This window comes from Oryzias latipes, chromosome 22 (genome assembly GCF_002234675.1).
Source record: "Oryzias latipes chromosome 22, ASM223467v1".
Classification (NCBI taxonomy): domain Eukaryota; kingdom Metazoa; phylum Chordata; class Actinopteri; order Beloniformes; family Adrianichthyidae; genus Oryzias; species Oryzias latipes.
This window is the reverse complement of record NC_019880.2, coordinates 2,708,250-2,780,338: the sequence shown is the minus strand read 5'-3', so window position 1 is coordinate 2,780,338 and position 72,089 is coordinate 2,708,250. Positions and strand designations below refer to the sequence as shown.

The 72,089-nt window shown below is 40.8% G+C and overlaps 1 protein-coding gene across 1 annotated transcript; it reads right to left on the bottom strand.

Annotated features, from left to right (window-relative positions):
* Positions 1 to 28,038: 28,038 nt before the first annotated feature.
* prkd1 (protein kinase D1) lies at positions 28,039 to 69,489 on the bottom strand. The gene is made up of 21 exons (XM_011490138.3): positions 66,212 to 69,489; positions 54,414 to 54,552; positions 48,611 to 48,742; positions 48,368 to 48,537; positions 48,256 to 48,279; positions 47,939 to 48,149; positions 45,463 to 45,540; positions 45,128 to 45,326; positions 44,945 to 45,068; positions 44,786 to 44,863; positions 43,631 to 43,798; positions 42,455 to 42,566; positions 41,741 to 41,793; positions 37,905 to 37,977; positions 37,613 to 37,719; positions 36,333 to 36,494; positions 34,598 to 34,696; positions 33,313 to 33,473; positions 33,093 to 33,199; positions 31,223 to 31,308; positions 28,039 to 29,830 (listed from the first exon to the last, which is right to left on the bottom strand). The coding sequence occupies exons 1-21, from the start codon at positions 66,830 to 66,832 to the stop codon at positions 29,627 to 29,629; spliced, it is 3,108 nt and encodes a 1,035-aa protein (XP_011488440.2). The 5' UTR covers positions 66,833 to 69,489; the 3' UTR covers positions 28,039 to 29,626.
* Positions 69,490 to 72,089: the final 2,600 nt, after the last annotated feature.

The window sequence follows — 72,089 nt, the reverse complement described above, 5'->3', positions numbered from 1 at the left end:
TATACGTTATTTCCACGATTTTCTTGCGTTCGTCATTCTTCCATGTGTGCAGATCTCCGAGATTCAGTTTTGAGCTGTTTAAAATTTTTGGTCGGTTGAGAATTGTGCAGTTCATGTGTATTTTACGTAGTTTATATGCAATTATTACGTAAATCTTTTTTGCGAGGTGTATATGCTGAGTAGTGGCTTTCCACGACCGTTCCACGTATGTCTAACGGACTTTTCACGCATGTACCAATTTTATATCACGTATACAACGCACACAAATCATGTTCAAATTCAATAATTGATGCACAAATCAGTAACTAAGTGCATGCAAACAGCGCACGGTTCTTGCCCGATTGGCATATTGTGTGACGGGAATGTAAAGTGTCCGATCTTTCACCCCCTCCAGCAGTCTATACCGAGTGGGGGTATTCTGCTTCCTCCGTCCAGCTCATCCAGGCGGGGGTTGGGTCTCTCACGGGGCGGCGTCCGGCGCCGTGCTCTGGCAGGGTGCCTGGTACGGCGGGCCCGTAGAACTGGGGCGGATCAGTGCCAATCAATCAAAACCGAGCATCGCGAGGGCCTGCGACGAGCGCTGACCATGGTGCTGACGCAATGTGATTTCTGCTCAGTGGTCTGAGTGTCAAAGTAAAGAAATTCAATAAAGCGCGGATTTACATGTTCTCTGTGTGGAATATTCATCTTCTGTGATTTTAACGTAGTTCATTCGAGATAAATCTGTGAAAAGTTCACATAAGCGGCCACCAGTGTGTAAATGTGTGAGTGAATGTGTGTGTGACTGGGTGAATGGGTCCGTGACTGTAAAGCGCTTTGTCCTTGTAGGAAGAAAGGCGCTATATAAGTATACGCCATTTACCATTTACATAAAGAACAACAACTTTTCTTACTTTTTCCACGTCTGACCAGTTTTCATCACACAAAATGTACGTAGCAGCTGTGTGACACGGCCTTTACTTTAGCTGATCTCCAGGATTTTCTGTCCTCTTTCTAGAATCTGGTTTTTGTCATCAGTGTCTTCTGTAAGGCAAGGCAAGGCAAGGCAAGTTTATTTGTATAGCACAATTCGTACACAAAGTAATTCAAGGTGCTTCACAAAACAGAAAAATGCATTAAAATCACAATACATCATAGAAATAATCAACATAAAATTTACTTTAAAAGAAAAGGAAGAAAAAAAAAAGATTTAAAAAGAAAGGAAGGAAAGAAAAGTGCAGATAGGACCTTTCAGTCATATACACGGCTAAACAGAAATGTTTTAAGTCTAGATTTGAACATGAACACAGAAGAGGCCTGTCTTACGCCTTCAGGGAGGCTGTTCCAGATTTTAGCTGCAGAATATTGAAATGCTGATTCCCCTTGTTTAGTTCTGACTCTGGGCATCAACAGGAGGCCGGCCCCTGAGGTCCTCAGAGTACGAGATGGTTCATATGGCACTAACATGTCAGAGATGTACTTTGGTGCTCGGCCATGGAGAGACTTGTACACAAGCAGAGCTGCTTTGAAGTCTATTCTTTGAGGTACAGGGAGCCAGTGCAGAGACCTGAGCACAGGACTAATGTGATCATACTTCCTGGTTCTGGTCAGGACTCGAGCAGCAGCATTCTGGATGTACTGAAGCTGTTTTACAGCTCGTTTGGAGAGGCCGGTGAGCAGGCCGTTACAGTAGTCTAACCTACTGGAGACAAATGCATGAATAAGTATCTCCAGGTCTGGCTTTGAGATTATGTTTTTGATTTTGGCAATGTTTTTCAGATGGTAAAATGCCGCTGATGTTACTGACTTGATATGGCTGTTAAAGTTCAGGTCAGAGTCCATGATTACCCCTAGATTTCTGACTAGTAAACAATTTTTTTTGTCTTTCATCTCTTATTTTTTTATGGTTCCTTCTACTGCATTCCAACACCTGTTACTCTCCCACATGTCAGATAGTTAGGTGCATCATTTCCCCAAAAAATACTTTTTTCATACCACCTCATGACTTTTTCTGCTTATCTCTATGAATTCTACCATTTTAAAAACATGTTAATCATGAAAAAAAAGTCTGCAAACAAGTCAAAAAGAACCAAATTTCAGGTGTAATCATGCTAAATCCCCGTGAGTAAAAGTAGATGGACCTCAGCCGGACTTTCATCCGTTTTTCGGAGCAGCGAAGCTCAGCTGCGTGAAGGAATGAGGCGTTCCAGACATCACACTTGTCAGCAGGCATATTCAATGTTGGTTTGGAAATTTGAGGCTTCAAATGGAGTTGAAATGAGTTAACACCCGGAGCAGAGGGACGGGGATGATTATTAACATGTCTTACACCACAAATTAAATTCTCAGAAATCCGTCGCCTGGCCCTTGACCTCCTCTGGATTCCTCGCCTCGTGCCGCAGAGCCGCCTGGGGATTTTTTTTCTACATTTTGGCTTCTCTGTCTCCCTCACCAAACATTTTTGGATCTCATTTAATATTCCTCTGTCTTCCTCTCTGTCACCTCTCTTTCCTGGCTTCCCGTCCAGCCGTTGCTGTCAGTCTGATGAATGCGGGCTCTGTGGATGTTTGTCTGGGAGACGTGTGAAGTTATTCATGCAGGTCTGTCGCTGCTGCGCTTTCTGAACATGATCTGCTCAGCAGATGTGTTGTTTCCTCCACCGAGCGCTTGTGTGGGAGCAGGTATGAGAGCTGGAGGGGAACTCTTCTTTCAATGATTCCCTTTGTTTTTTTCTCAGAGTTAAAAAAAAAACCTTCAGTTCTCCTCAGAGGGAAAATATGCGCAAAAATCTTTACAATTGTTCCTGAATTCTAAAAAATGTGTTTTAAAAAAAGGGACAACATCTCCACAATAATAATTTCCATACCAGATTTGTGAGTGAGAGATCACTGAAATGCTGAGTCACTTTAAGCAACTTTATCTTCTTTAAGATTTTGTGCTGCTGTTTGTGTTTTACACCATCATTTAATCTCAACAAAAGTCTCTCCTGCTCCATCTTCGTTAGCACTGGACCTGCTTGGTGTCCCTCAAGGCTCTGTTTTGGGTCTCACTAATTTTCTAATTGGGTTACACATATTTCTCTACTACGTGCTTTTTCGTTTTATTTCTTAAGGAAGTTTTATTTTGAAAAACTACTGGATTCTGGATCCCACACATCCTTGATGGATGTCAAGTCTGCGGGTCTCACAAAAATCCATCCATTACTTTCTTAAAGTGGCTTCACCAACTGCTAAATTGAAACCTCTGAGCTAGCACGAACATGTTTGGAAAGTTTATTTTTGGCTGAAAGATACAAAGAATAAAAAAACAGAAGAGCCGTCGACTTCAAAATAAAAGACAGCTGCATTGAAAAACAAAAACCAGCAACCTGCTGTCTAATGTTACGAGGATGCGGCTAATGAAGTTGTTCAAATGGTGGATTTACATTTATAATTATATTTATCGTAACCATTTTCTCTTTTGTACTTACATGGTGCTTTAAAACGGAAGGGGTTCTCCATTGAGAAAGTGGGCGTTAGCCTGGGGGCGGAGCTGGCAGCGCGGACTCTTCCTGGACGGGGCTGTTCCACGCTTTGTGATGTCATAATGTGACAAACTTTACTTATTTCTATGACACCTTTCATACCAGTTGACAACACAAAGCGGTTTACATAAAAGCAAATAAAATAGGACAATTAATGAAAACAGAAAACACAGGACAATCACACACAGTTGGCACCCCTCCCTCACCAGATTCCTCCCCCAATATTTTATGAATCCACAAATACTCGTTTTGGTGGATTGGTGCTCAGAGCACGGGGGTTTCAGAAAAATGCTCAGAAATGCGTGAATGGATTAAAAAAAATGCTTTGGGGTTGTTTTTAGCGAGGAATAAACATTATTATACACTTAAAAGCTCAAAAAGTATATTTTGCGTGATATTAGCACTTAAAAACCAGTTTGTGGTTTGGGATAACTGGTAGATAATAACCTTCTCTAATCCTCTGGTTCCTAAATTCTAATTCGTTTAATGTGATTAAGCAGGAAAAAGCAACAATTGTCCATTTTGTTAAATCTTTTAATTAGATTAATTGTTTGTTTTGCTTAAATTTGTGTTAATAACTATAGAAAATACTTTTTTAAAATAATAAATATTATTACATATTCCTCCTTCGTGTGGTCTAAAACTTCTCTATTTTTCTACAACCTTCATGGTAAAACATTTCCTTCATTTTAATCTTCAAGTTTCACTTTAAATTAAACATTTCATGCAGGTTTAAATGACCGTGTTTGCTTTTAAACTCATCAGACGTGTAACAAAAAGTGCAAAAACAAAGCTGATTGAACGTCAGCAATTATCAAGAAATGACTGAACAGGTTTCAAACAGACGTCAACATTGTTCGGGTGCAGAGGTCCTCGGTCGGGTCGGTTTTCTGATGCTCCACAGCTGCTGCAGAAGTTTAAATGTTTGTTGAAATTTAGAGAAGACAATGTTCTCCGTGATTGTAGGAAAAACGGTTCTGGGCCGGCGTCTCAGCAGGTATTTAACCCTGTAACCCGCTCAGTACCAGCGCCTCGCTTAGCCCGCTCGGCACCTGCAGAGGAAGTCTTAGCGCTGAGCTAAAAGCTTTAAAAGATTAGCGGCCCTCACATATAAACGCCTCTATCAAAGCGTGTAATCCCTCTCCACAGGCCTGCTGAAAGTCTGAAAGCCGCTGAGGAAGAGGGCATCTTTCAGCTGCAGTCCGCTCATCCTCCTCTTCAAAGAGCGGGGAGGATGCAGAGGTCACGACCTCCGACCTTCAGATTAGCCGCTGCCTCGCTTTTCTTTTGCTCTTTTTCAACAAAGCTCCTGTCCTTCCTCCCTTCCTCGCTGTCATCAGCGTTTGTTTCTTCTTCTTTCAGTCGTTTATTGACAGCCGTCGCTCGGAAAGACGAGACGTTATCGGCCTGGAAATTCCTGAATCCTCTCCTGATCGGATCGGATCAGTTATAAAAATATGTGTTAATCATGTGATACAAATACAGACATCCTTTATTAGCAAACATCCATACAAAGCTTGGAAGAAAAAAAACATTTCATTGTTAATATTTCAGATTTTGTTTGCATTTTTTCTGTTTTTTTTTTACATCTATCTGATATTTTTTTCCTTTAGTATTTTTGCTTTTTGTTTTGTCTTGTTTTATTATATTTTTGTGACATTTTTATTCACACTTTCTGCTTTATGTATCACATCCTTTCATTTTTTCCTCCAAAACATCCCAACTACATGTTTTTCACACCAACTTGTTTTCTCTGACATTGAGGGATTTTTTAAAGTAATTAAAGTGAATAAAAACAATTCATATTCAAATATTAAATAATTAGGACTGTCTACAAAATATAAAAACGGGTGAAATCAACGTCAGAAGGTCTTTATTACGGGAAATTTATAATATTTTAATAAATAAACATTTTATATGTATGTATATTTAAAACGCACTCTATAGACAGAATACATTTTTGACCATTTAATTTTGAATTCCACCACTGCATTGATTTAAAATTAGCCCAGTAGCTTTTTTTTTTAATTATCTACCTAAAAAACTAAAAACAACAATTAAAAAGATCCACAAAAGGATATACAATACAAGGCGATCAATTAAAATCCCTACTGATAAAAATGTATGCATTGTGAAACCTTCAAAGGAGTCTAAAGACAGACTGAGGTTAGCATGAGATGTGGGTGACGGCATCTTTGCTTTCCTTTCTCTGGCTTCCAAGCAGAAACTTCTCTGCTGTAATAATTTTACTACTGTTTTTGTTCCTGGTAAGTGGACTAAATATTTGGATGCTCAGAAGCAAAGCAGAATAATTGAATGTGTGATTTGTGGCAGCTGGTTCGGAGTCTCTGGGCTCGTCTCAGCATAATGAAAACAGCCAGCGAAGCGTTGTAAACAAAAGCAACTTGTTATGTTGCAAACCCCTCGCTGTGTGTGGGAAACAACTCATTTTCTTGATGGTGTACTGTAATCATGGCAAAGCTTTACCACGCGCTGTGCTGAGTACTGCTCTGCTTATTAATGCAGAGAGAAAGAGTCAGTCCACTTCTGGCTCAGTAAAGAGAGAAAACAACACACCAACCTGAATTATTATAATTATTAGTTGAGTCCAGAGGGGCAGACTGGGCTGGCTGTAGGACCCCAGCACATTCACTGCCGCCACTGGAGCTTTAAATTTGGAATCCAGCTCCAGTGATTTGAGAGTACTCAGAGTTCTTAAAAATCCTTCAATAATTATAATAATAAAAAATAATTACAGTCATTACAGTTTGTTGACTCACCAGGAAGCTCCAGGACTTCTGGATGTTTGAAGCAGAGCTCAGTTCCACAAGATCACGACTGAAAGTTTCAGCAAAATATAGAATGAAAAAAACATGTTTTCCACTTCTGCTCACAACAGTTTTATTGAGTGAGACACAGAAAAAGAAAAAGAAACCCCACAGAAAACAGATCTTTATTTAAAAAAAATCACATTTCCTTCAGTTTATTTTTACTGAAACACAAATTGTGCTGCAGCTCTGATTTATTGATTTATAAAAATAAAAAAGACACTATCTGCATCCGTAGATCTGAATTTAATAGAAACATCTTCAAAAGATAAAGATGACTTTTCCACGTCCTAAAAGCGACGTCTCTGTGATGACAAACTGACAGGTTCAGATCGTGTTTGAACTTCTCTGCCGGTGTGACACAACGAAGCAGAGAAATTACCAGAATTTGTTCTACATCAATGTCTGTGCGCACGAAAAATCAGCGAGCAGGATTGAGGCGTTCACAGCCTGTCAGAAACCTCGGTGCTCTGAGTCAGATGGCCGACAAAACCTCCACGGGGATGAAGATGACTTTTTAAACAGGAGCTCAGGTCAGCGACAAACTTATTTTAAAGTCTCTTAAGCATCAGAAACAACATTGCATTGAAATGTCACTAATTTACTGCTATTATATAGATATTATAAGTGATTTATTATAAGTGAGTCTACTATATTAGTAACACTGACGTTAAACAAATGTGCCCATTTATTATGTTTGCATGTAAAGGCAGCTCACAATAAGTAGCGGTAAAAGTGAGACATGTGAACTTAATATGATCAGAAATCAACAATAATTTAACAAAGGAAATATTTTGGATGTAAAAATGATAAGAACTCATCGTCTAGCATAAACTGCTGTGAGGATTTCTCTGCTGTACGAAGTGTGGACGGCCTAAAGAGGATCCTGTAGTGATTTTCAGAAGAACAGACGAACACATGCTTCATCTGTAATCGTGCACAACGAGAGTAAAAGTATTTTTTCTGTCACGTGTACAACGAAATAAAGACACTTAATTGTCAGTTGCTGCGTTTCCATCCCATAAAAAACTTTATCGAAATTCTAGAAATGTGGAAAAAAACTCAATTTGACAATAACACTGTTTCCATTAAATCCTAATTATGTGAATAAACACAAACCAACTCACACAATAAGCCGTTCAGAAACATGGCGACAGATGTGAACAATACTTTGATTGACAGCAGATACATTTACATTTCTGATGAGCCGTGTGACGCCGTGGATCTCTGATGGCGCCCGCCATGCAGCGACCACGGCCGCCAGTTCCTACCAACAAACGCATCGCCGTCCGGTTGTTGGTCATTTGCCTCATTTAATTAGAAAAAAGTGTTTCCATTGCAGTTTTGCAAAATGTAAATTTTGATAATCCTGAAAACCGCCTCCTCCAAACCACAAAACTATTTTTGTTTTTCAAACTGAACGTGTTTCCACTGGACGAATTTATTCTTGAAAAATCCAATTTGCGCAATTTCACAGTCATTGGAAACGCTGCTCCTGTCACAATTACGATACCTTAAAGATGTTGAAGTTATCCCTGTCACACTGACAATGAAACTAAAGACATTACATCTTCAAGGTCTCAAACGTAATAAAATGAAAGATAATTGATTTTTCGCTGTCACGTCTACCACATTGAAGATGTGCAACTGTTGCTGTCATGTGTTCAACAAAATAATATATACTTTATCATTTTCACGTGTATAACAACGTTAAAAAGTGCTCTTAGGTCAGTGCATTCAATAAAAAACAGTTTGCAACTAATAAATGAAAAGTTTATTATTTGGTCAATAAAGACAAGAAATTACAACATTTAAAAGTACTAAAAGGTGAATCGGTCATTAAAATCAAGACGTTAAAACAGTAGTGAAATGGTTAAAACAAACATAATTTGTTACAAATAATACTTCAAAAATCTCAAGACCAGAATGCAGCGAGATTTTAAAAACATCCAACATTACAACATTGCTGTTTTAATGGTTTCGAAGACTGCAGTTTAAGATGAAACTTTATTGTTCAGCTCTTTACAACAACCACTCCTAAACCAAAGTGCTTTGCATGCAATCAATGTTAAAACAACCCAATATGCAAAAGGTAAACGAATACGAAGACAAGTCTCCTTGTAGAATAATTACAGCAGATAAAATGCGCAGAAATGGGTTTTAACTGAGCTTACCAACTAAAAGTTGGTTCATGAGAACCTCCTGCACAGCTGATCTGAATCCAACGCTTTCCAAACCTTTCACGGAGGTCATCTTTTCTCAGAACAAAGTTCCTTCGATGAAGGTTCACTAAATTTTCATTTTAAGTGGACACTTTGGAAACTGCTCTGTGGGTTTCCCAAAGAAGTTCAAAAACATTTTTTTTATTTTTTTACTGAAATATTTGCATTGAAGCCCAAAGATTCCAGTGAAGGCTTTTTAAAAAGGAAGAGGTCAGGTGTAAAACTCCCTTCCTTCCTCTTCCTCTTCCTGTCTATCAGAATCATCCTCTCTTTTCTCCCTGAAGAATGCTCTCATCCCTTCTTGTCCGTCTCCTTCATCTCCCTTTGTCCTCCACAGATTTCTCCTCCAGAGGAACAAAAGCTGCTCTCCACATGATCCCGCCGTGACCTGCACCTGTGGAGGGCCGAGAGACACTCACACAGGCCTGCAGAGAGGGAAGGAGAGCGAGGGGCGACGGGAAAATTAGTGTGTGGGGGGGGGGGCTGCTTGTTCTCCCTCTGAGGGGAGTCAGGAGTCAGGGAGAGGTCAAAGGTCAAGAGGAAGTTCTTTTGGCTGACAAAAAAACACTTATCATTCTCATCTAATGGGGTAGCCATCTGTCAATCAGGAAGAAAAGAGGGGGCCAACAGGTATCAGTGGCCCCCGATGCTGCTGGCGCTGTCCCCCCAGGGCCCAAAGCTTGGAGAAATATGGCTAAAGGGTACAAATCAGGTCATGGGATTGTTTACGTGTCCCCCTGTCCCCTGACCCCAGCAGGTAGAGGGTGTTTCAGTGAACTCTCATCATTAAGGACACGTCTTTTTTGAGGAGGGGTGGGCTCCTCCTCCTCCTCCCTACATTGGCCGACCAGATAATCAGTGATCACTAGGTTCTCGAGGGGGCAAAACCGTTGAAGTCCCGGTTGAAGGAGTCATTGGATGCTTTCATGATCGAGTGATGGTGCAGCATCCAAACCAGCCCATCCAGTCGGACAGAACCGGTTTTACTGGTCCAGAATGTGAGCCCTGAGCAGCTAGAGAGTCAGAAGCAAAACCCAACATTTCTGCAGGATCCAGCCGGGTCAGCAGAAGATGACCAGGACTGAAATGGCATCTCCATGGGTGTCACTTTGTTAGACTTTTCTGCTTCAGGTGTCAGAGTCAGAGAAGCATCAAAAAAATATCTGCAAAACATCAGAGTGAAAGTCAGATGTGTTCCTTCACGGTTTGGTCCGCTGGGAGATGGTAATGCAGTGCCCTCCTCTCAGAATCACACCTCGTGGCCGTAGCCGTCAGAGAGCGGCTTGACCTCAGCGCGCCTTAACTGACCAGAGTTTCCTCATGTCGTCTGCGCCTCAGCAGGCTCCTCTGAACCTGCTGATGTTTCTTCATCCACGAGAACAGCAAAAACAAACCAGCATTTTCTCTGTCAGGGATTAAACTGTCTTTGTGTCTGAAAGCCAGCACAGATGATGTACGTCAGTTTGTACAACACAAATCTGAAATTAGCACGTTTTCTGACAACTGGTAGGTCGCGGATGGCAATCACCTGGAATCTGGGACTGAAAGATCAAACAGGAAACAGACGGCGGGACGGAGAAGGTGATTGACAAACAGCAAAGTTGAAAGTCAGACCGTCCTAGAGGAAGTGACATCATTATGTCTTGGATTAATCAAGATGCTCCGTGAGTTTTTGGCTTTGAAAGACAGTAAAAGGTTCTTTTTATTCTCAGTAGCAGTGGATGCAGTTGTTTTTTTCTTGGTGAACATTCTACTGTGGATGTTTTTGGGGGGTTTTTGTGGAAGACAGTGTCAGCAACAAAACTCACCAGGAAACCGGATTCCATGACAATCGACTAGAATCTTATGCGGAAGATTGTATCTTAACCGAATGGGGCAGCAGAATCACACACAATCTTTGATCCACTGGAACTCTTTACCCCTTTACACTATGAGAATGACAACAAATTCTGACAATGATAAGAGTGGCTTTGCATCTATGTGACATAAAATACGTCAGAAACAGCAAGTTTAGTGGTGTAAACACTGTAAAGTGTTGCGTAAAATGCAAAGTTGCTTCTCTCTGTGTCAAAATCAGCTGAATTAGTTTGATTTTCATTCCGTAAAAACACATTTTACGTACTTAGTGTTGATTTATATTGCATAAACACACAATTTACCAGCTTTACGTTGATTCAGATTGCATAAACATGAACTTTAGTAACTTTACGCTGACTAACGTTTGGTAAACACGCACTTTACTAACCTTCCTGTCATGGTGTCCTGACCCTCTTTTTTCCCTTTTCTTTCTCTTTTCTCCTCCTCATCCTGAGGTTCCTGTTTTTCTCCTTTCGGGTTATATTTATGTGACTGGCTTGGTGGGTGTGGCTCCTCCTGATCGGACTCATCCCATGAGCTCTACCTCTCTGGACCACTATTGCCTGCTCCAGCATTCGCCTCCAGTTCGTTTGCGTTCTCTGGTGCAGCACTTGGCCTCGTACCCTTGGTTAATCTTAAAGTTCAGGACGGTTTGCCTCACCGACGTGACGTTTTCTGTAGACTCACGACTACCTCCTAGTCCTCAGGATCTACTTTCATATAAGCTGACCTGCTCCCAACACATCATTGTCACGGTATGTTTCTACCTCCAGCGACGCCATTCTGCCATTTTTAGATGCAACCAACAGGACAAGCAGCTCCTGCTTACTCCATCCATAGGCTAAATACCTAAAGGAAAGAAAAAGAAACACTCTTCACCTCCTTGGTCTCATCACGCCAAGACGCATCCACAGGTTCCTCCTCCCAGTCTGCTACAATCCAACAGCCGCAGAACTGTTCCTGTTCACTAGTTACCCCTGGACAATAAAAAGAACTATCCTCCTTTCCGGGTTGCTAGCAACTGGGTCTGTTATGTTTTTTCCTGCTAACATGACATTTGGGTGGATTTATGTTGCGTAAACGCGCACTTTACCGACTTTACGTTGCTTTATGTTGTGTAAAGAGTCACTTAACTACGTTGATTAAGCGAACGATTGAACACTTTTGGCGTTTTGAATAACGTCAACACTGGGGCTAAAACTCTGGTGTTGAAGAGTTGCACTTGAACAACACTAACATCTGACAGTCACATAAAATCATCACAAATACTGTTCTAAGTTTTATCTACTTTAATTTTCTTCCATTAACTTTTCCTTTGCAGTGACATGTGTTACTGTAACTATTTTTATAAATTTATCATATTGTTTGTTGTACTTTATTTTATTTTATTTTATTTTTCCGTTTTTTTTCTAAACTTGTCCTGTCCAACAGCTGAGCAAACAGATAAGAGCTGAAGGCCTCTTGTGTTGGACAGATTTTACTGTTACCAAGAGGGGGTTATGAATCATTGGACACTCGAGGTATATATTTGAATAAATCCCTTTTGGAATTTAAACTTTATTTATATTAATTATATTAATTATAAGGGGGAAAGGAGGGTGATTATAGAAGGGGGATGGGATCATAAGGCAACAAGTTGCTGGATGTTTATAATCATTATTGTCAGGTGTAGATGTATTATAAATCTAAAAGGGGCGGGGCCTGTCCAAACACTATTTTGGCTTTAAGTGTCATCTAAAAATGAGCATTTTTTTCCTATAGGTTTTATACTAATATTTTTAGACAATGAAAAAAAAACGTTTTTTATTTATTTGTTTCTTTTTTTAGGGACATTGCACATAAAAAAAAAAAAACATCTCTACAAATGCACCAGAGTTAGCCAAAAGGCTATTTTTCATCTGTAGTCACTGGACAGGTGGTAAATGGGTCTCCCTGAAAACAAAGTGTAATTAACAACATAAATACAACTCCAAACTTAAACATGTATGCAAATCTAATTTCTCTGTTTTAATCAAAACTGCAAGGAAGCATTTTTTTTGTTTTTTTTTGTCAAGCAAAAAATCCTTCAGTCAAAAGTGAATTTCAGTTTTGGTTGTCCGTCCTGCAAGAGCTGCAAAGCCAAGAGTCAGAACTTTAATACAAAGACGCCTCTTGTGGAAGCGACAGTGGATAGTGACTGACGGCGCCACCGAGGGCCACCTCGGCCGCCGCTGCTGCTGTAAGAATGGAGTTAAGGAAAAACCACAATCACGCACACACCAAACTCCACGTTAGTCCCTTTAGCTGTTTGCTAAATCATCGATTTAATGACAGCCTGTTTTTGTGTGGGAGAAACCTCCTACTTGTTTTCTCAGAGCTCTGCGCTGGGATTACGACCGGCCGAAGCGGCTGTGGCGGGCTGGCAGAAACCACAGCTGGTCCCAGGTGAGATCAGTCACACAGACGCAAACACAGACGATCCGGCTGAGCGTGGGAAAATCCGGATGAGGAGGACGGTAAAAACGTCTGAAAGTCTGATGAGCAAAAACTGCTTGTTCTTCTGGCACAAGGTTTTTCTAACGAAAGGATTCCTTTGACACAATTATATAAAAATCTTACAAGCTTGATGTTTTATATCCTATGAAACCCTCCACACGATTCTTCATTAAAGTCTTCCTCGTGTGAACTCCCAGCTTCACCTGATCTACAGCTCTGAGACCTCACTCCCCCCTGAGTGAAGCTCTGGGGCTGACCAAGAGGAGATAATGTCTCCCAGGAAAACCCATGTGTCCCTGAGGAGGAAGTGGATTGGGATCAAGAGACCTGAATCCCAGCTCTGGATGAGAACTTCAGGATGGATGAGGGATTTTTTTTCCCTGCAAACTCTTAATTTGCTTTTAGACCATGTGGTCTGGATTCAATAAATGTGTTGATTCATTAATGTTAGGATTGTTTTTTGACGTGTGACAGCAAAGTTAGCTTAGTTGTCCATTTTTATTCCTGGTCTTAATCTGCTGTCAACTTGATGGAAACTGTCTCCGTTTTTGCAGAAAGGACTCTGGATTTTGTGGGTTTGACCTCAGAACAGATCTACTTTTGAGGATCCAGAAGCCTTCAAAAAAACAGCAAGCAAAACTTGTATTAATCTCTTTAGAGTTAAATGTTGCAGGTTAAAGGATTAATGACATTTTAATCCATACAACCTGATCTGAGCACTTTGACCTGGTAATAGCGTGAAAAAAGCTGGGATTGGATTGGATTCAAAATCAGAAATCTATTTTTGAGCTAAACTTCTCCTCAAACATTACAGCATGACACAAACCACATTGTTTATGGAAAAAAACAAGACAAAGAGAAACTATCAAGACTTTCATGGATCTTTTCATGGCAAAGCAGCAGAAAAATGCTTTAAAAAGTGAGTTTTTTTCAGAAGTTTATATTTTTTCTTGTAAAATTGTTTTGATTTGGTTTAAAGAACAACTGCAATCATCTTTTGATCTATTTTAAAAGCATTCCCAGTGGTCTTTAAATTAAGATTATGCCATTTTTTTAGCCAAAATCAAAGAACCTGTGTCGTTTTGTAAGACATAGTTCCTTCAGAGCGGCAGCAGTTCATTAGAAATAGTTGTGGGTGGGACCATTGGCGCAGCCCCTCACACCCCCAACCCAACATTACCAGAGCAACAAAAACAGTGAGCTATATCAGAGCTATCCAGACGTACAGTCTAGATCCAGATTCCAGCTCAGACGAGAAAAAACAAAGACGTTCATGGATCTGTTTGTCTGTAAGTGGATGATCAGACTGGAGTGGAGCAGGGAGCTGGTGGGCAGATTTTCTACATCACATATAATTTTTATCACCTCCTGATTCACAACTATTTGAATAAAGAAAAACTCATGAATGCAATTTATTGCTTATTTTTCCTAATATATATATATATATATATATATATATATGTCCTCCATCATCAGAAAAATTCCAGAAGGACGCGTTAAAAACACCAAAAGCACCATTAAAGAGTGGGTCTTTAATTGTCGACTCGGGCTAGAGTCTGTAAAAGTCTTGAGTATTGCCACCTGACCCTGGATTTCAGGCAATTGTGGTAAATAGTCACGTATTTAAACGCAGAGGTAGCTAAAACTCTGCAGCGACCATCCATCCATCCATCCACCCATCCATCCATCCATCCATCCAAATCAGTACTAATCAACCTAACTAGTTCAGTCCTCTTGGTATCAAATCGCATAAATGATTGCTGGCATTCAGGCAGCGAGGGGCAGCACAGTGCTGCAATCAACCCGCCGCTCGCTTCCTGGAGATCCCGCTGCAGAATCACTGTGTTCCCTTCTTAACTAATCTTTTAATAATACCACTGTGATTGACAGCTTTGCAGAGAAATCATGTGTTTGTGCAAGAATACCCAAATCTGAGAGCAAATCCTCACAAGCTCAATTTAAATCCTTTCATCAGTCAATCATTCCCCGTTTCAGCAGATATAATTTAATTTCTGCTGTGGTGAAACAGACCAGAGAAGAAAGATGATCCTGTCATAACCACCTTTTTAAAGTTTTTCTACTCTCTACTTATTTTATGGGGGTTGATATAGTAATCAGTTTTTGTTTGCTGCTAAAATATTCATGATAAAAGTACAGCAAAAAAAACACTTTTAGTGTCTGAGCTACTGAAAAACGCTGCTGCTCTGCTGTTTTTTCTTCTTCCAGACGCAGGAATCTCATTTTTAAAAGCTATGAAACCCTTCAATTTGTGACTTTTTTTTTTTAGACAGCTTTTATACTTCATTCAAAATAAGCTTCCACTGTATGTAGAATATTTGAAAAAAAAACACATGGACCACACACAGTTGTATCATGACTGCAGAGTTTCTGGTTCACTTTACCATGATTTGCATGACATCCCCATGGCAACGGACAAACCATCACATCAGTGCAGACACAAACAGGGGTGGCCAGATATAAAAAACTAAGAACCTTCCACCTGACACAATGGAAAAAGTATTCACGCCCCCCAGAGACCCCTCTGTATGCAGTTATGGAGTTATCTATAGAACAACGTTTTCATCCGGAGCGTATTTGGTTGAGCCGCTTTAAGTCTGCGAAGTATTTACAGCAGGTGTCCGGATCAAATACAAAGAAATGATTAGAAAAGAATGAATAAACTGAAGCCTTTTTTAAAAGACGATCGTCTGGAGGCACTTCTGTCCTTCCAAACAGTCTCTGATCCAGCTTCAACTCTGAAAGTTGAGACACTGAAGCTAAAGTCCAACTCCCATCGTCTTCTGATGTATTTTTAAGTGTTCACAGTGGTCTGTTTATTGGGATCAGGCTGTTGAGTTGTGGGTCTGACTGTTTGCTTAGAGCAGCCCCGCCCCCCTTCCTCTCCCCGTTGCTGAGAGCGTTGGAGCGGGGAGCTTGTGACCTACCCGGCGTATTTTCAACGTCACAAATACGATCTTTTTCAAACTGATTCACATCCATTTGTGTAAGGAAATACTCGGAAACACAATTTGAAACTGAATTTTCTTTATACATGTCCTCCATCATCAGAAAAATGCCACGAGAAAACATGTTAAAAACACCACCGTCATTGGCGTTGGCAGTAACTCCAACTCTGCCAGTGAACATTTTCCATTGGAGTCGGTCGTTCTTTAGGCGGCGGGTGCAGCGATGTGAGGAGGCCCGCCGGAGCCTCTGCAGGAGGACTGTTGTCACAACAGCGGCTTAGACTGTGGTGTCTGTGGGAAACGCTGAGACGGTTCCTCATCTGCTCTGACAGGAATCGCCGATGATGGAGCTGCAGACTGCGGAGGCGGCTAACCTGAACAAAGACGGACTAATCCAGGCGGAGACAAGCCGGACAGAGGACACGTTGGCGCCACAATGTCAAGCCTCCATCCTGACTTTGTCTTCTCAGTGTCCAGAACTTTGTGGAGCGTCGCTGATGGGAAACCTTTGCTTCAGTGATGGAGCTAGAACTTTTGATGTGGGTGGGAAGGGGGCAGAAGTCTTTGATAGAGTGGCAAACGGGAGCAGCAGAGTGGAGAGCCATTACAAAAGAAAACATTTGAAAAAAGTATTTCAAAAAGTATTGTTATTATTAATATGGAAACAGTTGTTCTTGTATGATTCAATAAAGTTCATTGTGTCTAAACGTACGTTTAACAAAAACAAACCAGTGTCTGATAGAAAAATAATTCAAGTACTCAGTTGTTCTTGTAGCTGAGGTGCTATTGCTTATACTTAGAAGAGCTTGTATTAATGATTTTTTATTTTGTCTATAATAATGCTAATATTCACAAAAAGATTGGGGAGGGTGGCAAAGTGTTTAGCCCCGCCCGCCGCTGCTTTGCTTCCTAATGACGATTTAAATATTCCATTTTACTGAATATAATTGTCTTTTATGTCACAACATTTCATGCTGCACTCATCAACAAAATCAGTTTGTAATCAATGTTCTATAAAGTGTTTGATAGTAGAAAAACATTGGAAATGTTTAATTAAAAGATATAAATGGTTTGTTTTTATTATTTAAGCTTGAAATAAACGAAAAAGATAATGGTTTTATTACTTTCAGTGCAGTAGAGATCACATTTGAAAATAAATTAAGTGTAAAAATTTTACGCGAAAAATCTTTCAAATATAAATTGAGCAAATTTTGGGATTAAAAACTTTAAAAGTTATAGTATTTAAACTCCACATATTTTATATTTTCCATGAGGGTCTATATATTTTCATTTATTTTGTAACATTTTTTGAAATTAATAAATTATATTTTTCACTTTATTTAAAGGTAAAAATAAACTTTTTTTTTTATTTAAATTGTTTTAAAGGACAAAAAATGGCAGCATTTGTGCAGAAAAATGTTTGGGATGAAAAAAACAAGTAAAATGAAATCAAAATTGTCCGTTAGTGTTATTTGCTTTGGCCTCAGAGGTTTGGATACGCTCATTTTTTTTTCAGCATTTGGGCTGTTTTTCCATAAAAACAAACATTAAACCTGTTTGTTTCCATCTATCCGAAGCGAATCCCAATGTTCAGAGGGAAGCTGCGCATTCAGTGATGCAGCTAAAGTAAAGTCTGTGCAGCTGTTTGACACTTTGCAGGAGGAGGACGAGTAGGCTGCTCTCTGCACTAAATGGTGCCAAATAATCATCAATAATCATCCATGAGGCTTGAGGCTTTACGCGGTAACAAGGTTCATCTGGCGTCACGCCTGCGGCGGCGGCGGCAGGTGTGTGGTGGCATCGGTGCTGCTTTCACCTGCTCCAACTTCAGCTCGGCTTTAAAAAGGGGCAGGAGTCCCGAGATGAAGGGAAACCTTTCAGCACAGGTCACGAACGACCACTTTCTGCAGCCGCAAATTGAAAACAGTCCACAAAGACTGTTGAGCTAATGAACTCTTAAATGTGTACGAAAGTTGTTCTCGGGAGGAAAAAGGTCACTAATTCACGGAGCGGCATCTGTGATTGGTTTGGAGACTGAAGTCGGCCCGAGACGCAGGGAGACAAAGAGCGGTTTAATTCTCTGCTGAAGGCCGGAGCTGCGTGACGAGCATCCTCAGAGCTATTATCCTCCTTTCTCTCATCATAGTGGAAGCAGGTTTGATTTGGCCTTAATCGAGCTAATCTCCCCCACCTCACCCCCCCTCCATCCTCCACCAAACTGGCTGCAGCTCAAATCATTTCCCTCCTGACGAGGACGAGAGGTCATTTTCCAGCAGCACCGTGATTCTTATTAAGAGTCACGCCTAATTTTCTTACTGTCTCACTGAGGGGTTTGAGGGAAAAGCAGGGGGGGGCAGGGCCTCAGCATCAGCACCATGATTACGGTTACCTAGACGACTGTGCAGCGGGTGCTCCTTGGATCATGGCTGGGCGGAGGGAAGGAGAGCAAAGGGAGAGCTGAAATTGCATTCCATTAGGGCTAATACAGATACATTAAGAGTCTGTCTGCAGCGCGGTCACTAACGATTATGGTCACTAATTCATCCAATCAGCTCGCCGGCAGACATTTCACGAAGTCGGAGCGACCTCGTCGCCTCTGCTTGCAGGCCATTAGCATGTGATTGACAGCAGCCAACACTTTGTTTTAAACAGACGGAGTGAGTGACGGAGGAGAAAAACAGCCGCACTTTCCTTCTTTCGCCGCAACGTTAACATTTAAATTACATTCCTCACAGGTTTCCCGACATTTCACGAGATTTTCCGAGTTTGACGTGGAAAATCGCTTAAAATCCAAAGTAAATTGTAGTTCTGTTTGTTGAGAGGAACGATTAACCTTTACCGTAAATGTGCTGGATGTCAATCAGACTGAAAAAAGGACCTGGTCTGAGATGATTCCAAACACAAAACTTAGGTCTTTATCGTGGCTGCCCTCAGGGGGGGATTCGGGCTGTTTGTGGGCAAGAAATGGGCAAACCCGTGGAAATATTACGGTCGTAGACCGCTCTGAGAGGGAAAATGTTGATGTACATTATTTAAACGAGCAGGCTGAGGTCGACGGGTCGTAGTGAACACTTTTACAACACGTAAGGTGAGACGCAGCCATGTCCATGTTTTCAGCCCAAAAACCAGCAGAACCCGTCCGGCTGCATGTGACTTTAGGTTTTAGCTAGGTAAAAAAAAACACTGTTTCTCAATAAATTTCCAGAAATCACGCGTGACATCATGGACTTAACCAATGTGGAGCCAAAAGTTCAAGCAGGAGATTGAGGAGGGTCTCTGAATGCATCCGTGTTTCATTCTATTCCTCAGAAAATTTCTGAGCCCAAAAAATCTGCTGATTGTCGTGTCTGTTAGGAATTCAGATACGGAAGTTTCTGCTCAGTTCTGGTCAGAAAAGCAGAGATGTTCTGGATTTGGACTAAAGTCGCACCATCGTTGTGCACAAAGTGATAGAAGTCTCGACTCCGACTTAACCTCTGGTGAACAATAATGTCATAAACATTTGAAATAAATAAAAGTCTTTCATTTATTTTATCTTTCCTTTTTTTTGGAACTTTGTGCTTTCTTAGAGGCATGACCTCTGACCTTTGTGGATGGATTGTCGTAAATCAAACGGCCTCCGATGGTTGAAGATTTTACCCACAGATTTGTCTTTTTCGCAGCTGAACCAGCATCACTGAAACTTTGCTCTCTTATTTTATTTTTTATTTTTTTGGCCTCTTTTCTATAACTGAACATTTCCAACGTCTAATTTTCGACCCACAATAGTCCAACTGCATGGATTTGAGTGGTTTAGTGCGAGCCGGTGTCCGTTTGAAGCTGCGTGGAGTGAAAACAGGTGAACGCCATCAGAGGGGCTGGCGTGTCCGTCGATCAGGCTGGAGCATCAGCCACATCTGTGTCACTAACAAAGAAGCATAGAGGGATGAACACATTGTGCCTTTTCCTTTTTGCAAACTGCATTCACTGCACTACTGCTCTGGTTGCAGTTTTTGACCCAACGAGTGGCAGACAAACCTCTTGTGCAGAGGGAAGCAGGGACCGGGTGAGGATCTGCACGGTGCCAGAAGGCCGAAGAGCGTGCACGTCCAGGCATGGAGAGTTTCTTTGGACGGGCGCCTTCAGGGGTCTGGAGGAGGTTCTGCTAAAAAGGAAGCATTCTCCAAACAGAGCTGTTGAGAGCGGCTGTCGTGTTTTGATTGGTGGCTCCCACAGAGCCTTAATCACAATGCCAGGATCCGGGTAAGCTCCTGTCTCTGCTCGTCCCCGGTTTATTTTCTGTTCGCGCAGCAGGTCATTTACTTTGTCTCCCCGCAGCGATCAATAAGGCTTCATCTCATCCCCATGAAACAAACATCTGAGATGAAAAACGAGGCGGCGTCTGGGCTGTAATTGTGAGGCACAATTCATTTGTTTGTACTCATCTGTTGTCTTTGCTGCCACTTTGTGTAGTCAACATGTGAGTGAGCATGGCGGACAGACGGACGGCGGAGGAAGGATGGAGAGATGGAAGGAGGGAGGGGCGCTCGTGTTGTCTGGTCCCATTTATTTTCCAACAAACACAAGTAAATCACTTGGATGTGGGAAAATGGTTGTGTGCGTGTGTGTGTTTGTCGTCACCGGGTGATGCTTCTGGTTTCAACGGAGGGAGGCTGAATGGAGGAGCTGCTATGGCAACAAACCCATCTTCCCTCCGACTGTCTGCGGCGACGACGTGAGGCAGAGAGGAGACGGAGGGAAAGAGTGGAAGACAAGAAGAACAAAAAAATCTAAGCTATTGCATCAACATGAACATCTAGAGCTGCTGAGGAAAACAGAAAAAAACGAAAACGTGAATTTAACATTGAGAAACAAAAACAATAAAAACTTGAAAATTATTGCACAAAGACTTAAAAAAGTGCTGACATGTTGTCCTGATCTTCCAGCTCTGAGGATTGCTAGGATTTCCTGGGATTTGTGTTGTTCCTATCCGTCGTTGGAGTGTAGGAGAAGAGGCCAGAAGTTTGGAAAACGTTCAGTTTGACGCCGTTCTTTGGTGCAGCAGGTGCAGCATGAGAGGCACAAAGGCAGAGCAGCTCCAGTCTGATGGCGTCTTTTGTACAAAACGCAGCATAATGCCTCATTTCACCAATGTCCACCTCAGTCCAGTAAGGTCAGAAGATGTGCAAGGAGCTAATACGCTGCACTCCTTCCTTCCTATTTTGGATGGAAAAATGTATTTTTCTTAGATCAAAGCCAAACAAAAACGAGTATTTTGACAGAAACGAGGAAACGTTATTTGCTCTTTTTTTTAAAAAACTTTTGAAAAAAGACTAGATTTATTTGTTAACCAAGATGTAAAATAAAACTTTTTTTTTTTTGACAGAAAGATGAAATAGAAACAGGACAATGAAGGAGACGGAGACAGAAAGAGTGAGTAATGAAGCGAGAAAATGGCAGAGGGAGTGAGAGACATATGGCGGCTGGTGGTTTGCAGACTTTTCTGCCTGGTGGCCTCCGGCTGACAGCTCGCTTCATTCCTCTGAACAACAGGAACACGAGACACGGAGACAGAGAGACAATGGAGGCAAACCGGAGCAGCAGAAAGCAGAAGCCAGACATCAGAAAATTCATCCGGCACAAAACCAGCTCAGGCAGCAGAAAAGTCTCCTCTTCCTGCTCTGAGATTATCCACAAATAGTCAATGAAACAAATAAAATGTGTCCAAAAAAATCTAAAAGAAACAGTTTTTTTCACAAACAAATACATTAAAAAAATTAACTCTATATGGTTACACATAAAAAATATATTTATAATTCTTTGAAGTAAAAAATATTACATTGTGTAATAACTAATCATTCAAATATTTATTGGTTTATTTATTTAGTGTTTTTGTGAAATTAGATTAAGCTTCTCAATATTTTAACATTGTTTAGACCATTTTTGGCACAAATTGAAATCAAACAAAATTAGCTTTTCTTTTTGCATAAATATAAATATTATTTATGCATAGTTAAATGGTACAGCAGGCAAATTTTGTCTTTATGTGAAATTGATCTAACTGTTTCATTTTTCAGAAGGAAAATAAATGCGAAAAATCCCCTTAATAATTGAAAACACGCACACACAAAACAATACCAAATAAAAACATAAACACTTTCAATCAAGTGATTGAATTGGCCCTGGAGTTAGAACCTAGATGTTCTGCTTCAGGAGCTTCTCCTGGTCGTTTGCGTCTGAGCGCGTCGCGCGCGTCAACGGCACCGGAAACGGACCGAAGTTTCAAACAACGAGGGCGAGCGGCCTGCAACCCTAAAGCTCCGAGAGGAGGAGGCGAAAGCAAACGTTTCTGCTGAACGGATATCTTTAGGGATCGGTAAATGCCAGGAGGCAGATCGATAGGATTTCACCAAAAAAATTGCGCTTAAAATCATGAATCTGTGGTTTGTTTTTGTTTTTTCCTGTGATTTTTTTGAGAACATCTTTTGCAGCACTAAATGAAGAAGGCGCGAGCAGAAACATATGTTTTCCGTGTATGTTTATTTTTTAAAGTTTCTCTGTAAGCAGAGATGTTGGTTAAAACGCGCTCTGCGTGAATATTGGCATTTTGAGCGCAGCAGGTCAGAGCGCAGATTCCAGATCACGTCAGGGACGCGCGCGTGCACTAGCGTGCAGGGTTTCACGTGTGGGGCTCCTGCAGCTGTTTTAGACTTGACAACTTATTTACACACGTGACAGTTTTCTGTGATCGTGTGTCCGCGCGCGTTTGTGTGGAAACTCGTAAATCGGGCCAGGTTCCTCTGAGGAGGAAAATTGATCAATGTAAGAATCCGCGGGTTTTTCTCGGAGTTTCACGGCGACCGTGGAGGATTTGAGGCAGTGAGCTCGCGTGCAATCAGCCACGGACTCGGTGAAATAATTGTGTTTTGTCTCGGAGCCGCCTCCGTCTCTCCCAGCGCGTCTCCCTCCGTCTCGGTGTTTTTTAATTGGCATATAGGGAGGCTTGTTTGTTTTTGTTGTCTGCTGTTTCTTAAATGTGTTTGTTCGTGCTCATGTGGCCCCCGGTGTCCCAACAAGCACTGCGGTAGGTGTTGGGAGGCAACAAACACACAACAACAACACAACCCAGAGTATGTACACACGGAGACACACGTGATGGCGCGCATGACAAAGAAACGCGCAGCGCACAAGCTTTTTGGAAAGCACAAAAACAGCCAAAGAAAAGCTGCACATACTTGCAGAATAAAAAAATAAATAAAAGCGCGCGCGCTCATCAGCCGTCAGGGAAGCGTGCGCGCTCTCCGGTTGCCTCGCATGTGGCTCCATCTAGTGTTGTAAGGAGGAAATAAATCCATCTTTTTAACAACTCTGGGAAAGTATTACTGTTTTTTCACGTTCTTTGCATTGCATACATTAAAGAAAATGCATATTATTTTTGTTAAAATTATTTAATTGAGCTGATATTTGCATATTTTGATCTGATCTGCAGGGATGGGATTATAGCCTATAAATTTACTTTTTCCCGCTCCTTTTCAAGAAGTCCAACTCTACTTAACTCAAATTAATTATTATATTTAATGTAGATAATATGATCTAATTGTTGTATGCATAATCGCCAAAGTCTCTATTCATTACATCATTATTTTCTTCTTACATTTACGTCAATTTATATGTTTTGTTTTTTTATTTCTTTTAAATTAATGCATTTGACTATTTCTGGAATAATGTTTGATAAATCTGAGGGAATTTTTGTTGTAGATTCTACAATTAATAGTTGAAATAAACCAATCAAATGAATTATATATATATTACAACATCAACGGGACTGTTAGAGCCTTTATAGGAAACTCGATGAAGCAGTGGAAAACCACCCCTGAAGCAAATGGGAAGCCAGTCGCACAAGTGTCCATCAAATGTGGGATATACCAAGGTGATGCTCTGTCCCCACTGCTGTTCTGCATAGGTCTGAACCCCCTCAGCCAAATAATCAACAAGACTGGCTATGAATACCGACTCAGAAATGGGGCCAACATCAGTCACCTCCTCTACATGGATGACATCAAGCTGTATGCTAAGAGCGAGCGTGACATTGACTCCCTGATCCACACCACCAGGATCTACAGTACTGACATTGGGATGTCATTCGGGCTCGAGAAATGCAGCCGGATGGTGACAAAGAGAGGCAAGGTAGTCCACACAGGAGGGGTCTCACTCCTAGAAAGAACAATGGCAGACATTGAGGACAGCTACAAGTACCTTGGATTTCCACAGGCAAATGGCAACCTGGAGCAGGCAACAAGGAAAGCTGCAACAGCTAAATTCCTCCAACGAGTAAGGCAAGTCCTGAGAAGCCAGCTCAATGGCAGAAATAAGACCCGGGCAATAAACAGCTACGCACTGCCAGTTATCAGATACCCTGCAGGAATTATAAGGTGGCAAAAGGAAGAGATACAGACCACGGATGTTAAAACACGAAAGATCCTCACCATGCATGGAGGGTTCCATCCCAAATCCAGCACCCTGAGACTGTATACTAGCCGCAAGGAAGGAGGCCGAGGACTAGTGAGCGTAGAAGCCACAATCCAGGATGAAACATCCAAGATGCATGAGTACATCAAGCTCAAGGCCCCAACTGACAGTGTGCTCAGTGAATGTCTCAGGCAATGGAGGGCAGAGGATACAGTGCTGGAGGACAGATCCTCATGGGAGGACAAACCCCTGCATGGGATGTACCACCGGACCATAACTGAAGTGGCTGATATCAAGAAGTCCTACCAATGGCTAGAAAGGGCTGGCCTACAGGACAGCACTGAAGCGCTCATCCTGGCAGCTCAGGAACAAGCCCTGAGCACCAGAGCAATAGAGGCTCAGATCTACCACACCAGACAAGACCCAAGGTGTAGATCTACCACACCAGACAAGACCCAAGGTGTAGATCTAGCACACCAGACAAGACTCAAGGTGTAGGCTGTGCAAAGAGGCGCCTGAAACAATCCAGCACACAACTGCAGGGTGTAAGATGCTGGCAGGGAAAGCATACATGGAGCGCCACAATCAAGTGGCTGGAATAATATACAGGAACATGTGTGCAGAATATGAACTGGAAACCCCAAGGTCAAAATGGGAAACACCTCCGAAGGTGGTAGAGAATGAGAGGGCAAAGATCCTGTGGGACTTCCAGATCCAGACTGATAGGATGGTAATGGCGAACCAACCAGACATTGTAGTGGTGGATAAAGAACAGAGGAAAGCCGTTGTGGTGGATATGGCAGTGCCAAGCGATGGGAACATCAGGAAGAAGGAACATGAGACACTGGAGAAATACCAGGGACTCAGAGAAGAACTGGAGAAAGCCTGGAAAGTGAAGGTGACAGTGGTGACTGTGGTAATTGGAGCACTCGGGGCAGTAACCCCCAAGCTGGAGGAGTGGCTACAACAGATAACTGGAAAGACCTCAGACCTCTCAATCCAGAAAAGCGCCATGCTAGGAACAGCTAAGATACTGCAGGGCCCTCAAACTCCCAGGCCTCTGGTAGAGGACCCGAGCCAAATAATGCTGAGTTGAATTCCTCAGGTATAGGAACGATCATTTCAAATTTCCTATTTTCAAAATATTCAAAGTATTTAATACAATACTGTCCTTGTTCTAATCCTCACATTTGCAAAAAGATTCCCAAAAATCAACAAATAACGACTTCTTACCAAAAAAAACTGACTTTAATATTAAATCTTAATGAAGCTTTGTATTAAATAAATTTAAAATAGTTAAAAATATTTGAACAGATTTTCAGAGCTGGGTTATAAAGTGTCTCTTTGCTCCATAGTTTTAAAAATCAACAGTTAAATGTTTTTTCCTCAACTATATTTCTGTGGAAACCCTGACGAGCAGCGGCATTTCTTTCCCAGATTTGGTCTGTAAGTGACGTTTTTCCATTAATAATATCCTTTTAGTTTCAATCAACAGCTCAGGTGTGGCTCCATGTTTTGTGTCAAAGCAGTGCAGGTCATCCTCCTCTGTCAGGCTGATAAATGAGATGTTATTAATGTGTCAGAGGATATCATCGTGTGCGATGCTGTAAACAAGGAACAGGGAAAAACCGGACCTATCAGACAGAAAGTAAAACATGTTCATGTGGGAACACATATGACAAAAATAAACTTGCTGTTGTGTCAGAAAATCACAGCGTTTTTATGTAATGATTTTGCTCGATGCTGCTTTCAGAGGGACCTTTTCTTCTCAGAAACTGTTTTCTTTTTATCTGTTGTTAGAATTCATGGTCTGAAATCAGAAATGAGAAACACGAAACTAACATAAAAGCTTCTAAATGTTAATTTGCCTGCAGCTTGTTCGATTTAAACTCTTTCTGTTTTTTGTTTTTTTTATTTACCCATCATAACTATTTCCTCTCCTGTGCATAACTAGTTCCTGTCTTATTTTGAAAGGCTTGTCCTTGTTCCCTGGTTTCCTGTTCACACCGGTTTCAGCTCTGATCTCTGCAGGTGTTTTTCATTGATCATCATCCTCCACAGGATAAATGCCGCTGTGTTGGCTGGCCGCTCTGTGTTGTTTCATTGGTGTCTGGTCTGAGTGATGGATGTTTGAAATGTCAGTGTTTTATTTACTTATTGTTCCTTCAGAAAAAAAAACACAAAAGTTCTGAAGGCAACAAAATGCTTATGATAGTTTATCAGTGTAATCTCAGCAGCTTTGGGGAAGAAACTGTTTCTTTACTGTGACAAACTGAATTCTCTGTTTCCAACTAAAAAAAAACAATCAATTGACTATGAAACCAATTAACTATGAAAATGTGCAAAACCGATTTGTGATAATAATTTGGCCAAATGGAAACACGACAATCTTTGAAAAAAACTCTCAATTATAGAATAAAAGTTTTTGTGCTTGGAGGAGGTGCTTTTTGAGGTGTATTGAAATTAACATATTTAGCAAAACTGCTTTTTTATAATGACAGGAGTCACATGACCAACAACCGGATGGCAATGCGCTTCTTGGTAGGAACTGGTGGCCTTGGTCGCTGCACAGCGGGCGCCACCAGAGGTCCCACAGCGTCCCACAGCTCAGCAAACCTAAGCATATCATGTGGCATTGTTGGATCCACAGCTCCTCTGTAAAATCACCCACCACCATTTCCCTAAATGGACTTATCCGTAGCCACTGCCACATGTAAGGAGCTCGCCGCTCCATGGCCTGAAGAAGACGCCGGCGTCTCCTTTGATAGATGACGATGAGTGCTAATGCCGTGGCCAAAATGTGATTGTATCTGCTGTCAAAGTATTGTTCACATCCATCACCACGTTCTTGAATGACTTACCACACGAGTGGGTTTGGGTTTATTCACATAATTATGATTTAATGTAGACTGTGTAATTGTGAAATTGTTTTTTTGTACATTTCTGGAATTTTGATAAAGTTTTGTGCATATGTGTGATGGAAACATCCAAATCAGCACGTTCATCCTGTCTGCCTTGACCGTCACGCAGGATGTTCTCCGCCTTCGCCCAACACGGGCTAGGATAGGCTCCAGCATTCCTTTAACCTTAAAAAGGGGTTAAGAAGTTTTAGAATATCTGTAATTTTTCTAGTGAGAACAAAACTTAACCAGAAACTTCTGGGGGGAAAAATAGATACAATTCTGTGATCATTTCTGCTTAATCATTTTTATTCTTGCAGTCCCAGAATCTCTGTTTTCTGTGTTCTACAAAGTGAAGTTCTCAGTGCATCTCAGTCACATCGATAGCTGACACTTTTCTGCAGAATTCTGATAAATCAAATAATTTCAGCAGATTTGTAAATATTTTAGCATCTTTACTTCTTTTATTCAATTGACCAAATTTCTTTCTTCAAGATTCAGGATTTTAAAACATTTTATTTTAGCAGAGGCTGAAAGATGCAGCAGCTTAGCCCCACATTGGCTGTTTTATGACACTTGTGATGACATATAAACCTTCAATGTCTGCTCTTTAAAAGGCTGTCGGAAAAGTTTATTTAAGAGGAGCACCGTTAAGCCAAACTTTACCAACTTTTTTTTTTTTTTTACTTTTTTGGTGATTTTTTCTCCATTTTGAGGTTTTATAAGTTATTTAAATGTTGCAAAAGTTTTTCTGAGTCTCTGTGAAACTAAAAGTTTAAATATTTGTTTTTGGTCCCACAAATAGTTGAATAACTCGCATAGAAAATAAACACCAAAATATGAAAAACAAATTCCAGGATTTTACTGAAAATTATGCAGCTCAATGTTTCATTGTGATCTTAAATGAAAACAGAGAATAAACAAAAAACAAAACCTTTGGCAGATATAGCACAGCAGTATTATTCCTTCAATGTCATTCAGAAAGTTCTTCAGTTCTGTTCCCCAAAAATGAAGGAAACTTGAATTTCATCCTTTTCCAGTTTACATGGGTTTAAATCTAGAACAACTGTTCTTGACTCTTCGTGCATCTTCTTTTCTTATGTTTTTGAATGAAACTGACTGAAAGTTTAAAGAGGGGCAGAATGAGGAAAAATGAACCTGCATGTTTGATAGTATATGCATTGATCTCTATGGAGGCTTGTAATAAATGAAAAAGAAAACAGGTTATAGATGTAAAAAAACAAACTGAAAACAGTTTACACATTGCAAATTTAAAAGAAATACAAAGAAAAATACATTTAAGGAAACACTAAGAGTAAAAAAAAAGAGGTGACATCACATTTGACCCATAACAGCGTCTGTTGTTGGCGCCGCTGTCGTCCCTCCTCTGAAGTGGCGAACAGAAGTGATAAAGCTCTCCTAAAGTTTGGAACATCAGTTAAAATCATAAATCATGTGTTTTTGGTGGACTCTCTCTATTTTGCTATCAAACCAGTCATTATTGTATTGAGATCAGCTTTATTTTTTCGTGATAGTATAGCTGAGCCCTGGAGCCGACGGCACAGTGAGATGAGGTTTGTCACAGGAGAAAAGGCTGTTTCTGCTGGAATACCTTTACCTGCCTCCCACAGATCCAGTTTACCGCAGCTCATCAGAAAACCTGCGACCCGTCATCATTTTAACCAACAAGCCTTTTAGATCCACCAGCAAAGATCAAATCTGGACCCACCAGATCCGGCTAGGAAACTTGAAGGATCAGGATTGGGCAGCTCTATTTTGGAGTAAATTCAGTCTAATACATGAAGTGTATGTATTATCTTTTTATAAAATATCTTTATAAATATTGAAATTTCATTAATTTCAATCATTTTTACCATTTTTTATGATCATAAAGGGCGGAGTCAGAGCATACCCCATTAGATACATTCTTTCAAACTTCTTTAGGTCTCCTAAGAAAAGGGTAAGTCATGCAAAAGACAAAAACTCACCTCCTACGCGGGGGGGAAAAAGTCCCCTCGGAGGAGCAAAGACTCTGATCTCATCTGCATCTTGGATCAGCCTCTGTTCTACCACCAAGGCTTTTTTCAGATTGTATCAACTCTTCCATTTGAAGCAGAAACTTTCTTCCAAGCCGGATGTTTTTTGCTGCAGCTTCTCCAGACCGAGCAGGAAGTCTCTTTGATGAAGCTTTGTTTAAAAAGAACCGGTGGTGATGGGTGGCCCTGCAGAAGTCCAACAGGCTCAGAACCTTTCTGTCAAAAATCCCAACAGGATTCTTTCTTTCTGGCTTCACATTCATGTAGTTTTTTTAGACATTAAAATAAAAAAATCAGCTTTCGATCATATAAGTGAAAGTTTGGAATTGACATCTTCTGGTTTGTTAGCGTTGTGCTTTTTCTGTCTCAGATCTCCTGATTGAGCTCCATCCTCAGAGTTCACTGACCCTCTCACTGAGAGTCTCCAGCTCCTCCTTCTCCTGGTAATGCTCCACCCCCCGACAGTCGGTCCCGGGGTAGTCGAGGCCGCTGAGCTGGGCGTGGTGAAGCCAGCGGAGGTCGTCGCTCTCGTGCGTTATGTAGCGCTCATTCACCCGAGACTCCAGGTTCCTCAGGTCCAACCACATCTGATAGTCCTGCAAGAGAAAATAAACAGGATCCTGAAGAACTGAGGTCACGTGAGCCCAAATGCAGCAAGCAGGGAGCTAACAGACTGCAGTCAGTTTGGTTCCTGTTGTCTGATGTTTCATTTGCTCATCACCACCACAAACACACTCACTAACCACTTCTAATCAACCAATCACATAGCAGCAAGTGAATGCATTTAAGCATGTAGATATTGTCAAGATGATGTGCTGCATTTTAAATCGAGCATCAAAATGGGGTAGAAAGGTGATTGAAGTGACTTTGAACGTGGCATGGTTGTAGGTGCCAGACGGATTGGTCTGAGGATTCCAGATCTACTGATCTACTGGGATTTTCACCCACAACCATGTCTAGGGTTTACAGAAAATGGTCAGAAAAAGAGAAAATATCCAGTGAGAGGCTGTTCTGTGGGCAGAAATGCCTTAATGATGCCAGCGGTCAAAGGAGAATGGCCAGACTAGTTCCAGCTGATAGAAAGGCAACAGTAACTATAAGAACCACTGGTTCCATCCGAGGTCTGCAGAAGAGCATCTCTGAATGCACAACACATCCAATTTTGAGGGAAATGGAGTACAGCAGTAGAAGACCACACCGGGCACCACTCCTGTCAGCTAAGAACAGGAAACTGAGGCAACAATTCACACAGACTCACAAAAACTGGACCATAGAAGATTGGGAAAAACTTTTTCTCTGATGAGTCTCCATTTCTGCTGCCACATTCGAAAGGTAGGGTCAGAATTTGGCGTCAACAACATGAAAGCATGGATCCAGCCATGTATCAATGGTTCAGGCCGGTGGTGGTAGTGTTATGGTGTGGGGAATATTTTCTTGGCACACTTTGGTTCACGTAGTACCACTTGAGTATGATTCCAACGCCACAGCCTACTTGAGTATTGCTGCTGACCATCCCTTTCTGACCATAGTGTACCGTCTTCTGATAGCTACTTCCAGCATGATAATGTGCCATGTCATAAAGCTGGAATCATCTCAGACTGGTTTCTTAATCATGACAATGAGTTCTCTGGAGTCAAATGGCCTCCACAGTCACCAGATCTCCACCCAACAGATCACCTTTGGGATGTGGTGGAACGGGAGATAGGCATCATGGATGTGCAGCCAACAAATCTGCAACAACTGTGTGATGCTGTCATGTCAGTATGGACCAAATCTCTAGGGAATGTATCCAGTACCTTGTTGAATTGATGCCACCAATGATTAAGGCAGTTCTTAAAAAGAGGGTCCAACCTGATACTAGCAAGGTGGACCTACTAAAGAGGACGGGGCGTAAATACTTATAGGACAGTAGAGTTGAAGCCTTGTTGGAGATTTGCATGTCAACAAACTTAATAAAAACAATCAAAGCTCCAAGATGAAAGTCTGACCTGTAACCAGGGGTGACTGAGGGTCTTGTCGACGCTGTACCTCTTCCTCATCTTCACTTGCAGAAGGTTGTTGATCAGATCAATTGCTGCATGAAAAATAAAAAAAACAAACTATGAAAATTATATGAAACCTGTTAATTTCTTACAGCTATTGCCTTCATCTCATTTGCATTTGGGTGCTCCCTTGAAGGGGCGCCACAGCGAATCATTCGCCTCCATCACCTTGCTTCGTCGTCGTGTATGTAAACCCCTAGTCACAACTGTCCTTACCGATGGATACGGTGCTGGAGCAAACCTGTTCGGGTTACGCAGGTGTCCCTTATGAAATATCAAATTCTTAAACGGATCAGTGAGCCCATAGAGAGAAGGCGACAGGTCGTTGCAAACACTAACACAACATGTAAGGCTAAATAAGGGTGAAGTAGGTGACACGCCAGCGTTAGACATTAGACAATCAGATTGTAGTTTATGTGGACATCCTACAGGCATCCTACGATCACTTGCATATCATGTGCACACCCTATGTGTTACTGACAGCTAGAATGTAGCATAAGAACACGACAGCACCACCTGTACATCAATCCCCTATCCTAACAAATACTTGTCGATACATACACTTGACTGTGGTACGTTCCATTTTCATGACGTTCTTTGAGGTGGCCGTACGAGCCTCAAGGAAACTGAAGACACACCTGCGCTTCCTTCAAGACGCAGATGCTCCTCTCTACTAACGTCCATGGACCTAGACAACCCAAAAACCGGCACTGCCCATACAGCTTAAATAAAGTAGGTACCATAACTCATCTGGGCGCCAATTCCTCAAGGGTCCCTCTGAATGCAAACGATCTCTTCCAGATTGAGGAGTAAACTACTGACTGATGCTTCTCCATCCTTTGTTGTGTTCATTTGACTTCAAAAGTATTTGACCTGAATACAGGACAAATCTCTGTACCACCAGTCAGGTTCCTTGCTTTCCAGCCTTCTCTGATTTGACCCAATGGCAAAGTTGGAACATATCAGAGGATCAAACATCTGGCTATCCTCATGGTACTTTGATCCGAACCTGGAGCTTCTTCTTCTTGCAAAGAATGTTGTTCAACCTCTCAAAGCTAGCATGGACTGCCTTCAGCAGTGGATCACAAAGAGGTACAGATCTGCCAGTTTATGAGTGATGAAGATGTTTTTTCAGGTTTTTGTGACTGGTTGTGGTTTTTGTAAACGTTCTGTCCTAATTCTCACATTTATAATCTCTTTTTATGCAGAGTACACATAAATCCAACAAAGTTGAGCATATTTGCTCAGTTGAAATATATTTTCTTCAGATAAAAAAAAAAGTTCTTCAACATGACATTACATAAAAGTCCTTTTTTCAAAACTTCAAGCTCTGCTTTTTATCTCCACTGACAAATTGGAATCATGTTGGCTTGTGGGCAGAGGACGCTCCTTTAAAAGCCGGATATTTGCAAATGGAGATCTCTCCACACGCTGAGGGTTTATTCTCTGGCATTTAGCTTCCCCGTGGCAAAGCGAGTCCTCGCATTTATTTTTTAAACAGCAGCTCAACTCACTTCAAGCAAATGAGGAGGTGGATGGAAAAGCGCTTTGGGGACGAGGCTGAGGACTGACTGAGTGAGTCAGGCTTATTATTAGTCAACGGGATGATTTTAGTCAACACACCTTGCAGACACATTTAGAGACATCAACATGAGTCACTCTGCTGCAGAGAATTGCTCTAAAGAAGCAAGGAGGGAATTCAATGGCATTTCCGGGGAACAAAAACAACCTAAAAAATGCTTAAAAAGGAACAAAAATCACAGGATTTCTTGTAGAGAAGGACTTCTCAAACCCGATTTGACACATCATTACATACCGTCCTGTGAGACTTTCTTCCAGGGATGAGGAGGATACATAAAAGCAGCATTCTGGATCTGATCATTGATGTCTTCATCCTCGTTGAAGGGGAACGTCCCACTCAGACTAACAACCAGAAATACAAACCACTTTAAAACAACCCTTATGATCAGGAAACATATCATCATGAGTGAGTTACGGAGAAACTTTTGCTGGCCCAAAGTTGTGGAATCTCTAACCTCACGTAGATGATGACTCCAACCGACCACATGTCCAGAGAACGGTTATAACCTTTGTTCCTCAGGACCTCTGGAGCCAGATACGCCGGCGTTCCGACCACAGAGCGTCTGAACGACTTCTCACCGATGATTCGAGCAAACCCGAAATCACAAAGCTTCACCTGCAGCAGAACCACAGAGAGACCACACCTCAGATGCCTTCCATCTCCAACTCTCCTAGTTTTTGGGATGAATTAATAAGTGCACTACAACTGTAAAGCAGTTTTAGACTTTCTTGCCTTGTTGCTAATGTTTTTGTCCATTTCTTGTTACTCCATTTCTCTCCCTTTCTCTAAAAGTCTTGCATTTTGCTGGGCACAGTGAAAAAATAAGAATACTGTTCTTAATCTGTCTTCCCTGGATAAATAAAGGCTCAAAAATAAAATAAAATAAAATGTTTAAACTTGGAAAACCCCAAAGCAATTTTCTTATACATTTAGACTTTTTGTTTGTTCATTTTGGGCAACAGCAATTAACTATAGCCCAAAAAACTTTTTAAAATAGAAAAACAAAATAAAGAAAGAAATTGAATAAAAATTTGAAAAAATTATAACAGCAGCCAACGCATTTAAAATTTGAAATAATATATATAGAGCAATAAAGAAATAAAATAATTATTAACAAAAAAAAATCAGCAGCCAAAAAATAGAAAAAATTAATATTAAAAATAGAAATTAATAGTATTCACAAAAAATAGCCACACCCAAAATATTTAAAAAAATCATAAAATAAAAAAAGAATATTAATAGATAAGTAATAAATATTTACAAAAAAGCAAAGCATCCATAAAACTAGAATTAACAAGATAGAAATAAAAATTCATAAATGAAAAAATAAATAAATAGCTGAGATATCGGCTAAACATGACCCAATGGCTTGTCCAGAGTTGAAATGTGGGGTTTTACACTGAAATGCAGTTTTTTACCTCCTTTACCTATCATGATCTTCAGCTTGTTCCTTCACCTGGCACACAGGTATTTAACCGATTAATTTCTCACTGAAGAACCTGTTATTACGTACATGTTTTCTAATCTGTCATTTCCATCTTAAGCCAAACTTCTGCTTAAAATGTTGCCTTTTACTTTCAAGGCAATAGTATTGAGTTCTAGTTTTATTTAATTTGTTTTGGTATTTTTCAGTTGAGCAACTTCCGACACAAATGGTCTTAAATGACGATAAATGATCCCCACCCAACACAACATCACACTCAGTTTGGCATTGACAGAAACACACAAAGACTTCACACCTGTGGGAAAGAGTCAGCTGAAGCCAGGAGGACGTTTTCAGGTTTCAGGTCACAGTGAACGATGTTCTTGAAGTGGAGATGACGCAGAGCCACCAGAATCTGACAGTGAAACAGAAAAATACACAAGCTGTGTCGATGTGCAAAAACACAACATCTCAACAAGTGTTTTGGTCAGGTTTCTAGTTTAAAGATCACGTTGGTATTGAATTGAGACTAAACTTACTTATTAGTAACTTTTTAAAAAGATGTAACGACTTCTTTTAGGACAATAAATCTTCAATATTTTAAGTCATTCCATTTTTAAAAATACTTTATTTAAAACGACAAGTTTTACGTTATTTTTAAGCAGAAGTTTTATTTCTGATGGTGACTGTCAGTCTTGATTTATGGAAACTGGAAAAGTATTTTTGACCCATAATTTACCAATAATTTTTAAAACCAATTTATCTTCAAATGTATAACTTTAATTATGTTTTTATCTTAAAACAATTGTGGTTTAAAAATAAGGCTAGTTAAATTGTTATAGCACTTAAAACAGAATATATCTGCAATTTGGGGGGGGGGGGGGATTGTAAAAATATTCATATTTTAAAAAGACTCAAGCATTTTAAGGAATCCTTATTTAAGTTATAATATTTTCAATTGACAGAGCAATACATCCAAATGTTCATCATTGATATCAAGGTTTAGTTTGGCCCTAAAAGGCCAGAACATCACAGCTTATCCAAAGAAATCTTGGAAATTTTACATGCTCTATTCGCAGTTTTGTTTCCCTTGTAACAAATTCATATTTTTTAACTTGTATTGAGAAGGACACTTTCTCCAGAGTGCTAAAGGTGACACAACCACACAGGTGTGACCCAATTTTACAGATGACTTGTTTTTACTTTCAGTCACAAATGAAGATTTAGCCAGTAAGAAGGAATAGTAGTGAATATTTGTCGTTAACAAGAGACAAAAAGCAACAATGCTGGATAGAAGCAGAGAAGCAAGCTAGAAAGCTGCTACTGCATTAAAGACAGGGTTGATTGATTGATTGATTGATTGATTGATTGATTGATTGATTGATTGATTGATTGATTGATGCCGGCAGTGGCTCAGGCGGTTGAGCAGTTTGACAATGATCAAAGCAATGAATGAATAATGAGCACACTGGAAGCTCTTTGAGCGTCTGGAAAAGCGCAGATAAATATAATCCATGATTGATTGATTGATTGATTGATTGATTGATTGATTGATTGATTGATTGATTGATTGATTGATTGATTGATTGATTGATTGATTGATTGATTGATTGATTGATTGATTGATTGATTGATTGATTGATTGATTTACTTGTCCTTTTCAGCAGCTGAGCAAACAGAAGGCCTCTTGTGTTGGCTAAATTTTACTACAATAGGAGTTATTGAATCTTCTGACACACGAGATGTATATTTAAATAAACCCCTTTTGTATTTGAGGCCAAACTTTATTTATATTAATTATGTTTGCATACATTTCCAGCTTGCGCGGATAGAAAAAAGACGAGAAAAAGGGGAGAGAGTGGGGTGGTAGAGGTGTTAGAGGTCGGTTTTATTTAAATCAATGAAGCAGGAATCATAAATGTTCTATTTAAATATATAAAGGCTAATCGTCTGCTTGCCTTTCAATATTGTTCTGTAACTGTTTAAAATCCAATGTCATGAAAGATTCCAAATGTCTCTCAAATGAACTCAGATTTGAGGCGGAGCTTCACCTGTGTCACCAGGAACTTGGCGATCCTCTCAGGCAGCCGACCTTTCTCACTGGACAGGATCATCTCCAGCATGTCTCCATGCAGCTTCTCCATCACCACAAACACGCGCTCAGGCGTCTCAAACATGCAGTCCAGGTTTACGACACCAGGGTGGTGCAGGCTCTGTGAGATTTTTCAGACAAAGGACGCTTCTGAAATAAAGCCATAAATCTCTCAGAGCTACAGAAAACTCTATAATCACTTTATTGATTTTCTGAAGTTGAGGAACCAGAAGTTCCATGAATGTGTGTGTTTCTGCATTCCTGACACACTGAGGACAAGTTTCAAACTGTGAACCATTTCAGAAAACAAAGATCATTCGAGAGCCAACATAAATTTAAATTCATTTTTAGACTTTTACCATAAATTCAGTTTGTTTCAGTACTATCTGTTAGTATTTTTGCATATTTCTATTAAGAGAAAAGCTTCAAAAAGATTTTAAAAAATGAAAATAAACTAAATGGAAAGTTCTTCAGTTTACTATGAAGCTAAATAAACAAAACAATAAATGCCCCACATTTACATATAATTGAAATGTGAAAATGTTTCCATTTTTTGGAACCATTTTTACCATTAGTCTCAATCATTAACTGTATAAGAGAACTGGACTGAGTAACCGCTCCCCCCTGGTGTTCCAAACAGGAAGTACCTGCTTTTTCCAAAAAAAATCCTACAGATTTCTATGAGCGGTACATGCGTGAAAGTCCGTTAGACATACGTAGAACGGTTGTGGAAAGCCACAAATTTGTGTATGCATCACACAATAATCACGCAGAGATTTACGTAATTATTTCATCATAGTAGTAGGTTTAAAGGTTGTTATCTGGACTTGGTTTTTAAAGTTAAAGACGTTTCACCTCTTATCCAAAAGGCTTTTTGGTTTAAACCTACTACTATGATGGGAACTGGATGAATGAGAGTCTTCATAGACGTAATTAGTTCATATAAACTACGTCAAATACGCATGAACTACGTAATTCTCAACCCACCAAACCTTTCAACAGCTCAAACTAAATTCATGTAAAGATCCATCAGTCGAAACCATCAACGGACATCTGAGCACATCGACGAATGACAAACTTAGGAAACACTTACCAATTACGTATATCATGCATGTGTCACGACAGACTGAAATTTCATACGTGGAAAATGTGCAAAACGTTTGGACGTAGCACGGCCTTTAAAGCATAATATGTCTTTAGCAGGTTTTAACAACAATCACAACACTTGTGTCCAGTTACCTGCAGAATCGCAACCTCATTTCGCAGCTGACTCTCCTGTTTAGTTGGAAATCTCAGTTTATCGATTATCTTGATGGCCACGTCTCTCCCAGACTTTCTGTGTTTCCCTGCCAAAATAAAATACCGCAAAAAAACTTTTACACACTTGCCATAATGAATTTTCACGGCTTCAATGTAAATCCGACTGGGTTTTAACAGGTAATTGAAAGACAATTTGTGTTGTTACTCTTATTTTCACATCCTTTCTGTACCATGTGAAGAGCTGAAATTGCATATCTCTTTAGTGTCTCACCTCCATACACAATTCCAAACTGTCCTGATCCCAGAACCTCATCAGGGAAGATCTGGTACACAGAATTGATGTCCTGAAAGACAAAGTAGCCGTTCTGAGCTCAACAAGACGGAATTCTCAGCTTTGTCTAATAGAAATAAAAGGTTTCTGTTCAGAAAAGCTTTTGTTAATCTGAGATGAATAGTGATATTAACTTTTATCTTCACTTTAAGGCAAAGTCCTATCATGTTTGGGTTTCGACTTGATTTGGGATTTTATTCCAGAAAGTGATACATGGATAAAAATCTACTCATTTTTCTTATTTTTGTTTCCAAAGGTGAAGTAAAAAGGGAGGACAATCTTGAATCTGTGGAAACATCACAGCGTCCTGATCTTCAGATGAGCTGCTTTAGTGAGCGGCAGTGAAATTCAGTTTCTTCAAAGATCAAAACTTTGTTTTCTTTTTAAACGTTTGAAAATGAGGATGAGCCTCTTTGGATGCAACACCCCGATTTCAAGAGAGCCTTCTGCATCAGACAAAAGTAGATAAGAAAATATTTTAAAAATGGGGAGAAAAGCAAATAAACTATCTACAAAAACTCATTCAAGTGCACAAACACGCCAGCTCTCCATATTCACCACTACCTCAAATGACATTGCACAAAATAAATATGATTCCAAATTTCCATTGAAAAAATAATTAAGGCAGAGAATTAAATTAAAAGTCATTATTTGGGAAGAAAATAATAATAATTAAAGTTCTCATTCATTCAGGCGATGTTGTCACCGCTTATCAAAGTGGCTTCATCAGCCTGATGAGTGGATGATTGGTGAAGTGTTTCTATGAAAACAAGTGCCTTAAGACAACGTCACCAGGATCTATACGAACCTTCACCAACATTAATGCAGCCAGTTTTGAAGAGCAGCAAAGTTTCCTTTATCACTCTTGGGTCAAACTGACCCTCTGTTGCCTCTATAACAGGCTCAAATCGAGTCCTCAGGGACCCACACATCTGCTAGATGGCTTCTGGATAGCTGCTCATCAAAACAATTCCTCTTTCAAAATGTAGAATTTCCGTTGTTTAATTCCATCTAATACCTTGTTTTTCATTATTAAAGAACAAATATGCACACACGTAAACAGTCTTCATGATAGGAGTTTTATCATCTAATTATCTGTGCATCAACCTGAAATCCATTCACAGAGACTCATTGAAGTCCCATTTTGGAAGTTTGGAAAGCTCAGTCTGAGCATCCATCACTGCCATAAACCCAATTAAAGATTCTTTAACTGAGGACTAATTAACCTGAAGGTGAAACAGAAATTTCGGACACAAAGCAAAATAAATCCTGCATCGAAACATCAACCAGTTAGGAGAAATCCATTGTTATGGTCAGAAGGGACAAATAATGAACAGAAGTTCAGCTTCAGATCTTTGGGGTCAAATCAGCATCAGAGTAAATGAAAAACCAGAATGTAAAATTCAAAACAAAAATGAAAACAGTTTAAAACTGTAAAAGTACACATTCTGAAATTGAAGGACCTACGGAAATTTTTAAAAAGTAAAACTGTTTCGGTATTGATCTTTGGGGGTGGAGCTTTGGGTACCCGCACATGATTGACATCTGGTGACATCATTTCCACTTCAAAAGAGCATCCACCCTTCCCAGTTTGGTATGTTCCAATAACACCCCCCCCCCCCCCCCCCCGAATTAGGCTCAGCAGCAAAAGCAAAATTTATGAATTGAAACTGTAATTTGAGGACTTAAGGGAGAGAAATAAAATAAAAATGTAAAAAAAAGGAAAACAGCTGCTGTTACTAATCATTACTTTTCATCTGGGAACAGTTTCAGGTTTATAGTATGTGATAAATCAAGTTTCAGAAACTTTATTTTTCAAAGTTTAAATACATCCTTTGAGCTGACAATATGTACTTTCGCTGTCCCTTTTTATAAATTTAAATTCTGGTTTTTCATCCACTTAAAGCTAAACCCGATTTGACCCCATATCGAACTCTCCCTCTTCTGATGGAGGAAGACGGTTGATCTGGAGAAGGAGGCAGTCAGCTTCTGAGACAGGATTACTGTTGACATACAAGCATGAATGTGGTGAAGCCGAGGGAGGGTGTTGATGCCTCAGTATCTGTGATCTGTGCACACATGAGCTGACAGAAGGCCGACCTGCTGCGTTTTACCGCTTTCTGCTCAAACCACAAACCCCCAGTGAATTCTGAGGGACATCATAGCCACACAAAAAAGCAGAAGCAGGACCTTCAACGGAACCACAAAGGAGACAGAGAGCTGGAAACGTCACCAATACATCATAAATGCAGTTTTTTTTTAAATAAAAAACAAAGCAAATTAGATCCAGTTTTAAAACAAATGAACGTTGAATGAGTAGAAAACTGTTCTGAAAGAATCGATTCATGCACTTTTGAGCTCCTACACAGCACCTTGGCTCAACAAAAACCTGCAGCACCACGGATCCGCCGCTGCTCTGTCAGAAAAACTGAGAAATATTTGTTACTTTGTGTGTAATCAGGTCTCAATTTTCCCCACTGCTCACAGACAACCTAATATCACACCTCCAGGGACAGAAACACAATAATAAAACCCTCCTCCCTCTCCTCTGAGCTCACCACCTAATAACCACCGTCTCTATGGAAACCGATTTGCTGAGTGAGTAATCACTGTAATCTCAATTTGAAGACCTTGACTACTGGCTCACCTTGGAGACAGGAAGATGGACGTCTGCTTAGAAACACCACTTCAGCTTCTTTGCAGACATTTTAATGCAAATAAGGTTAGAGCTGAAAGTCTGTAAGTGTTTAGTTTTATTTTTATTATTTAGCCCATTTAAACAGTTTCTTGGTTTGTTTCCATAAATCAATTTCATGATATTTTTTCTGAATTTATGATACAGAGACTATCTATAGTTCTTATCATTCGCTGTTAAAAGACCCACTCTAATGGAAAATGTTTTACTTTTTTTTTGGCATTTTTCTCACAATGGAAGACAAATATGAGGAAAATTTAGCCTTACATAAAATGGTGTTTCAAAAAAATAAGTTGTGACTGTACAGCTGGAATATCACTCACTGTTTTTGTCGCCTTGCAAATGTTAGGTTGTGCATGTGAGGGGCTGCAGACTAGCAGGGGGGGTTGGGGTGTAAACATGTGGATGATGTGAAAAGGGGCGGTTCTAGCCACAACTCAGAGGCAAATTCCTTATGAACTGCTGCCGCTGTGCAGAAACTGTGTCCTAGAGAACAACAGGATTGTTGGTTTCGCCTAAAAACGGCATCATCCTAATGAAAAGACCACTGGGAACACTTTGACAAAAGATCAAAGGATGATCGGAGTGGGGACTAACCAGTTTCCACTTCAAACGTGTTGCTCGGTCTCATGAATGAAGTGCAGAGTGACTTTGTTCTCAGAAATCAAATCAAATCAACCTTTATTTCCAAAATGCAATCACATTTAAAAACAAAATGACACGACAAACAATGCCGACAACCCCCCCCACACACACACACACACACTCACCCCCACACACCCACATACACACACCATGATAAAAAGAGTGATGAAGTGATGGAATGTAGAGACCTGGCTTTGTCCTGAAGTGGGGAAACAATATTTTGGGGACATGTCCACATCAGTGACCCCCCCACCCCCAAGTACACTACCACAGGACCCCCCAGATCCGATCAAAAGAGTTAGACCCGTGAGATCCCATTGCAGTGACCCCGTTCATTGAGAAGGGTCATCACTGATGTGGAGGATCCCTCTGAGGAAAACACTGGAGTCACGACTAAGTTACTGCTGAAATGTTTGTGTTTCGTTTGTTTTCTCACCACGTTCTCCTGGATCTGACAGTTGGAGACGGAAATACTGATTGAAACTTCCTCTGTTGGAGACAAACGGACACGGTCAGACTCAGGATGAAGCGCTGGAAACACTAAAGTACAGGGTTTCTAAACGGAACCCTGTCACTGACAAAAGCAAAGTTTTGATCAACTCTTCTAGCAAAACAGAATATTTAAAAAGCAAAGCTGCAAATTCATAAGCTAAATTCTAACCCCCAGAAGATTTTGTTAAAGGAAACTGTTATTATTTAGGACATTTAAGGCTCTTTGACACAAAAACTAATAAGAGCAAAAAACAAAAAAATGTCTCTTAGTGATGTTAAGAAATACAAACAAGAATGACTCTCTGTGTTTCCATAAAATATTTTGTACAAGGTTAATTGCTCTGTTAATGAAAAGAATTTATTTAAACCAAATATTAACACCTACTGTTAACTCTGCAGCATATTTCAAATCAAAACTTTCAATGAAATGTTCTAATTGGTAAACCTTTAAATGCATCATTTTTCGTTTTTTTTAAAGATACTTTACGTCAAGCAAGACAAAATATGTTCTATTATTTAGACAATGACAAAAACATGACAATAAAAAGAAACTTTTTAGATTATCAAATCCGAAAAAGACTGATTAATTCCAGCAGAATTTTGACTGAATCCTTATCAGAGCTTGACGTGATGCTCATTCTGTATCCGTGGCTCTTACTGTGTCCACTGCGGTGCGAACTGTTGCAAACTCCCATGGAGACCGCCGGCATCAGAGCGTGCTGGATGGCCATCTCCCACATGCGAGCCACGTCCTGGCCCACGCCGCTGACCTGAAACCAGTTTTCATGTCATCTCCTTTTATTTCCAAACACAAAATGAAATAGTTAAATAAACACGATAAACAGAAATCGATCAAGTGTTAAAATAAGGAGTGGGTCGAAGAAAAATCTTTATAATTACCGACCTCAACGTATGATATTTTGTACATACATTAGTATATGCTGAACAAATATTGTTCAAATAGATACAAAAGAATGAAAAAAAAACCATCGAGGTATTAAAACACTTTCAGTAAGTCACGACTGTCCGCATATTTGTAAATTACCTTTATAGGAATTTAACCTCATCTTCTCATCTTAACAGTGGGTCTTTGATCACAAACTTTCTTATTTAATTGATCTTTCAAGTACCAAAAACTATACACTTTGTTTTGTCTCAATTTACTGATAATCTTGTTTTTATCACACCATATTTTCAGTTTCGACAGTTCGGTTGTGACCACATCTAACAAGATCTTTATGTTCTTTCCTGTACAGAACACAAAATGAATACATTTAATGTGTCTGACACTTTGCAAATATCATTAATATATAAAATAAATTATTTTGGGTCCAATATTGATCCTTCCGGGATCCTTTATTTGGCAATTATTCTTACAATTTGAACAGGACGTCTTTAACAAGTTTAGCACTTGACCAGATGCTGGAGATGCTGAGTTTTTTTTTGTTTTTTGTTTTTTTGTAACACACAAAAGTAAACAAAGTACTCCTTGTCTGAGAAGTTCTGGAATACATTCTTGAACAAGAAAAATATACAACAGCAAAAGGGCTGAATTTCAAGTTTGTCTTTTTTTTTCAAAATCATTCAATTCAAACTGTTAAATGTTAAATACTGTTAAATACCAGGAACTGCCTTTCCTCTCCATACACAAACCACCACAAAAGACCCAACCTGCAGGTGAACAGGTGCACTAAATTAAAATTCCCCCCCTGATCATGTGACATAGTGACAACAATGGCGGCTACAATGTCCATGTAGAAAATCTCTGCTGGTTCCTTTTCTGTGAAGGGTTCCTCTCAGACCTGAGTATCTGAGATGTTGAGATGTCTCTTACCAGGAAGGAATTGTCGGACGCAGATGATTCAGATCTGTGCAGACTTTCTCCAACGTAGTAAACCAGCGAGGCCGTGGTTATTTCAAAGCAGTGAGGGTTGGCTCCATCCGGAAGCAGTGAGAAAGTCTCAGCCGGACCCAAGGATAAGATCTCCGACAATGGCATCTCCTGTACGCACCAGGAAAGGAACAGGAAATGGACATGTACCATGAGGGTAGACACAGAAAATCACCTTTTCCTCAGTGTTTTTTCCATAAATGTTGACTTTTGAAGTAACGTCTGAGATGCTGCTCTTAAGCAACACCCAATTTCACACTTACTGGGTCTAGTTTTCATATACATCCAATAGTATAGCTACACAAAGGTCAAACATCTTGAGAAATTGAGCGTTGGTCCTGATCTAAAACTAGTAAGAAGCTGATTCCTGGCTGGCTCAGTCATGTCAAAGTGTCCTTATAGATGAGACACTGAACCCTTACTCTCCTCAGGTGGGTTCAGAAAAATTGGCAGAGCTGCCCCCTCATTGAGATTGTACATTTTGCGCATATTGCACAGTTGAAAATTGGTCAGACGTAAAAATATGTGGAAAAGTTGAGAAACATCTTGGTCTTTATGTAAAATTTTCACAGATTTTTTACAAATGAACCACATTAAAACCACAGACAAAGTACGAAAAAACTACGCAAAGAACACGTTAAGTCAATGTAAAGGCCAAATCTGGCCCAAAATTTGTGCGTCCATTACGTAATTTGAACGTGATGTGTATGCAATTTAAAAGTTACACATCGGTGGTACATGAGTGAAAAGTCCGTTAGACATACAAAGAACAGTTGTGAAGAGACACAACTTTGGGTATGCATCTTGCAAAAATTGGTGGCGTTTAAACTACGTAAAATATGCGTAAAACTACATAATTCTCAATTGACCAAGGATTTTGAACAGCTCAGAATTCACGTAACCAAAACCCTCAATGGACATCTGCGCCCATCAACGAATGATGAATGCAAAAAACACTTAGGAATGACGTATATCATGCATGTATCATGAAAGACAGAAATTTCATAGATGTAACAATGCGTAAAATGTCCGTAGCAGCTGTGCTGCACGGCCTTTAGTTTTATTTAACATGAAGCTGGAATAGGTTGATCTTCTTACCCTGTAGTATTTGGATCCTGTCTCATTTTGGAACAATGTGATGCATTTGCTGTCCAACCGCCAATAATGTCGCTTCCTCTAAAACACAGAAACAAAGGAACATTAAAAACAGAACCACCGTCAGACGGAGAACCTGTCCAAAACAAACAAATGAGGTACCAGAGTGTCCTTGCTGGTGTAGTGGACCATCCAGCCCTCCTTCATGACGTTGCTGCTCTTCCTCTTTGTGTGTTTGACAGACTGCACCACCCGCATCAGTGGGATGTTGTTACTGGTGGAGGGACTGCAGGAACACAAGTTCAGCACAGAATTTGATCTTCCAGAGTTTCTGCATTCGAGTACCTGATGGACCGGTTGCAGTCGTCCATGTCGGGGTCGCGTAGATCTCCAAGGTCGCCGGCTCCTGTGTCGAGCAGCAGACTCCCCTCAGAAGTCAAAGCGTCGTCCATGTCCAGCAGGTCACCACTTCTGTCAACGTTATGGTCATCAAGGCAACCGTCCGCCATTAAAGCATCCGAGTCTGCACCAGGGCTCAGGAGCTCTTCAGCAATGAGGAGCACAGACCAGATGTTTGCACCACGAAAACCCTCCACATGTTGCAGCACATCTGTCTGCTGTTTGGAGGTTTTCTGTGTTAATAAGTTCTGGCTTCAGCTTCAGTTTTAGATTTTTCTTACCCCCATTTCTGGAAACTTCTCCCAGGCAGTTGTTAGGGACCTTCAGAGCACAGCGTTTGTGACAATTAAATTTGCAGTCTGAAAATACAAAAAAACTAAAGGTTACACAGATAATTTAACCCTGTTATTAGAAAAGTTGGTTTAGCCCATTGACTGTATACGAGAACTGGACTGAGTGACTCCTCCCCCCTGCCATTCCCAACAGGGAATACCAGCTGGTTCCAAGAAGCTAAAATCCCATAAACGTCTATAGAGAAATAAACGGCTGTTACTCAGTCTTTTTATTAGTCAGAATAACCATTCTTGCTCTAAAACCTTTTCTTTTAAATGTTCTGAATAATTTACATTTTTTTCGTTGAATTTTTTCTGTAGTTCGTCATTCAAGTTATAAACTGACCAATCAGATGCTACAATAAAAGTAGGTGGACCCCACTGGCCCCCACGTCCATCATTTAAAACGCTTCACAGATTTTGTGTAGTCAACCTTTAAGCGGTAGGGGCGTGGCCTTCCAACAAGCTCACTCCTGATTGGCCAGAGCAGTTGATCTAGAAACATTGACTTTCTTGGACCAATCACCGCTTACTGACGTTGTCTGGTTCCAACAAGGTGCCGTCTGTATCGTGAAAAAATGGCGAATAAATGGACTGAATTTGATTGGAACTTGAAGTGAACCATTTTTAATGTGTGACATCACCCTCGCTCGGTTCAGTTCTCTGATACAATTGATGGTTTAGCCGCACAAACGTTGGAGTGGCGAATAAAATATGTAGTAATATGAACAACTCTGACGTGTTAAAAAGTACATGTATCATGTTGTGAACATTTTCCATCGTGCCGTTTAATCCGATTGATTGGTTCAAATCCATCCGGATTCAGTGGACCTGGAGGTGCACTACAGGGTCTCCTTACCCACCTGAGGACGGTCTAGGGATGTCGTTCAGGTGGACATTAGCTTGTCAAACATTATTCTATGGAGTTCTGGCCCTCTTCGCCAGCCTATTCAGTCTTTCTATCTGTCTAGATCCAGTTGGAAATAAAGCTAAAATGTGGAAGGCCACATTCCAGCACTGCAGGTCTCTTCTTTGGAACAACCTGTCTGACGATGTGAGGAATTCATCCACCAACCAGATGGAAAACCTGAAAACACGTAGCTTTTATGAAGCTTTTGCATTTCCTCGTGTTTTAATTTGATTTTATTGACTGTTTTATTTTTATTTTTTTAAAGCACTTTGAGGTGCTTAATAGCAGGAAAACTGCTCTATAAATGATAAATGAATATTAATTAAATCAGAGGTTTTTTCCTCGTCCATCCATCCATCCATCTTCCTCCGCTTATCTGGGACCGGGTCGCGGTGGCAGCAGTCTAAGAAGAGATGCCCAGACTTCCCTCGCCCCAGTCACTTCTTCCAGCTCCTCTGGGGGGACACATGGCGTTCCCAGGCCAGCCGACAGGCATAGTCTCTCTAGCGTGTCCTGGATCTTTCCCGGGCCCTCCGCCCAGTGGGACATGCCCAGAACACCTCTCCAGGGAGGCGTCCAGGAGGCATCCGGACTAGATGCCCGAACCACCTCAACTGGCTCCTTTCGATGTGGAGGAGAAGCGGTTCTACTCCGAGCTCTCCACAGGTGACCGAGCTTCTCACCCTATCTCTAAGGGAGCGCCCAGCCACCCTACGGAGGAAGCTCATTTCAGCCGCTTGTATTCGGGACCTCGTTCTTTCGGTCATGACCCAGAGCTGAGTGTTGGAACGAAGATCGACCGGTAAATTGAGGGCTTTGCTTTTCGGCTCTCTCTTCACCACAACGGATTGATACAGCGGCCGCATAACTACGGATGCCGCTCCGATCTGCCTGTCAATCTCACGCTCCGGTCTTCCCTCACTCGTGAACAAGACCCCCAGATATTTAAACTCCTCCACCTGGGGCAGGGAGACTCCACCCACCGAGAGATGACAAACTACCTTTCTCCGGTCGAGAACCATGGCCTCAGATTCAGCGGACCCTCATCCAAGCCGCTTCACACTCGGCCGCAAACCGCCTCAATGCACGCTGTAAGTCCTGGCCTGGTGAAGCCAACAGGACAACATCATCTGCAAAGAGCAGAGAGGAAATCCTGTGGCCCCCAAGCCAGACCCCCTCCAGCCGCTGGCTGCGCCTAGAAATACTGTCTATAAAAACTATGAACAGAACTGGTGATAGAGGCCAGCCCTGCCGGAGTTGGGACTTGGTTCCTCGCGTCTTAAAAAATCTTTAGAGTAGCTTAAGACATTTTAGGTACAAGGAAGTTTTTTAATGTTTAATTTCTTTTATAAGCTCCTTCCTGGAAGGGTTTCCTTACAAAATGTTCATCAAGAGAAACTCATCATTTTTCTTATCAGACGCAACATGAGGTTGATCGCATGTCAGAAGACCCACCAAACATTTGCTCAAAGAAAGGACAGACTGATCTGTGAGTGTGCGCCTGCTCGTGCACACCTTTGCACTGTAGTCCCTGTCTGAAGAGGCCTTTCAGCAGCTTCTTGCACAGCTGGCAGATGGTCGGCCGGGTGTAGGAGTGGATCAGGAAGGTGTGGGGAACTTTGACCTTTGACAGTAAGATCTTGTCCAGCTCAATGGGACGGCCAATGTAGGACTGGGAGCTGGAGCGCCGCTCCCTGCCAGGGAAATAATCCAGCTGGCTCTTCTGCTGCAGGACAAAAGGCGCCCAACAATGAAGCTTCACGCACAACTTGTCTGACATTTAAGGTGTGCAGGGTCCATATGGTCAAACAAGTGAAGGGATGTGGACTTACATCCATGCTGGGACTCACTGGTGACTAAATAATGAAAAGAACAGAGTATTACCAAACGCAGGAAATCCTTTAATGTCTAAAAGGTGCATTTGATCTCCACAGGTGTACTGACCAGTAAAGCATCATCGGTGTAGTGAGGAGGCGAAGGCTCAGCTGAGAGGGGGCGACACATGTTGACCATTCCGCCTGTCAGGGAAACATTTGAGAGGCGCCGCCTCCTGACCCCGCTACAGTTGTTGGGAATCTTAAAGGCACAGCGTTTGTGGTAATTTAAACCACAACCTGGAGAGTAGAGAAGCAGTCCTTAAGCCTTCTAGGTCCTTTAACCTTTTTGTCAAAAAAAAAAACCCCTTACCTTCACACTTGAGCCCCTGCCTCACGAGCCCCCACAGCATTTCCCCACAGTGGTCACAGAAGGTCGGCGCTCGGTACGAGTGGACAAACAGGCTGTGTGGACGGATCTGGAAGTCCTCCACCGTCACAGAAGCTGTACGGGGTTAAAGCATGTCAAAGTGGTAGAAATGGCCCCAACAGAATGAAAAACCTCTCCTCAAAAGAATGAATTTATGTCAGACTTGAAAGATCATATTCAAACTCAACATGAACACAGTATTTCCTGGCTAACAGCATTAAATAAAGCTATTAATCAGTCAGAGATTAGACTGAAGCAACGCTCAATGAAATTGCAACGCCCTCTAGCCCCTCAACAGGCTGTTGGTAAAGTCCAGCAACATAGTAGACTCAACCACTATTGTTTGATTGGAACTGAAAGAAAAAGACTCCTCTGTCTGAGCCCAGGGGTGCCCACAGTTCTTCTGCACGCAAGCTGCAACATATTCACATTTATGCACCTGAATACACATTCTTCTTATGAAAAGCAGATTTTTAAATGAATCAGACAATTATTTTGAATGTAATTGATATCCATGGTCTAAAAAGAACATGGAGCCTCAACTGAGTCTCAAAAGACAAAAATGACCTTCAGACACTTGAGCTATAAGGGGAGCTGTTTGATCAGAGCTCAACCAACTGTGAAGCATGGTGGAGGTGGGCTGATGATGTGGACCTTACAGTACCTCTTCAGTGACGTGTTTGTTTGTTTTTTTAAAGTGAGTGACAGCTAAAGCGTGACTCAAACTGTCCATGAATGTAAATCTAAGATAGAATGCTGAAGAAAGGTCTGAATGATCCAGACAAAGTCCAGACTCTAATTTGACTGAGATATTGTTGTGGACCTTCAGAAAACGGTGCATGTCGCTCTTCAGGCAATCTTTAATAGAGTTCATGAAGAAGATCAAGGAGGTTTTGAAGTTTTTAGGAAGCTTGGGTCCTTTGCTCTTTGCAGCAGATGTTCTCGTCACACTGGAAGTGGATGCAGATTTACCGGAAGTCATCTAATGGCCCGCGTAAGTCACAGACAGAGGAGCATCCTCGAAGTTCTTCAAATCTGGAGCAACAATCCATCCTGAAGAGACTAAGTTCTCTGTTTGTCCACAATGGTATTTTTTCAAGTTTAACCTGAATTATTCGACCTATTATTAGACCTATTTCTAATCTTCCATTCATGTCCAAAATTGTTTAAAAAGTTGTTGCTAACCAACTTACAACTGCTCTCGATAGTCATGGCATTTTAGATCAGTTTCAGTCAGGTTTACGCAGAGCTCACTCCACTGAAACAGCACTTCTCAGAGTCTCTAATGACATCCTGATGCAGAGTGATGCAGGAAAATGCTCTGTGTTACTACTACTGGACTTGACCGCAGCCTTCGACTCCGTTGACCATTACGTTCTCTTGGACAGGCTAAAAAATTGGGTTGGGGTATCCGGTTCTGCTGTAAACTGGTTCTCCTCTTATCTGACTGGTAGATCTTTTTCTGTTGCATTTTCCAAGTTTAAGTCCTCAACTGCATACCTCACTTCTGGTGTCCCACAAGGCTCAGTTTTGGACCTTTATTGTTTATTGTATATCTGCTGCCTTAGGAGCATATGCTAAGTTATTTTAACGATATTTCTTATCATTTTGATGCTGATGATATTCAGCTCTATGTGTCTTTTAAACCCCAGGATGTTTTTAAAATACAGATTTTACGCGGGTGTCTGGATTCAGTCAAGAGTGGGATGAATGATAATTTTCTCTAACTAAATGAAGCCAAAACCGAGGTCCTAGTCTGCGCCCCTATATAGTCCAGTGGCTGTCGATTCCTTTATCAAGCCCTCTTTCTGGAACCTCGGGGTGACTCTAGACCCGGTTTTATGCCTTGATTCTCATGTCGGGTCACTTGTTCGTTCTTGTTTTTATAATCTTAAAAACATAGCAAAACTGAGTCCAATTGTGTCACGTTCTGAGTTGGAGATGCTAATCCCCGCTTTTATTTCATCTTTTCTTGATTATCGCAACTCCATCTTCACATGCTTGAGCAAAAATCTTTAGAACGGCTCCAGGTTGTCCAGAATGCTGCTGCAAGGCTTTTAACTAAATCATCCAAGTTTTCACACGTCACCCTGTCATTAATCCAGCTGCACGGGCTCCCCATCCGCTACAGAGTGCATTTTAAAATCCTAGTTTTAACATACAAAGCTCTTAATAGCCAAGCACCGGTCTACTTAAAAGACCTTTTGCAGCCGTACACTCCCAGCAGGTCCCTAAGATCATGTGACCAGGGTCTGCTGGTTGTAAAGAGAACCCAGTTAAAGACTAAAGGTGACAGAGCCTTTGCAGCAGTGGCTCCATCCCTCTGGAAATCCCTTCCTCTCAGCCTCAGATCTGCAGACTCAGTGTTTTCTTTGAAAAAGCAGCTAAAAAGCTATGTTTTTAAAATTGCTATTTCTTGATTCTTTTTATAATCTGTGTTTTACTGTGAAGCACTTTGTGATTTTTATCTTGAGAGGTGCCATACAAAAAAAGTTTATTATTCTTATTATTTCTTCAGATTAAGTCCTCTGTAGCTCAGCTGTCAGTGACCTTTGTGTTTGAAATGTTTCTTCTGTCCAGCTGAGACTTCAGAAAACACAGAAGCTCAGATGGGGGCAATGTGTCCTCAGCTGAAGTGGTGATTTCAGCATGTTGGTGTAAAAAGTCCATCTTGATCTAACTGAACCTTTTTGCAGGTCAGCTATTTGAAGGTAACACAACCCACACAGTTCAACATTGGCACTTTTTTTTTAAAGTGTGCTCCACTTTTCTCTTCTTCTGAAATCACTCTCCCCCAGAGAGTTTGGGTGACAGGTGCTGTTTTATTTTGTCCACTTCATTTCCTAAAGAAGGGTTTATGATGGAGGTTCTCAGTTCTGGAGGTCTTCCTGTTCCACTTTGACATCAAAGTAAAAAGGTAAAAGGACGCCGTTTATGAAGCACTCTTCAAATCTATGTGATCACTTAAAGCACTTTTACTCAACAAGCTGCTTTCACAAAAACTTGACAGTTTATTAGGTTCAGTTTAGTCTGTTTAATTTAATTTAATTTTTATTTTTTTGGTCTGCTAAAGAACCTTTAACCTTCCGAGGAGCTGACCATCATATCAGTCACGTGGACAAACTTAACAAAATCCAGCTTCATGATGTCAACATTTCATTTGAGTTTTTCTGGAGAGTCCAGTCTCTGTTGCCAGACTTTTTTTGTTTTTTAAAAGTTTTTTTTTAGAGAAAATTGGTTCAGCATAAACAGTTAGATTATCCATCCATCCATCCATCTTCAGAACCTGCTGAAGCCCTTTTGGGGTCATGAGGCTGCTGGAATCCGGCTACACCTTTGGACATTTTAGACACACTAATTTACCTGTGACACATGTTGTTGGACTGTGGGAGGAAGCCAAAGTGCCCCGAGAATACCCACACATGTACGAGGAGAACATGCAAAGTCTGGATTATCTGTTCTCTTTGGTTCTTACGCACTTTTAAAATTGTGTTTTTGGTGTTTTTAGCATGTTCTTGTAGCTTTTTTTTTATGATGGAGGACAAGTATAAAGAAAATTAAGATTAAAACTGCATTTCTGAGTATTTCTTTATTCAAATTATTGTGAATCGGAAGCTGTTCAAAATTTGTTACTACAATCGGCAGCCACAAGCTGGTTTGTGCACTTGCAGACAAATTGATCCATGTCCGACTTTGTTTTCCTCATCTGAGCTGAAATCTTGTTTAAAACTGATCCAATATTGCTCACCATTTTTGTTGCACCAGTATTATTAGGCTGGGGGTGTGAGGGGCTATGAACTAGGGGGGTAACATGTAAACAGAGAGTTCTCAGCAACAACCTGAGGTCCTAGAAAACAACGTTTTTGGATTTTTAGCTAAAAACGGCATAATCAAAATTAAAAAACACTGGAAACGCTTTGAAAATGGCTCAGAAGATTATCGAGTGGGGCTTTAAAGATTTAAAAACTCTTTTTATTGTTTGAAGCAGTCGGTGGCGCAGCTGCATGGTTGAACTCAGGAGGTGCATCAGGAGCCCTGAAGCTCCTCATGAAGTTTTCCCAGTCCGGGTCCTGCAGGCGTCCTCTGTCTGCACACCTGCATCAGCTCCTCGTGCTCCTCTGACACACTTATGCTAATACTGACTCATTTCTCCAACTTACATGATAAAAAAAAGTAAAGGGAGGAAGATAAACACAACAACAGAGACAGAGAGTAATGAATGGGTTATTAGAGGGTCTTTGGTAAATTTTGTAGGACGAGAGGCCGTGAGCGGACACAGATGGTTTGAGTATGTTTTTATTGGACAGCAGGCTTGGCAGGAAATAATAGGTACTCTGGAACCCACTTTTTATTCCCTTTCCCACTCTATTCGGTCCTTTTTTTCCCCTTTGCTTGTATTTCTGCACATCTCCTGCCTGATTTATTTACACACAGACTCTTCAGCTCTCTCCAGCAGAATGCGGCTCTGATTAAACCTTCTGCAGCAATTACTCAGATTTATTGAAATTATTGTTTATGGCTTTTCTTTGTGGGTCAGTGAACGTTTGGAAGTCAGAACAAGCTTACAAACTGTTATTACATGCTTCAGAAAATGAGGTGTGTCACTGATTGTGTCTATTTTTTTATTTTTTTTTAGATATCAGTCACTGGATTGTTGGATCTTGTGACCAAAGCCTGGTTTGGTCACAAACTCTTGAGTCTTTTAATGCCCTAATTCAGATTGGAAGCCATTCTGTTGATATGGTGTCTCAGTAACACTTACAGGACCCTTTACTCATCTCAATTTTGTTTGTTTTTTCATAAATGTAGCTGCTCATCTACAATTTAATTAAGTCTTGTCCACCATTGTCATAGGGAATTGAAAGAAATATGCATATCACCAAAATTCATGTCCTTCAGTACGTTGCATCATTCGATTTACTCTCATGCTTTGTTTGGTGTAAGAGACAATGCCCTACGTGGTGTCCATTATCAGAAATTAATGGATTCATGGTCACTAAATCTAAAACCAAGTACTTTAATCTTGTGTGATGTGTTGTCATGGTAGCAACTACCGAACCTGCACCGACCTCGCTCTGCTGCACCTGTTGTAGGAGGACAAACCAGTGGTTGCTATGCTAAACGTCATTGCATCATTGACCCTTAACACGACACATCTTCCAGGAAGCATTTCCTTTAACCCTTGTGCTATCCTAGGCACTTTAACATTGGGAGTTGGGTCATCTAGACCCACTAGACAGTGCTCTGAACCTTTTTTCTTCAATGATTTGTGATCTTCACTGGTGTCCATGGATTACATGAAATCGTTCCACCTTTATCCACCTTTGTCATGGTAGGGAGAACACGTCAGTGTAAGGGTGGGGTCATAAGATAGCACAAGGCTTAAAGAAAAATCAGATGGAAAACTATAAAGCAGGATCAGTGGTAACTTCTTTTCAACATAAAACACAAATGAGGAATTCTAACAACAGGTTCAGTGTTTTAATGCAGCGAAACTGGAACTGGAAGTGGAACTTTCTGGTTTGTAAAAGGAGACTTTGGTAAACAGGTTACAAATCCAAATGCCCCTGTCTTCGTCCATCTACAACGTTCTGAAATATTATAAATATCACAAATAAAAGTGACAGTAAATGTGATTGAAAGGCCATAAATGAGGTCTAGAAATCCTTTTGTATGTTGGTACTCATGGTTGTTTGTTTTACGCTCTCTGGACCACTTTGGCCTTTCTGCGTCAGCTGCACTTTACCTGACAGCACAGCTTCCACCAGGTCTCCCTCCTGGATCTGAGAGGCGGAGCGCAGCAGCTGCAGCATGTTGTCCGCCGTCTGGTCATGACGGAACAGCAGGATCTTCTCATGCATCCCGTAAAAACCACACTCTGGTATCTGTGAGAAGAGAAGAGAAGGAGTCTCAGCAAACATGCCAAGCTTCTCAGAAATCTCCAACAAATTCGATGATTTGAAGTGACTTTGTTCTCAATTTCTCAAAGTTCTTCACGTTCCTTCGGTGCTACATTAGCATTTCTTCACATCCATTTCACTCTAAATGCTTCTACCTCTGACACAAGAGACACTGCATACCTTTGAGAATTCAAGCACATGTATAGAAATAGAATGAAATAGCTGCTTTTATCACGTCAGGCCGGTTGCCAGAGCAACGGGGGAGGACAATGGGAGAAGAAAATTAACACGAAAGGGAAAAAAACACACACATGGGTCAAAAGAAGCAGAAAATGAAGAGTTTAGAACACGAGGTTGAGGCCCTTCATTTGTTCAGACGCTCGCTGTCCTCTCAATTGAGCTCCTCAACAATACACTTCAGAGCAGCATCCTTATGAGTGCTGTCGCCATAGCAGTGCTGCTGCCTCTGTTGTCATGGAGACGGAAAACCAAGGCCAGTTCTTCTCCAGCTTCCTAGCGTCTGAAATGAAAATCAGCTCCCGGACTGTCTGAGGCGAGTTCTGACCATCCCGGCTGCCGCTCCACACCTTCATGTCTCTGTGAGCTTCGTCATTCGAACGCATCGTCCCCTGTGACAGATAACTCCGAGAGAGAAGGAGGAAGCTGGAGTCATGACTTCAGTGTGTCATGTCTGTCTCTTAGTGAATTCCTTTAGTGAAAAGAAAGAAACAAGAACAAGTAAAACTTTAAAGTGAGTGATTAAAATGGATTGGAACTTCTGGCTCACAAATATTTCTGTTTCTTTTATTTACTCTTGTGTTGAGGCAATAAAACAAACCTGATTTAAAGTAAGATTATACATTAGCCTGTGCAATACCCGTACATTGCAATGACTGGTTTCCCTTTAATGTTTATGCTAAAACAATCTCATGGCAACTTGAATTATTTGATCAATTAAATACAGCTCTCTAAACTTTTGACCAATCAGATTAAGCCCTTTTTTGTTACTATAGATGACATTAGCCATCTATAGATGAGCGTTAATGGAGGATAAATTAAGTTCTGCTGAGTTTATTTAAATAAAACTCTGGCAGTGAAATGAAAATGATGCATTAGGTGATTTTTGTTTTTATTTTTTTTTCTTGTTCATGTGATGCGAGTCATATCGTCATTACTCTATTGATCACTAATGTCGCACATCAGCGGTTTTCCTCATATCGCGGAGCCCTAATCTAAAGAGCTGCTGCCTCAGAGCTTCTAACAGGATTGCTGTCATGGGCGGCTCAGCATGCAAGCCCTCCACCTCCTCAGAGGAATTAAGAGGAAATCTTTATGTCTGGAATCTACCTAACGTTCATTCAGCTCCCCTTACTCCCCTCACCCCTACTGCTCCCCTTCCCTTATTTGTTAAAGGTTCCTCTGATAAAGCACTTTTATCCTCCGTTCAAGCAAGTCCACCTTTTCTTGAGGTTACTGAGGTGTATGACCTCGGAAAGTGAGATCCCAATAGCCAATAGCCTTCCAACATGAGGCCCCACCCCCTGAATCTCTGCTGGAGGAAGAAGCTGAAGATCAGACAGATGGGTTCTTCTGAAGAACCTCATCGCTCTAAGAGCTGAATAGCACAACAACTCTTCAGAGTCTTCTTTCCTTCACTGGATCCATCTTTTCTCTGGATTCATCTTTTCCCTGGATTCATTTTTCACTGGATCCTTCTTTTCACTGGATCCATCTTTTCTCCTGGATGGATTGTTTCACCCGATCCATTTTTCGCTGGATCCTTATTTTCACTGGATCCATCTGTTCACTGCAATCATCTTTTCACTGGATTCATCTTTTCACTGGATTCATCTTTTCACTGGAATCATCTTTTCACTGGATTCATCTTTTCACTGGATCCATCTTTTCACTGGATTCATCTTTCTCACTGGATCCTTCCTTTCACTGGATCCTTCTTTGGGTCCATCCTTTCACTGCACAACAGTTACCAGAACGTTTTCCTGAGACGGTTCTGCTTCAGTCGGTTAGTGGATTCTCCGCATCGCTCTCGTGCTTGATGATGCAGCAAACGCGTGGCGTGGCGTCCTGCAAGCATTCGCTGCCTCATTGTCCCACTGACATTCATTCTCCACCTGACGAGTGGAAACAAACCTCAGAGCCCCATTCAGCGCTGACGTTTCCTGTCAAACAAACATGGATTTCCTCTACTGTACGTGTCTTTACTGACTTCCATCACGTGTTACTGAGCAAACATGGTGGGATGTTGACATGGGAGCTCCTTAAACGAGCATGAAAGTTACTGCAAAAAATAGATCAAATGAACATGTTTCAGTTTCTGTAACTGAAATTTAAAGGAAAGAATTTAGTACTAAATGCTCTGATGCTCTGAAATCCGTCCAGCTGGAGCTGCCGGAAGCGTCACAAAGGATTTACACGCACACTATCTCCTCTCCGTTTCAGGTTCGCTCAGGAAATTTGCGAAGAAGAAGCTTCACGCATGAAATGGGTCCAAGCTGGAGCTTCAACATGTGACAACGGCCGTGATGCTCTGATTCTTCTTCAGACCACATAGTGAAGATGAGGGGGCCGTCGCCATGACGACAGTACATGCGGCATGATATAATTTATTAAGCTGTTAGCGTCTGTGTTTGCGTGTGTGTGTGTGTGTGCGTGTACAGCGGCTCCATAAAACCGTGGAAACTTTGAGAAGACCCAACATCAAAGTGTCCATTATGTAAATTATTAAAAGCTTGGCTTTCAGGCTGGGAAGGATTGGGACCATATCTGATGCAGAGAATATGAGCAGTGTTTCTGCAGAATTCAGTCACCTCAGAGTACAGCAGCACTGCCAGGAAATTGACAATAATTTCGATGAAGGTCATCTACAAAACTCGTACAAAGGAGAAGTATGTTTTTTCATAAAGTCAGGAAGGAAAAAAGACCCTCAAGGATGTCCATTTTATATAGTTTGGAAACAATCACTCAACGGCAGGAAATGTGGAAAAACACTCAATATTACTTCTAAAAGTCCTTATATTTTTCAAAAACTATGTTTTCCTTTATTCCATTTTTGCATGGAGCTAGAACACATTATATGGGACAGTGGGATGGGGCGCAGGAATGAAAGACTCTAAAATACGTTTTTCCCACAGTTTTATTATTATTATTGTTTTTATTTCATTAAAAAATTTGGCATTTGTTATTTTTGCAATGCTTAAAAAAGCATTTACTGAGGATCTTTGACAGTAATGAGATTAATATTGACTCAAAAATTGGGGGATCAAATGTGAGCAGACCTTTTTGGTGGGGGCCAGCTGCCCCCCTTCACCACCTGTAGCTCCGCCAATACGTTTTTGTGAACGTTGCGATTTAACTTGTGTGAAAAATAGAAATAACCAGACTGTGAAGACTGTAAACTTTAAACACAAAAATTAACCGTTTTTACTAATTTTTAAATGCGACATATGTTCTAAAAAACGTTCATCTTTATTAATCTCAAAAAAGAAACTGTTGCTCCACGTCCCTCTGAGAAGATCTGACATCATAGAATGGAGTGAATCGATCCAGTGAACGAAAAATATCTCACAGAAAAACAGATGCAGGATTTGTGTTAGTGATTCAGCAGTTAGAGTCCAGCGAGTTTAGCTCAAAGTCAGAGATGCTGCAACAGGAGCTGCATCTCAGACTCTACAAGCTCCAGTTAGCATGACTCAGCATGAAGGGAAACATCTGTGTCTGCAGCAAACTCCTTCTAACTGTTGATCTCATCAGTGGGACCTTTTTTTGAACAAACTATAGTCAACAATTGGAGCATTCAAGATGATGTTTGACCCAATTGATCCAAACACAAGGAGCCGCAATGATTTAGACATTTGGCTGGACTGAATCCCTATTTATTAAAAAAAGAAAAATAAGAAAAAGTAAAACAAAATCTTTTTTCAACCTTAAGTATGTTTAGAAACAATCCTTCCACCTTAAAACTGATGCTAAACAAACAGATGCTAAGAAAGCTAGAAGACGGACAGACTCTTCAAGAGATGAAAAGAAAGACAATTCAACAGGATGAATGGATTAAAAAAGTGAGAAGATGAAACAAGGAGAGAGAGAAAACCCAGAACAATGAGGCAGACAGGAAGCTCACATCTGTTCGTTTCATTCTAAAAGTGCATTGCATCTCATAATGGCCCTCAAAAGGACACTCCAGAGCCCCAATTATCATGGGTTGCCAGGCAACAAAGAGAAACCGCCACCGGACGATGCAGAGTACAAACAGTTCCATTCTGACTGTTCCAGAGCGCAAAGGTGTGCCTGCTCTGATTTATTCACCGACTGTTGGGACAGGACAAGCTGTGAGTCACAAAAATGTCAGGAATGACAAACTTTTAGCAGGAAAAAATATTTGGTATCAAAACCCGACAGTGAAATCCCCAAATATAAATGAGCTAAAAGTGAGAGGTTAGAAGAATCTAATAGAGGCCACAATGGAAGAAAATAAATAAAAATACAATAAATAAACAAATAAATGAGAATAAAGTCATTAAATTATATTATAAAAAGTCAAAATCTTGCAAAAATCGAAATGTGAAACTATTATTTCATTTATTCATTCATCTTCTAAACTTGTTTTTGTCCCTTTTGGGGTCACGGGGCTGCTGGAGTACAGGGGACACCCTGGACGGGTCACCAATCTATCGCAGGAAATTATTATATAAAAAGTCATAATTTTCAAAAATAAAGTTGTAATTTCATAGTAATATAGTTGTACGTTTACAAAAAAGGAAAGCGGGTTCAGCAAGCTTCTTATGCAGTGTGACGTCCCTTTGATTTGTCTGGAAAAATAATTAAACATGTAATGTTTGATAATCTTTGTTGAAGATTTTAAAAGCAAAATATAACATTTTATTTTTTTTAAACCAAGACTTTTTCCTCCTAAAATTAGGACTTTTCAACCCATAAGATCCCATGGTGACATCAATGTAGCAAAAAACTGTCAGAAATGGATTCTGTGGTCCACTTTATTTGTGGTAAATTATACACATTATTCTATTTTTAAGAACAAATGGGTCTGGGTTCTAATGGGTTCACAACTTTATTTTTGTAAATTGTGGAATTGTTTTACGATTTTCTGCTTAAATCTAATGAAATTTAGACGCTTTTCTCATATTTTACAAATTCATTCTCATAATATTTTTATGTTTTTCACAATTTTCTGATCTCATGAAAATTAGAATTTTTTTCTCATAATTTTATGACTTTATAGTCAATAACTTTGGATTTTTTTCTAAAAATGTTATACCTTTAATCTTGTAACATTTTGAAATTGTTCCACTTTATGGTGTTAATTGTGACTTTCTTTCTTATTCTTCATTTTTTTGTTCACTTAGTTTTTTTTTCTCTCATAATTTTATAACTTTTTCGTAGATTTGTAAAATCTTTCTGATAAAATTACGACTCTGTTCTCGTGAATTTTCCATAATTTTCTCCTAATTGTACGACTTCCTTTTTGTGAAGTTATTGACTTATTTCTCATAATTTAACTATTTGAATTTTGTAAAATTAAAAAATTGTCTTCATAAGTTAATGACTTTGGGGCAGTGGTTAGCGCTCTCCCCTCACAGTGAAAATCCGCTGGTTTGAATCCTGACTTTCAACGGACAGACGGATGGATATTCTAATATATATATTTTAGTTTTTCATCTTTAATGGTGGTCCTAACATTTTCTCGGAGGATATTGAAGCTTAAAATGGTCCTGAAAGCAAACCAATCTCAACGTCTGTGACAAAACTGGATTAAGGAGAAACCTTTTGAGGTTTTATTAATCAATTTATACTGTTTCCACACAAACTCAAGTGTATTTCTGATTAAATCTCTTTTAGATCTCAAAATGCAAAAAGAAAAAACTTTCAGCAGAAAAATTCTCATTCATCAGAGCCTGAAAACAATCCAAAGTTTTGCAAAGGTATGGAAAAAAGTCAGTTACTGCTCTGACCAACAGCTCTGTGAGTGCTGCAGCCAGAACCAAAGCCTTGGCCACAACAAAGAAAAACCTTCACAGGTTTTTGTAAACTCTAAATCTGTTTTTTTTTTTATGTTTGCCTGAAAGATGTTATCTTCAAACAAAAAACAAAAAAAAAACACTGTTTTCTTTTTTTCTAAAGCCAATTTTGACCATTTGTCTTTGGCCATAAGCTGTGGGATGTGAGTGGATAAGATCACAGACACATGCAGCTTCCTTCGCAGGGTGGCCGGGGTTTTTTCTAAGAGTTAGGGTGTGAAGCTCAACCATCTGGGAGGAGCTCACAATAAAGCCGCTATTCCTCTTCATTGAGAGAAGCCGATTGAGGTGGCTCGAGCATCTGGCAGGAATCACACCCAGATGCCTCCTGGTTGTGTGTCAGACCTGTCTAACAGGGAGGAGCCCCTACAGAATCCATCGCTTGGCCCCCTGGGGAATGCCTCCGTATTCGTTTGGAGAAAGTGAAGAAGGTTGCAGGAAGGAGAGGTAGGACATCCTTGCAGAGAAAAGTTCTCCCAGTATAAGAATCCCAGATGTTACATCCCATTCTGGGTATCAGGTTAAAATCCCGGATGAGCCCCCGAATTTGTTACACTACAGTTTAAGGTATTAAAAAAAGGCGTAACATAAAGGAAAGAAAAATAATTTTAAATGACTTAAGGACTCAAAACCTGTCACAAAGACACCAGAAATAAAAGTAATCTCAGAATTAGTTACAAAAAAAAGTTTTCACACAAAAAAGAAAGACGGAAAACCTCCCACTGTGACAAAAATATATATATTTAGAAAGGAAAACAGAAAAATGCATTCCAAAAATTTCAAAAACAGATTTACAGCTTCAGCCGTGAAAGCAAAAAGACTGAAAATGCTGAAAGGACGGTTGACAATCTTTGCAATTTATGAAGTTGCAAAATGGGGAATGGAACATTTTTACCAAACCTGCAAACTTTGCTCCAATTTCTCTAAATTTGGGAGACAGGGTTTTTTTTTTTTTTTTGGGGGGGGGGGGGGGGCAAAACATTTTTTTGAGAGTTTAAGGAACTCCAGGGAAACAGCAAATGGAGACATCAAATAAAAAAGGTTTTATTTCCTTTTCCAAAAGTTCAAACATGATTAATGAACTGAATTAGTAGTTAAATACATAACTTGACTGTTTCGTTTGTCACCTAGTAGTGTCTGGAGTGTCTGCCCTGAGACTAGAAGAGTGTGGGTTTGAGTCCATGGTTGGTTCAGCCCAAAAACTCTAAACCAACACAGTCTATTGAGGGGGTTGGTTGGATTAATGGGATTAAACCACCCAAAAAGGTTCTAAAGGAGGGACATGGGTTGAATGGAAAAATAGATTAAGCCACACTCTTTTCTATGGGGCTGTATTGAGTACTATTCTATATTCAGGACCTGTTCCAGGAAAAACAAGTACAAATGACTGTAATGTCAGAGATCGCTGAGTTGCTATCTAAAGATTATAGTAAACACAGATTTCAGTGAAAGCTGATCCGCTGAGGCGACCGCTGAAGGGATTCGCCCAAAGGCGGACAGCAACAAAACTCTGGTGATCGATTACATGGCGTCATGTGATTGTCTTCTAGCATGGCGGAGAAGCCGTACCGAAACCCGTCTGTTAAATGTTCTAACTAAAGTTTTGGGAGTTTTTGGTTTTTCCACTAAAGATGGAAAAAAGTCAGTTTTTAAAACATGTTTGATGGAAACATTGTCGTCGGTTAAGATAAAGGACTGGGAGTGTTTTCTAGTTGTTCCATTTTTATTGAGGTGTTTCTGTGTCTGCATTACTGTCTTCTTGCCATCGATCTTCAGGAACTGTAGTCAGCAGAACTTTGAGGATGGGAAAACGATGGAGAACATTTTCAAGATTTGTTGTCAAATGATCTAAGACAACAGTGATGTTTATGTTTTGTTTACTGCTGAAGTTAACCAGGAAGTTGATTTGAAGTGGTACATATGTTTTATGTTGAATACTAAGAAACGTGGATTGATCCGTGAATCTGTGATTCGTGAATCGAATCGCCACATTTTGACTTTAAGATCAGATTTTATTTTTTGTCTGTCTTGGTTTTTCTGGTTCCTTTGCTAAAATACCCCCCCCCCCCCCCTCACGCTTCCTCCAGCATAAATGTTTTTTCAGGTTTGTGCACAGACATGACAGCTCAGTTTAAGGTACTGAAGACATTTTGCACTCCTGGAAAGGGGTTACCATGGCAACCTTTTGAAAACAGAGTGTGTATTATTCAAAAGTATAATATATTAGAACACCGGCGCACCCACAAACACACACACATGCACGAGTCATTCAATCTACATAAAAGCACTCAAGGTTAGAGGCTGTTGCACCCTGAATGCATCTGTCTATTACCAACGTTGCCATGACAACAGTACAGGTGAGATAACTGTAAAAATGTAAAATTATGCTTTTTTTTTCTCCCTGCACTTATAATTTTTCATGGAGGCTGTGATTATAGAAAAAAATGTCACATGAAAGCAAAACAGTCTCTTTCTGCTCTGCAGCTTCAGCTGCAGGATCACAACAGATGTGTGCGAGCAGGAGCTGATGATGATGATGATGATGATGATGGTGGTGATGATGAGCAAGACAATCAGATCGAACACAACAAGCACCTCCACCCACGCCAGCAGACCTCCACGCATTATGAAAACAGCAGCCAGGGGAAAACAGACTATTTCTGAGCCTCTAATGCAGACACCTGCAGAACCCTCTGATGCATGGATGCACCGAAGAGGAACAAGGCTGGACTGAGTCAGCTCCATGTGAACGTCCACCTTCATCTCCAGCCAGCCTTCCCGGAAACAGCCTCTGGCAAACAAACCTCACAGCAGGTTTAACGCTTTGCAGCCAGCTCCAGTCACACACAGGTTGAAAATGAAGATGATAAAATGTTTTTATTATTATTATTATTGTGACCATGAAATGGGAGAAATTAAAATACTGGAACGTTTCAAGAAAGCATGTAAACAGGTGGTCCATCATTGGCATAGAGAAAAACTTAATCCAATCCTTCTGCTGAGTCAGATTCAAGATATCTTAAAATCCCTGTTTGTCTTATTCACTCTGGTGAATTTCAACTGCTTTTATTATTTTTCGCCATTTTTTGTTGCTTAACTCCTTCTCCAATTTTTCAGCTATTTTAACCATTCAACCATTCAAATGTTCAGCTCTTTCAGTTTTTTCCAGCTGTGACTTTTGCTCCTTCAAATCCTTGAACTTTTCAAGATATTCCAAATTTTCCAGGATTTTTGCCTCCATTGAACTACATGGGGAATCCTTGGTGCAGAAGCTCGCTGCTTCGATACCCGGCTCTGGCATTTTTCACAAAAATATATTTTTTGTTATTGTGTTTTTTTCACTTTATATACGATCACCTTTGATCATTTCTTTATTTAATTATTTTTTTGTGCCAATTATTACCCTTCAAGTTTCATTTTCATTCAGCGATATAGAATTTAACTCTGCATTTTCTTCTGGAAATGCAGTTCTAGTTTGCTTTGATGTAGTTCCTTTTCCAGGAACTACATCTGGAAATTAGATAAGCTGGCACAATTTTTTCACATTTCACATGATCACTGTTCTTTTGTACACTGTCCCTTGTTTTAAATAGATAAACTCAAAATTGGAAGAATATAATTTTAAGAAACGATTTTAGAATAATGTAGTTATTAGAATATTTTTTTCTTTGTGTTTTGGGCTTTAAATAAAAGTCCACATTAATTTTGCATCAATACACGACAAAAACTTAATCTAAATGAAGTAAAAATATCCATGTTTTAAGAAAAAAAGTCTTACCAAAAACATATCTTTTTATGAAAGATTTTAAACAACAAAACAATCTTAGTTTAAAAAACTTGACTTAAATAATTTTTTTTATAAAAATCTTGTTGAGATATATTTAAGTTAAATATTTCTTACCCATATTTCTTATCTAATTTTTTTACTGTTTTAAAGAAAATAGTTCAAACGTTTACAATGGTTTTTAACACTGGTTCAGCGTTAAAAACCAGAATTCGTATACTTTTAGTTCTTTGAGGAGCGACAGGCCGGAATCAGAAGTCCAGCAGAACTTCTGATCACAAATGCAGCATCATTTACTTTTTCAGTCAAATGTATGAAAATGATCTCATGATTTTCTTCATAATAGTAGGTGAAAGAAAACCTAAACAACCATGTACTTTATTGGAAACGTCCCACATTGATTCTGTTGTACTGAGGAGTTTAACTTGAACCAGTTGAGCCTGTAAAGTACCGCAGAAAAGGTACTTTATGAGTAAAGTTTAACTTGATTCAAGATTACAAGGCAGTTTGGATCAACGCTCGTTGTCCACAATAACTACAACGTTTTTCAAAGTTGGAACAATTTCCGTCCCCTGAAAAACGTTGAAATATTTCTGAAAGACATTTGGAAAAACTGCTCTGAAAATATTGGATAATTTGATACTTGAGATGAAATGTCAACTAGTTTCTCTATGAGTGGACGCTGCCATGTTGGAACCAGACGATCGTCAGTCTGAGTCATTGTTTCTATGGCAACTGCTCTCACCAATGAAGAGTGAGCTTGTTGGAAGGCCACACCCCTACCACTTGCAACCAGACATGAAATCTGTCAGACGTTTTGAATGTTGGATGTGGGGCCAACAGGCTCCACCTACTTTTATAGAGGCATCTGATTGGTTAGTGTGTAACTTTAAAAAATGTGAAACACTAAACATGAACGAAATGAGGATTATCAAGAAACGTAAGGAAAAAAATAACAGAGCAAGAATGTTTATTCCGACCGACAGAATGACTGAGTAATAGCTGTTTATTTCTCTATAGAAGTATGGTATTTTGGAGGGTACTTCCTGTTTGGAACTTCACTCAGTCCAGTTCTCTTATACCGTCGATGGTTCTAACTCACATCCACCATCCGACCTGATTTCTCAGTGAAATCTCCCTGACGTGTAGCTTATTGAAGCCTCTGTTGTGACGGGAATCCACCAAACACTTAAAACTTTTACAGGCAAACTGCTGCTGAACTCTGATTGGACAGTGGGACTCCTTCAGTGAGGAGATAGTCTTTCCTCATCATCAGTCTGGTCACAAGCAAACATAAGTGTCAGAACTGATCAGAGGTTTCAGGACCAGCAGACTGTTGGGTTCAGTTTGCTGGGATCTTCAGAAAATGCTGAAGTCTTCAGTCACTGAATGGTTGGAGGTAAAGTGAGGACTTCATTCCTCCAACCTTGAAGCTCAGCTGATGTCCTGAGAGGCGGTCTCCATGAAAGTGGTGACTGGATGATCTAGAATCTTCATGTTAGATTTATTTTTAGGAACTGTTTGTGCTAAACCAAGAAAACAAAAGATTTTTTTCTCTTTTTTTTCATGGAGTTGGAGTCAGAGTCTCTTCTGCCTCCATGACCTGTTGCCTCATCTGAGGCTGAACTCTGCTGCTCCATCAGGAAGAAGATTCAGAGGAAAACTTGTGTCTGGAGCCTCTCTGAGCACAAACATCAACCATTCCATCTCCATCTCTATCCATCTTCTGACCAGGTCAGATAAGCTGCCCCTACATCTGCCCCTCCACGTGCACGTGGACAGCACTGCTGAACCTCCTGGTTACCTTCTGGTCCACGATGGAGCACGCCACCTCCCGGACCTGACTCAGGCTCAGCTCCACGGCGTCCAGCAGCACCGGCTCCCGGCTCATGCCGATCTGGATGTGGAACGAGATCACACCTTCTCCACCTCCTCCTCCACCACCGCCACCTCCTCCTCCTGTCCCCCCCAAGAAGGGGAGCGGGCTGGGCGCGCGGATCAGCGGAGGAGCGCTCATGAGTGCGCCTTTTTCCCCGGAGGTTTCCAACTTTCCCGGAAACAACGAGGAGTCGCGGCGCGCGGGGGAAACCCACGAGAGGCGCGAGCGAGGGGGTTCAGAGCGCGAAGAGGTGCGGGGTGGGCTCCCGCACGGCACTCCGCGGCGCGTAAAGAGTTCCCCGGCGGAAAAAAAAACCTGGAGAAAGGCGCGCGGGAGAGGAGAGACGGAAAGGCAATTAACGGGAGAAATGACCGGACCGGGAGGAGAGAGCGCGGATGCGGGTGACAGAGTCAGAGACGTCAACGGGAGCTGCGGAGGAGGGGGGCTGGAGAGAAGGGAGGCAGACCTGCTGAAGTGATGATGATGATTATGATGATGATGATGCTGAAGGACAGAGAGAGACTTGCGCTTAAAATCCATCCACATGTTTATGCTTTCTTTACTTTTACATTAATATCTAAATCTTGAATGTTTTCCCTAGAAACCTGTTGTTGTCATAGAGACGGTGTTTATATCAAAAAGAACAATGATGGAAGAGAATGATCTGGCAGGTCAAAGGTTCTGGAGGAAAAAATCCTCAGACAGATTCTGATGAACCTGGACCTGCAGGTTCTGCTTTCATCGGTCCATTCTGAGCAGAGAGGAGGAATACTCTCTTTTTCTAGGTTTCTATCTGAGGACCTGCTAAAGTCAGATCTGTGGGAGTTTTAGCGGGAGACTGACGAAGACAATGACTCAGAAGCTGTGCTGATGAAGAGCCATAGTTCAGTTCCTGTGGATCCACCAGGTCACATTGAGCAGATCCTTGCTGCAGGGATCCGTGGAAAAACTCATCGCATGAGGAGTTTAGATCATTCTTTACAGAGAAATGACCTCACCTTTCCAGTCATGAAGGCTGATCTCTGCTAAAACCCAAAAAATAAGAGAAAAACAATCAAAAGGTTGTCCTTTTATTTTGAAAGGACAGAGATTATAGTGAAAGTGTCAGTGCACATGTGCACACTTGTGACATTGTGGTCAGAAAAATGATGAAAAACAACAATCCGAAAGAAAAGAAGAAGATTCTTAACTTTCCAGGATGTCTGAGAGGACCTGTTGCTTCTGCTGAACACTGATGTCTAAGTTCAGGGATGGAGGGAAGCCAGTTGCTAGGAGACGCAAAAACACACAAATCCACCTTTTCAGTCGGCTCTCCTTAGAACTGCAGCTCATGTCAGGAGCAAACAACTCCAGCTCCATCAATCTGAAGGTTATGCAGCATGATGTGAAGACAAAAAATGGTTTTAACTTCCTGAATGATCCTCAGCAGCAAGTTTCTGCTCCAAAAAAAAGTTTTTCCATGTTTTTTGAGAAAAAGGTATTTGAATGCCTCTCATTTTAATGTCTGGAAATTATCTAATAGTCTAGAGTGTAACAAGATCTTTATATATCTGACAGCATCCTAGTTGTGAAAAAATGGTTAAACATCTAACGAGAATATTTAAAAAGGTTTTTGAAAAAATATCACTAAAATTGCCTTGCAATTCACTACTTTTTTTTTAATTCAGGTACAAAAATATTTTAGGAAAACGTGGGTTTTATATCAGACATGATGTGCAACATTTGCGCATGAAGGTCTAGAAGTCGATGGCAAAAAGATGCCAAATAAGATTAGATTTTGCAAAAATACATCCTGTTGATGTACAAAGCAATCATAAGAGAACCTAAAGTGGATCCTAGTGGCACACCAGAAGATGAAAGGTTATTTGTCCCAACAAAGCAATAAAAGCTGACCTTAAGAGATGAGGCTCTGGAGTTCATCCATCACAGATGCAATAATAAAAACTACTAAAACTGCTTCAGCATCAGCGAGGCAAGTGCAGCCAAGCACCTAAGCGACAAGCACATCAGCTCCGCCTCTCCTCTCTGCTATCTCAGAGTGTGCACCTCTGCAGCAGCACTGGGGATTCAACCCAATCAAGTGGCCTCAAAAACTATCCAGTGCAACCTTTCTCTACATGGAAACAAAACAGATCCTGGTTTGAGCATCCAGGAAACGCTGGATCTCGTTTTCTGTGCAGGCAGTTCATCAGGATTTGATTTGACCTCAGTGACGATAAGTCCAGGATCACGTGACTTTTTACATCATACAGTAGAAAAGTCCCAAAGCTCCATAGGAGTTTTGGTCATGAAACAGGAAGCAGAAGTGTCACGATCCTGTCCTGCCGCTGTAAACCTCTTGGTTATCCTGGGTTCCCAAACGAGGCTCTCCTACAACCGAGCTCCTCAGGTGTTCTTCTTGTTCTCTGTTTCTCGGACAGATAAAAGTAGATTCTCTGCAGGGTCCAGCCTTCATATTTTCCTCCTACCTTGTTTCGTCGCGTCTCTGTTGCCGACCCTGTTTTGGCACTGGATTATGTTCAAGTCTGCTTCTGCTGGACTTTATTAGAACTGCCAGATCTGTTTGCACCCCAGAGTCAAAACGGAGCTGTTTTTTGAAAACCAAGTTTTGGGATTGAATATGCTTTCATGCCGTCTAAGAGCCTGCCAGCTATTTGTGGTTTGTCCATCCTTCACTCATTACAAAAAACTGAAAATGATTTCTTCAAACTTTCCACTGAGCAAACACCAACTGTAAAAACGGCCTGCACCACGGAAAGCCTTCAGCAGCCGTAGCAACAGCACATTTTCATCTCACAGAGCAGCAACTGATGAAAAAACGTCAAACGAGATTTTTTATTCTGCAGAAAAATTTCTGCTACTACAACTTTTTTCATATGACACTTTTCTTCCACACAACAATGGCTGAATAACTCTTAAGTTCCTCTTGACAACTCCTCAAAATGAAAACTTCTCTGGATGGCGTTCGTCCTCTCAGGTCCCTCAAGCTGACCATTTTGATTCCGTTTCAGATCTTCAAACTAGTGACAGATTGCTACCCCAGAATGCTGGAAAGCCGGCTAAACTAATAACAATTCAATTTTAAGATTCAGAATTTCTTTGTTTTTGATACCTGTCTTGGATATAAAGCTTCACAAACGCCTCCACATCTTTAATCTACGAGCACGGCTCCAACAACTTTGGTGTTTTTTCTTGTTAATTAATGACTTTTTTCTCGTAGATTTACATATTTTAAAGTTGTAAAACGTAATACATTTACAAATTTAAAACACAGAAATTTAGCAGAAAAAGTTGTAAATTTAGCTTATGACTTTTGAAGCCGTAAAAATGCGACTTTATTCTTATAATTTAACAGTTAGACTTTGTCTCGTACATTTACAACTTTAACGTTGTGATTAAAAAACATGTCCTCTTGTTGCAGACGATCCCAAAAAAACGGTGGAGTGCATGGAAAAAAAACAGAAAACGAATGTTCAAGGAACATTTAAGGGGCCTTCATACGTGGTCTGCAGCACCTAAAATATGAAAACAAAAATTCAAGAGCAAAAAATAGTCGTTTGGTCAGATTTTTAAGATCAAAAACAACAGTTACTCTTTTACAAGCACACACTTACAGTCCAGACAAGCGCGCTGACAGATCTGACACCCACCACCCGCCGCCACAGTTTTGCAGCCCCTCCTCCCCCCGCGGGTGTGATTCCCTTCGATGGGGGATGCGAGAAGTGACAAAGCGCTAAAAAGCCTCCGTCTCTTCGCAGTAAATTTGTTGTATGTTGTTGTGCAAATGTTTGAGGCGTGTGCGCGCCAAGGTGCAACAGTAGCCAGAGGGCAGCGGCGGCGGGAAACTCAGATGCGTCAATCGGGGGTCACAGGTCACCCCTCCTGCAGGTTTCCATTTGTTTCAATGGCTTTGTGTTTTAGAACTACAAAAACAGTCTGTCGCCCAAACAGACTGGAGCCCATCGCTCCATCGTGAGCAGAACTCTGAGGGGAAGTAGAGACATGAACATGAAACATGAAAAGACCCCATTTAAAGCCTTAAATTTCTATTTGACTTAAGCAAACTCAGGCATAGTAACTGAAAAAATATAAATACTAGACTCTTGTTTTTTCTTAAATAACTCTCCATCAGGGGAAAAAAGTAGTTATTTAGCAAACTTCTTGAAAAAAAATGTAAATAAACTGGTGAATGAAGTATTAAAGATACTTAATAATCAATCCATTTATTAATTAAACCTAATCCTTAAGATTTTCTTCATTCATTAAGTTTTAAATCAAAACTAAGCGGCAAAACATAATAGCAAAAATCAAATTAAAGAAAATAAAAGGTTAACATTTTTTGACTACGTTTAGTCCAGATCATAAAAATACACATTTAGTGTGTCAGAAGAAGCTCCTATCTTGGCGCGCACAGCTCCTATGAATAAAAAAAAAAAAAAAAGTAACTGCGAGTCAGTGGGACACTGAGAAGTCAGACAGACTGGAGTACAGTGAGATGCAGCACAATGAGAAGCTGAAAGGGTTGAAAGGTCAAAGAAATGAGGAAGAGGAACAGAGATGGAGACGTTTTCTCTGTGGCGACCCCTGATGTGACGTCATTTCCGGGTGAGCTATTCCCAGTGCTAGTTGTGTGACTGCTGTCCTCTTGTTTGGCATTAGCCTTACTACTATTGCTTACTCTAAGGGTTATCTGGGTTAATATTCACATCTAGTACCTTTTATTAGCTAATTCACCACTGTTAAACCGCTTTTTGTTCACTTTTCTCATTTTGCTAAATAAACCACTTCTCTTTACTTAAACACCGCTAGCCTTAGCTTAGAACCTAGTATGGCCACCACCACTCCTTCCGCCTCTCCTCCTCTCTCCTGCCCCATGTGCCATATGTTTAGTGATGATCCTGCCTCCTTTAGTGAAGATAGGGGTAGGTGTGTTAAGTGTAGTCTTGTGTTAGACTTGGAGGCCAGGCTGGAGCAGTTAGAAGCGCGGCTCCGCACAGTGGAAGCTAAGCCGGCTAGCCAGGTCGTTACTCGTAGCGCGGGCCGCGCTACCAGGGCTAACTTAGCTAGCACCCCAGCGCCCTCCCAACAGCCGGGAGACAGTCAGGGGTTTGTACCGGTTGGGAGGAAACATAGTGCTAAACGCAAAAACTTAGAGCACCCGAGACTCCACGTTAGTAATAGGTTCTCCCCCCTCAGCGACACACCCGCTGAACACTCAACTCTGGTTATAGGCTCTTCTGAAGTTAGAAACGTGGAGCTCCCAGCGGCTACAGTCAGGTGTTATCCGGGGGCCAGAGTTGGTGATATCGAGGGGAACCTTAGGATGTTAGCTCAGAGTAAGTCCAGGTTCCGTCGAGTCGTGATTCACGCAGGCGGTAATGATGCCCGACGGAGACAGTCAGAGGTGGTTAAGTTAAACGTAACTTCGGTGTGTAAACTGGCTAAGACGATGTCCGACACTGTAATTTTCTCTGGTCCCCTGCCGAACTTAGTCAGTGATGAAATGTACAGCCGCTTTTCATCATTTAACCGCTGGCTTTCTAGATTGTGCCCAGAAAACGGCGTTGGTTTTGTGGATAACTGGAGCGCGTTTTGGGGGAAGCCCGGTCTCATGCGGAGAGACGGCGTCCATCCCACTCGGGACGGTGCCGCTCTTCTTTCTAGAAACATTTCTGCTAGGCTTAGTCTGTTAACCTGACAATCCAGAGACGAGACCCGGGCGCAGAGCAGCAGTGTAAAACGCTCCTCTGAGCCTCCCTTAGGGTTAGTGCCGGTGCAAAACCCATGCAGGGAAAGTCAAGCA

What these genes read in the sequence shown, in the direction of transcription:
- prkd1 (XM_011490138.3), bottom strand. Translation starts at nt 66,832, where the DNA reads ATGTGGATGGATTTTAAGCGCAAGTCTCTCTCTGTCCTTCAGCATCAT. An exon ending in GCTCCATCGTGGACCAGAAG is followed by an intron (nt 54,553 to 66,211) that starts GTAACCAGGAGG and finishes CTCTTCTCACAG; the next exon opens with ATACCAGAGTGTGGTTTTTA. An exon ending in TCAGTCACCCCTGGTTACAG is followed by an intron (nt 29,831 to 31,222) that starts GTCAGACTTTCA and finishes TTTCTCTTGCAG; the next exon opens with GACTATCAGATGTGGTTGGA.